Source organism: Theobroma cacao, chromosome 5 (genome assembly GCF_000208745.1).
Source record: "Theobroma cacao cultivar B97-61/B2 chromosome 5, Criollo_cocoa_genome_V2, whole genome shotgun sequence".
Lineage (NCBI taxonomy): Eukaryota > Viridiplantae > Streptophyta > Magnoliopsida > Malvales > Malvaceae > Theobroma > Theobroma cacao.
The window spans coordinates 27,659,282-27,731,370 of NC_030854.1; the positions used below are offsets into that span (position 1 = coordinate 27,659,282).

At 33.5% G+C, this 72,089-nt stretch overlaps 4 protein-coding genes across 7 annotated transcripts; 3 read left to right on the forward strand and 1 right to left on the reverse strand.

Annotated features, from left to right (window-relative positions):
* On the forward strand, positions 6,525–13,667 carry LOC18599016 (1-acyl-sn-glycerol-3-phosphate acyltransferase 2). Its single transcript, XM_018122060.1, has 11 exons — positions 6,525–6,922; positions 7,500–7,622; positions 8,994–9,033; positions 9,159–9,232; positions 9,407–9,466; positions 10,941–11,018; positions 11,194–11,352; positions 11,842–11,967; positions 12,557–12,649; positions 12,872–12,958; positions 13,084–13,667. The coding sequence occupies exons 1-11, from the start codon at positions 6,842–6,844 to the stop codon at positions 13,324–13,326; spliced, it is 1,164 nt and encodes a 387-aa protein (XP_017977549.1). The 5' UTR covers positions 6,525–6,841; the 3' UTR covers positions 13,327–13,667.
* LOC108661988 lies at positions 20,737–22,565 on the forward strand. The gene is made up of 5 exons (XM_018120985.1): positions 20,737–20,955; positions 21,076–21,396; positions 21,541–21,687; positions 21,778–22,160; positions 22,247–22,565. Exons 1-5 carry the CDS (start codon positions 20,737–20,739, stop codon positions 22,563–22,565), a joined length of 1,389 nt encoding a protein of 462 aa, XP_017976474.1.
* LOC18599019 (DNA-directed RNA polymerase I subunit 1) lies at positions 44,507–65,240 on the forward strand. Of its 2 annotated transcripts, none has more exons than XM_018121650.1 (21): positions 44,507–44,676; positions 44,834–45,003; positions 45,342–45,501; positions 45,580–45,879; positions 47,245–47,517; positions 47,619–47,789; positions 48,793–48,958; positions 50,261–50,448; positions 51,725–51,988; positions 53,036–53,124; positions 53,352–53,499; positions 53,611–53,829; positions 54,073–54,432; positions 54,527–54,671; positions 55,206–55,414; positions 56,530–56,732; positions 57,805–58,003; positions 58,089–58,348; positions 59,602–59,742; positions 62,950–63,754; positions 64,398–65,240. In XM_018121650.1, the coding sequence occupies exons 1-21, from the start codon at positions 44,659–44,661 to the stop codon at positions 64,986–64,988; spliced, it is 5,079 nt and encodes a 1,692-aa protein (XP_017977139.1). In that variant the 5' UTR covers positions 44,507–44,658; the 3' UTR covers positions 64,989–65,240. The 2 variants fall into 2 exon arrangements, with proteins under 2 accessions (XP_017977139.1, XP_007028854.2); XM_007028792.2 differs by having other exon boundaries at positions 55,215–55,414.
* On the reverse strand, positions 65,645–70,106 carry LOC18599020 (protein LST8 homolog). Of its 3 annotated transcripts, none has more exons than XM_007028799.2 (11): positions 69,982–70,106; positions 69,762–69,881; positions 69,077–69,178; positions 68,831–68,943; positions 68,650–68,719; positions 68,034–68,111; positions 67,254–67,370; positions 67,070–67,164; positions 66,871–66,950; positions 66,697–66,756; positions 65,645–65,911 (listed from the first exon to the last, which is right to left on the reverse strand). In XM_007028799.2, the coding sequence occupies exons 2-11, from the start codon at positions 69,867–69,869 to the stop codon at positions 65,784–65,786; spliced, it is 951 nt and encodes a 316-aa protein (XP_007028861.2). In that variant the 5' UTR covers positions 69,870–69,881; positions 69,982–70,106; the 3' UTR covers positions 65,645–65,783. The 3 variants fall into 3 exon arrangements, with proteins under 3 accessions (XP_007028861.2, XP_007028857.1, XP_007028858.2); XM_007028795.2 differs by having other exon boundaries at positions 69,762–69,878; positions 69,982–70,105; XM_007028796.2 differs by having other exon boundaries at positions 69,762–69,878; positions 69,970–70,105.

A 72,089-nucleotide genomic window follows, 5' to 3' on the forward strand; every position in this document is an offset into this window, starting at 1 on the left:
ATTTATTTGTTTTTATGTGCAGAAAACTAATTTTTTGTATGTTTCAAAAATATACATATATATATATATATTGTTTTACATTAAAATAGATTATTTTAATTAATATTTTTAGTTTATTTTGTTATTCAAAAAAAAAAGAAAAGAAAAAAGAGAGAGAAATGGAAAAACTGGTACGAAAGCCTTGAGAGGTCTCGAAGGATATTCGGGGGAAGAATGTCTGTCGAGGCTTCGCGGCGGTTGTCACGGGCTCGATGGGAGTTCCGGGTCGTGACAAGTTCACTCTGTGCTCACCACATATTTAAAGTGTAGACATATGGCATTTTTATTATACATTAAAGTATAATGGTGCCAATATGTGAATTTGAAATCTTAATATATAACATTTCAACAGCTAGAGATCGCATTTTTGGAACTATAGCTTATGGATTTGGCCTCCGTGTAGAAAATATAAGAAAAGCTAGTTATGAACAAGTTGATAGAACTTTTGTAACGTTGACACCAAATAACAAGCACTTAGCAGAAGGCATTGTTTGGAAGATAGGGAAAAGACCTATGCTACAATCATGTGTAAGTGTTGGAAATTTTGAGAGTTTGCCAAAGGAATTGATACCCCACGGAAGAATTTTGTAGATTTGAACAAGCGGGTGTACTTACATGATGGTGTAGGACATTATTAATTTAAGTATTTAATTGTTCATTGTTGCACTAGTTGACAAAATAATTATAAATTATAAAAAGGTTAACATTTTAAACTTAAAAATTAAATAAAATTTTAATTAAATTTTTTTTACTAATTACTCAAATAAGTCCCTGAACTATACCGAGAAGGTCAATTTAGTCCTTATCCTTTTATTACGTTCAAATAAGCCCCTGAACTCTTATTTTGGATCAAATAAACCCTTCTCCCTAATCGTTGACTAACTTCCATTAGTCAACGATACAGTCAGCAATTTTTTATACCATATCGTTTGCCACGTGGCATGTTGATGTGTTATCTTGATGACGTCAATGTCATGTGTTGATGTGTCATCTTGATGACGTCAATGTCACATGGTAGATAATGTGGCATTAAAAAATTATTGACTAAGAATTGGACTTTTTCCTTTTAACCCATCCAAATGTCCAAAATTTATTGATTAAGGATTTAAAAAAAAAACTTAATTACTTCAAACTGATTATCATTGTTTCTTAACTAATTACCATCTTTTTAATTGAAACCATCCTTCCTAACAAGAAAAATTAATCCAAATTTACCAATTCGATTGAAGCCATTGTTGCTCTACTAAAAGTTAGCGTAGAGAAATCCGAGTATACCCATAAACGATTTTGACAAAAGGATGTTTACAAGAGTTGGGAGGCATAAGTTTTACACCTAAGATGGATAATCATAATTAGTATTTTCTTTGCTTCTCATATCTTACAAATTTTTTATTGCCCCATTCTTTCTCTACAAAAATTTCCATTTTCTTGCCATCACCCAATAATCACTTTCAAAAATCCCAAATGCAACAACTTTAATTTAGCTATCCTCTTCTCAAAATCGTTTATGGGTATTTTTAGATATTTTTACATCAACTTTCAATAGAGTAACCATGGCTTCAATTGGAAAAGTTGGATTAGGTTTTTTTTGTTGTTAGGAATGATAACTTCAATTAAGAAAATGATAATCAATTAAGAAACAATGGTAATCAGTTTGAAACAATTAGATTTTTTTTTGTTTCAAATTCTTAACCAATAATGTTGAGACATTTGGATGGGTTAAAATGAAAAAACCCAATTCTTAGTTAACAATTTTTTTATGCCACATCGACTATAATGTGGAATTGATGTCATCAAGATGACACATCAATATGCCACGTGGCATCAAAAATTGCTGACTGTAATGTTGACTAACAGAAGTTAGTCAATGATTAGGGAGAGGGCCTTATTTGATCCAAAATAAGAGTTCGAAAGCTTATTTAAACACAATAAAAAGATAGGAGCTAAATTGACTTTCTTGGTATAGTTTGAGAACTTATTTACATATTTAGCCTAAAATTTTTATATTTCAATATTTTTAAAATAAAGAATAAAATAAATAGTAAAATTAATATTTTAATTATAAATCATTAATATTGTAAATGTAATATAAACTATTAATATTTTGTAAATTAAAATAAATAATCATATTAACATTTAAATAATAATTTATTAATATTTTTAACAAATTATTAAAAAAATAAATAACTTAATTTAAAAATTAACTATTATAATTAATGGTATTTTTGTCATTTATTACTCATTCCTTAATTATTTCTAAAACTATTCATACCATCCCAATAATAGAATAATTCATAATAACAATTCTCGTTATATTCCATTTTATGAACCAAACTACATAATAGTTATTCATCTCTGATTCTATTCATTCTGCAAATCAAACACACCTTAAGAGAAAAGTATTAGTAAAGTAAAAAAAATTCTTATTCAAGTGTGTATTTACAAACAAAATGAGAGATCTATTTATAGGCTAATAATTTCTTAAATCCTAACCTTAATTTAATTTGATCTATATCTAAATTTATATATACATAATCAAATCTAAATGTTCAAATCAAATTATATTTCTTATGTCTAGCTTGTTGCGCTGTTTGACTTAATTTGAACTTATTAGATTCACATATATATTCATAACAATTTTAAAAATCTTTTAAAATTTTAATTTGTTGGTTTAATTTTTATGTTCAAATTTTCAAAACAACGACCGGTAGATATAAAATCAAACTAAGTATTAATATGTATTTTGAAATCAAAATAGAGTTGTCTATAGATTAAGTTTGAATCGGTTGAGACAGACATACATTTCAAAAGTCAAGCCTTATTTTCGTATTAATATTTTAAAATCAAAATTAAACACATATAATGTAAAAAGGAATCAATGAATGCAGGCCGTTGGGGTGGTTGAAATTAAAGAACCGAAAGCCGATTGCATTCTCCCATTCAAGCCTTCAACCTGCATTAGGCAAAGATCCTCACCAACCAAAACAAAGAAACACAATCAAGCAACAAGAAGAAAAGATATCTAACAATCTGGTTGAATGCCTATCTAACACATCTAACGTCGTGAATCGTGCTGGTGCAAGGCATCTCCGCATCATTATTTTACATTTACTTTGCCCGTTAAAAGAAACGTACTTCCGTACTAATATAACATAGTCAAAATATCCCGTAGGTCTTTACATTATAGATTTTGTGTCAATTTAGTTTATTTATCTCAAAATTTATTAATTTAATTTCATAAAATCGAGTCTTTTTGTCTAATTTCGTTCAAATTGATTATGAGTGGTGCTGACATGTCAAACCAAATTTTTTTTAAGAAACAAATTTTTTTGAATTTTTTTAACCAAAAAAATATTTTATGTCAAGTCAATCTCTTTATACCATGTCATAACGACAAAATTAAAAAAAATTATAAAATACAAAAATTAAATTGAACAAAATTCTAAGATACATGGACTAAATTGGGTACTTTTACTAATTTTTGTTTAGTATTACATTTATATCAAAAATATACTTTTACACATTAGAGGTTTATTTTAGTAATTAAAAATCATTAACTTTCTATTTGTACAAAAAATTTACGAACTAATTACACTACTTAATTACAAAAAAAAATCAAATTTAGTTACAAAAGAAATTCATTTATAGGAGGAGCCAATGGTTCACCTCTATATCTGCATACAAAAATGTTAAACCATAATTTTCAAGTATATATGCGTAAGCAAAACATATGCATACCCCAAAATTTAGACTCCATTCAATTTGTCCATATAATTTTAAAATAAGCGCATGATTTGCTCATATACATATGCCTAAGTAATAGGACTACAAGTAACACATGTAAATTCTTATTGAAACATATTTTTTTGGACTGCATTCTATAAGTTAACTCTCTTATCCTATAAACTTGCCCTTCATTTACTCTTCAAGCACAAAATGGGACAGTAACTTTTTGAAATACCAATTTTTTTTTTTTGCCTTAATGTTTGATAATACAAGTGTGAAGTCCAAGAGGAAAATGACATCCTAAAATAATTTTGGGATTTAGGCAGGGCCAGATCATAGTAAGCTAAGTCGTCAATTCTAATTAAATGCCACCAAATTCTTCAAATCCTACACGCTAGTGTGTTCCATTTCTTGTCCTAGACCTAACTTGTAGACCACTATCGTCATGTCGAGATTGTCTATTTGGGTTGAAGAAACTTGTTAGACGGATTAGGCATGACGAGGTTGGCCACTTTTTCAAGTTTAATCGTTGTACTCAATTAATCTTTTTTTTAACTAATTAATCGTGGCACACAAACGGCAATAATACCATTTAAGAAAATTTTGATAAGCTTATATAAATCTATTTAAGTCTTTAAAGATTGTGTGATAGTTTTCTTTTGTGTTAATCCTCCATTTCGTACTAATTAACTTTAAAGTCATGGATTTTCTGAAATTTATTTTTACAAAAGTATTATCAAATTTTGAAAAATTTATTTATTTCAAGCAAGCTTGAAGACTATATTTTACCTTATAAAACTCGATGATTTTACTTTTTTTTTACATTTATTTATGTTTAAATTTCTTTTTAAATAGTTAATTGTAATTTAGTGCATCATAATAATTATTATCAATGAAAGGGGTCTAAAAACTTTTAGATTTTAGGTTAAACTCTCACTATGTATAATTTTCTGATTAGTTTTATGCATTTATGTTGATGTGACACAAATGCTGTCATCACCCTTACATTTTATTTGTACGTAAGTGGTACCAAAATTTCCAAAAAACATAAATGTAAAGGATGTCGTCCATGTGGCAATTACATGGCATTTTGATTTGAAGTCATTCAATTGAACGTGGGTTACTTTAAAAGAAGAAAAAATAGGTTAAATTTTTGAAAAGTAAGTAGAAATATAATTTCCGTGTCATAACAAATATATTCACTTATTTTTTAAGTTATTACATAGGATTTTATCTTACAAGTTAAATTGAATCTTTTAATTCAATCTACAAAATCGATGTTAAAATTAATGAGATAAAAGAGAATTATTTTTCATGAAATAATCTGAATTTAATGGACTTTTTTGTATTTTACAAAAGAAAAAAAATTCTAACTTCACATTTGTGCAGTGTTAATATTAAAAAAAAAATTGATAATAAAACAAAATGACGATAGCAATAATCTTTTTCAATAACATCAAAAATAAAAGTATATACAATAAAAATGATAGTAAAGAGATTGTTAAAAGACTTTTACAAAAATATAAATTAAGTGTGTGTATATGAAAGATGAGTAGGTTACTTGTAATTACCTTAATTAATAACATTGTACATAGGCAATGTGAGATTGGAGTCCTACAAAAGATCAAGGAGGTTATTCTCAAAATATAATTTGGAGTTTGAAGTAATTTATTTATTATTTTGTTTTATTTTTGTTTGATTTATTGAATAAAATATAAAAATAAAATAATTATTATGTAGAATAAAATAAGAGATGAAAAGAAGAAATTACAAGTAATTGAAAAGAATAAATATTTGAGATCTAGAGTAAAATCCAAAAAATGCTCAAAATATTTTAAAATGATGCTTGGGTATTTTTTATTTTAAAATGATATTTTTGATCTACTGTTAATACGTTAGTCAACAGTTAAAAAAAATTAAACCTAATATTACATAAATATTTTAAGACATAAATAACTTTTATATTATTTTTTAATTTAAGTCTATTTTCTTTTGAAAAAAATCTGCTCATCAGTCCCTTAAAAACCTTAATCAGAAAAAAAAAAACTAAAACATTTTTATTTGAAGGTTTGAAAATTTGAAGTCGTATCTTCCTTAAAACCATAAACTTCTTTTTTAAGGTAAAATCTATTATTACCAAACTCTTTATTTTTCTAACAGTTTAAGAATTTTTTTTATTAAAAAGAATATATTAAAAGGTAAATTTTTTATTCAAATATGGATATTTCAAATTTAACAGTATTAAGTCAAGAGATTAATTTTTTACTTGTAATTACTAATTTAATCGAAATAATTATACTCAAAATTTGTTGTTTGAAACTAGGATTTAAGGTGACATAAAAAGATTTTGACTTGATTACTATATATAAAAGATTTTAAGTTTATTTTTTTATCAAATATTAAATTTTATTAAGTATCAAAGTGAAATAAATTATCGGATTTACAAATCTCATTCTAAAATTTTATAAAAATTCAAAATTTTTTCTTCTTTATCAAATATTATATTTTATTAATATCAAAATAGATTTTATTAAGTTTTGTAGCAATTTTTTTAAAGAAGGCATTTATATTTAAAATTATTTATGTAATATTGATTATAATTTTTTTTAACTATCGATCAACAGCGTTAAAAATGAAGAGATATAAACATCATTTTAAAACAAAAAAGTCGAAAGTCTCTTTTCTTTGTGAAGTGTTTTGAAGGCCTTTTGAATTTTACCCTCTAGATAAACGAGAAATGTGAAAAAGGTTATTACAGGCCGTCTGCCCAACCTTCTTATTCATTTTTTTTTTTTGGTTATTTCTTGGAACGGGGAAAACTGCTTTTAAAGCTTCGTCCATCTTCGTCGTTTTTTCATTGTCATTTTCTATTCTTCCATCTCTTCACACACTTTCACAGTAATACTATTAGTACAATTTTTTTTCCTTTATAAAAAAATATAACAAACAATTTTCTTCGAATCAATTCTCATAATTCAAAATAAAGAAAAAGAAATATTTACTATATATATCTAAAATCTCACTACGAACCTACGCTGTTCTGCGAATCTCGAGCGCTTCACTAGTGGTGGTGTGCATGGCGATTGCAGCGGCAGCTGTCATCGTTCCTTTGGGCCTTCTCTTCTTCATCTCCGGCCTCGTTGTTAATCTCATTCAGGTTCCTTTCTTCGGTTTTTTGGGCTTTTGGTAGATTTGGTTTTGTTTTAACTTCTTAAGGGATTTGCTTCATCTTTTGCTTTGATTCAGTTAAGTGGGTTTTTTTTTTCTTGGTTAATTTTTGCTTTTGTTTTTTTTTCCTTTCCCTTCAAATTTGTTGTGGTTGCATTTAAAAAAATGCTGGTAAATGGATTTCTCTTTTATTTATATTTTTCGAGCTGAGATTATTAATGAATAATGAGTTTGCATGTACATCTGGCTTTTGAATCTACTTTAATTCTCAGCAAATAAAATTTGGGAAAAAGAAATTTAACTTGGGATCTTTGGTTTAAGCTTGATACAACCTTCTGCTTTTGTTGCAATGTTTGCTTAAATTTTTTCGCGAAAACGTTTTAATACTAAAAATAGGATTTAAGAGTCCATTTTGTTGCCTTTGGTCTTGTAGCAATCAAAATTGACCGTGTTAGTGTTAGACGAGTTGATTCAGTTTGATTAATTGGCTAATGTGTAAATCTTATTTCTTAGATTTCTTCGTCAATGACCATTTCTCATGTTATCCAATGTAATGCTTTTTTCAGGCACTTTGCTTTGTTCTCATTCGGCCACTGTCCAAGAACACCTATAGAAAGATCAATAGGGTTGTGGCAGAGTTGTTGTGGCTGGAACTCATATGGCTTGTTGATTGGTGGGCGGGAGTTAAGGTGTGAGCTCCTTCATTTCGTTTTTTAAAATCATATGTTTTGTATCACCAATTTATTGCTTTTTTGGGGCATTTTTGAAGATAATTTATTCTAATGCTGAAACCCTTTATAGGAAGGCAGTTTATGATGATCAAATGCCTAAGACCTTGTCACTTTGTGCTGGTCTTAACTGTTGTGGTTTAAGTTTGTTTTACAGAGTTGTTGAAGAAGGTATAAATTTAGCTCAAAGTAGAAATATTATGCTATACTGCTGAGAAGAATCATTGAGGTTCCTTGCATGAATGAGTTGGTAACTGCAAATGCCAAAAGTTTGTCCTTGTAATAGTCATTAGTTCTTGGATAAACTATTAACTTATCTTCCTGGGTGAAAAGAAATGTGATGAGATGACTTGGAAGACGGAGATTTTGAATTTCAAGTACTAATTGGAGGATAACTAGAAGTCACTTTTGCACAAGTTTTAACTATGCATCTAATGAGTGTGAGCCAAATTCATTTCTGCATATAGCAAGTTCATGTGCCATTTTGAATAGTTTCTTTTTTATCCTATCATGACATGTATATGTTTTTGGATTAGCTGGTTTTGTTTGTTTTGACTTGTAGTGTTTGCGAATGTCTTTAGTGATTAAGCAATAAGTGTTGTGGCATTCATTGGTTTTTGTTATCTATGTTTATCTTCGTTGTTTTCTGTTGCCATTCTCAAGAAGATTCAACATAAAGATCATCTTAAATTAATTTACAATTCGATGGCCACATAGGCTGTAAATTGGGGGCTTAAAGAAGTTAACACTAAGCAGCAAATGTTAATGCAAGTTCATTACCAACTAGACTTGTAAAAAGTAAGTCTCAGAAATAATCTTTACTACGCTGAGCACTAAGATATAGAATCCACTCGAAAATTTCCGCTGCTGGCTATGGGATTCTAAATATGGCTGTATTTTTTTCATTGAATATGAAAGGAAATTTTGGTATCTCAACTTATGGGATGTTTCTTAGACAAAGGTATTAGAAAGTGAGATTGTTGTGCAGTGTCAAAATTTACATGCCTCCAGTGACTGGCTAATTCCATTTGCTGGTAGGCTTTAGTTAAATCAAAGCTTTTTGCCCAACTAGCATTTTGGTGTCCATAGGCTTAAAGATTGGGGCATTGTCAATTCATCTAGAATTATGCAAATATGAGTTGAACTGTTGTTGGGAAGTTTCTACTTTCTCTAAATGCTGATAGATGTTCCTTGAAATTGATTGAGGTGGTAATTATTAGCTGTTAGTGAGCCAACTTTTATTAATGTAGAAAATAATTGGTACCATGAATGTCATACCTTAAGTAGTCTCCTAAAAATTATCTTTTGATCTTTGAGGCATTTTATGTGCAGATTAAAGTGTTCATGGATCCTGAAAGCTTCAATTTAATGGGTAATGTTAATTTTTACTAAGAAACTTAGTTCTCAGTCTTTGTGTTACATGGACAATGGGTAATTCTTCTATCCTAAAATTTTTTAAATGGTTTATTTATCATATGATATTGTGAAAATTTTCAGGTAAAGAACATGCCCTTGTTGTGGCCAATCACAGGAGTGATATTGATTGGTTAGTTGGATGGCTTTTGGCTCAGGTCTGTAATTGATATATTCCAACTCAGAAATTTTTTACATACTGCGTAGCTGAAATGTGCATTCAAAAAAAATATTTGGTGCTGCTTGGAAATTTGCTATTTGGCATTCTAACTTCATTTTTTTTTCTCTCTCTTAAAATGTGGCTAAGATACAATTGAATTTCCTTTTGGCAGCGTTCAGGATGTCTTGGCAGTGCATTAGCTGTAATGAAGAAATCCTCAAAATTCCTTCCGGTATATGTTGTTGTTATATGTTTGAAGTTTCAACTTTCTATCGTGAGATTGTCTTCATTACCAGTTATTTTTGAGTGCATTTGGATGAGAGATTTTATAGAGCAATTTCATTTGTAGAGAGAATTTTCAAAGTTCTATAATCAAATTATCTTGTTTGGCAAAATAAAATATGGAATTGTCAAGATTCTTAGAATTTGGGTGAGGGATTTTGGAGGGCCCAAATTCTCATTTCAAAGAGGTAATATTTGTGAAATCCTTGTTTTTTTTTTTGTGAATGGCAAAATCCTTGGTTTTTTAACAAGACATCAACATTTATTATGTTTTTCTCTCTTTATGCAGCTTTCATTTTTTTCAACTATAACTACAAAAACTCATTTTTTTAAAATATATTTCTTGACTTTTTCATATTATTAATAATATCTACATATTTTTTTAAATATAATGACACACATATTGCATATTTTTCTCCATTTTTTAAAATTTTCTGGGCCCAAGAATATTATTCTTTTATAATTTTTTTTATCCCATCAAATTGAAATACTAAAAATTTCATTCTAAAAATTACATATCCAAACAATGCAATTATAATTGGTATTATTTTGAATTGATGTATTTTAAAGTTCTTTTTATCTTGAAAGTCTCGAAAGTTTCAAAAATTTTCATCCAAAAGTAGTCTTAGTTTCAGCTGATATTTATATTGTCCTAATTTTGAATGGTAATAGCTCACGTATGTAAATGTGTGAGATGTGATTAGCTTAGTAGGTAATTAATGAGGTAAGTTAATGAGCAGGAAGTGAACATAAATGCTATTTCTTATTTTTGAAAAGAAAATTTAACATGACTAGTGAGACACTCTGGTCAAAATTTCTCATTTTTATATTATGTTACATTAGCTTCTGCTTCTAAATCTGAAGTAGGATTTTTCACTTGAAAATCTTGTATTCTCAGTCAGGAGTTTAAAGTTTGGCTTGTGAATCTACGAAGTGAGTGTGTTAAAAGGATGGAGAGATGATCCTGATTTTTGTTAATGAATGGTCATGTTTATTTATGTAGTTAGTCTGGGTGATGGAGAAGCAGGTCTCTTGTTGAAGTATTAGTTTATTCTTTTTTCTTTTGCTTTCTTTTGTTTTCTTTTCTGACTTCTATTGTTCGATTGGCTCAATTTCTGATTACTAACACTTGGATCCTACTTTCTTCTGCCTGAATTAGAATATTATGAAACAATACCATTATGTTCCGGGTACAGTTAATTTGTATTTTGTAGTGACAATTAGTGTCAGTCTTTCTCATGATGGGTAATTCAGAGAAGCGAGTGAAGTCTAGTTTTTTGCCTGACTGATCATTTGGATTGTCTCATTATGTTTTGTTTTTACTGCATACTGGACATTTTTTTTTATTTTGTTTTTTAAAGAAGCAAACAGGGTTTTACTTTCGCATACTTATGAAGAATAAAATTGGTGTCTGATATGTGCAGGTTATAGGTTGGTCAATGTGGTTTTCTGAGTATCTGTTTTTAGAACGAAGCTGGGCCAAAGATGAAAACACGTTAAAGGTAAAAGCTTGCCTCAATTTGTTAGATGCTAGCATATCAAGAAATATTATGCTCTCTGTATTTTATACACATTACATGACCATAAATATTGCCATATTTACTTGTGTGCTCATGCATGCTTGTTCTAAACAACCCTTATTGATCTTGTTCAAATCTTGTGTAACTATATTTGCAGGCAGGTCTTCAACGTTTAAAGGACTTCCCACGGCCATTTTGGTTGGCTTTTTTTGTAGAAGGGACTCGCTTCACACAAGCAAAGTTTCTAGCAGCTCAAGAATATGCAGCCTCACAAGGATTGCCCATACCTAGAAATGTTTTAATTCCTCGTACAAAGGTCAAATTCTTGCCGCTCCCCTTTTCTTGAATTCCTTCTCACCTTTTATCAATGTCTTTTTTCTTTAAATGGATATCTACGTAACTGAAGGAGCAATAACTGAATTTAGATTTTGTTACTCAAGTTGTTAGCATTCTTTCAATCTAAGAGTTATAATATTTCAACTTTACCTTAAAGGATTTTGTTTAATTCTAGGTAGATTTTGTTGCAACCTCCTGCAAAAACCCACTTTCCTGCTAATGCAACTTTCTGCTTTGGCAAAGTCATTTAATGCTTAGCCAACCTTGTCCATGACACATCTGTGATCCCTTATATTTGTAAAAACGATAGTTGAGATTTAATCATGTTGGATGTAGTTTTACTTTTCTTTTTTGTAATACTGTAATTTTTTATTTTGTTCATGGCAACTCATCTTCTAGGCCTTGCTAGTTTTAATTCAAATATGAAAAAATTATGCCTGAAGTATCAACATCATTTTTGTTGCTTCAGGGTTTTGTTTCAGCTGTAAGTCATATGCGTTCATTTGTACCAGCCATTTATGATATGACAGTGGCTATTCCAAAAAGCTCGCCTTCACCTACAATGCTTAGACTTTTCAAGGGGCAACCTTCTGTGGTAAGTTTGATTGTGAGCTAACTGTGTAAAGCAAGTTATAACTATATATATTTGGATGTTAACATTGGTTTTGTTTTCTTTAATGTTGATATGTCCTTGGAGAATTTGCTGCATGTCTCCTTAAGGATTTCACTTCTAAATTCTCGTTATCATGAAATTTCAGTTTAAGGCATAACACGCTTCAAAGATCTCCAATGACAACAGGAAGTGAAGGGAGTGCTTCTTAACTTGTTCACATTTTTTGTCTGATCTTTTAGAATCCCTGGAGTGAAAGCAACTAGTGTAGGTCATGGGCATCTCAGGAAGCAGTTAGCTACTTGTGGTTACTACATGGCAACTAGGAATTGGTTCAGTTGCTATGTTAAAGTGTAGACGCAACTAAGTGAGAATATAGTCCTAGGTTCATGCTGGAAACATATCTGCCTTTCCCTCTTCCTTTCCTGTGGTTGAAACATATATGTTATTTTGAAGATGTGATGAATAAACCTAAAAGTGTCATTGATCTTAAATATCTTAGTTGATAGTTGAATGACTCACAGTTCTATTGGGTTCATTCAATTGACGAAGGTATGTTGTTACTCACTTGCAGGTGCATGTGCACATCAAGCGGTGTCTCATGAAGGAACTGCCTGAAACAGATGAGGCTGTTGCACAATGGTGTAAAGATATGTTTGTAGAGAAGGTGAGCATTATTCATCTAGTGTTGTAGCAGGGTGCTTATATGGGGTCTTGCATGAATTCTGAAATAATATTTGCTTGAAAATGAAAAGAAAGATTAGTGCGACCTTGACAAAGTTGTCAATTGTTGTGTTTTAATGTTTAATGATGTTTATTGTTGTGCTTGCAGTAGTTCATGTATTAATTTCCTACTTATTTTTTTCTTTCTGTTTGATTTGTCATATAGGACAAGTTGCTGGACAAACATATAGCTGAGGACACTTTCAGTGACCAACCAATGCAGGATCTTGGTCGGCCGATTAAGTCTCTTTTGGTGAGATTCTTTCTTCAAATTAACCATTCTTTGTTTTGATTTACTTCAGTTGGTGTGTTATTGTCTTGTTTTTTGGTGTTGGAAGAGTTGCTTCTGGAACTAATACATTTAACAATATTCTTCAGGTTGTTGCCTCTTGGGCTTGTCTTATGGCTTATGGGGCTCTCAAATTCCTACAATGTTCTTCACTTTTGTCCTCATGGAAGGGCATTGCATTCTTCTTAGTTGGCTTGGCCATTGTTACCATCCTCATGCACATCTTGATTCTCTTCTCTCAGTCAGAGCGTTCAACTCCTGCCAAGGTTGCACCAGGGAAACCCAAGAATGACGGGGAGACTTCAGAGGCAAGACGGGACAAACAGCAGTAGATCAGAGCTTCCTTCCAAGATATCCATATGAAACGAAGCCCGTCTGCAGTCATATTTTCATAAACCTACAGTATGTGTAGTATCTGTATCACTTTCATTTTAGACTTGTTTGAAGCATGTCTTTGATTATCAGATGATAGGTTTGTATGCATTATCAATTCTTTGTTTTCTGGTAAACTAGGGTAATTTTTGTATAGACGGTTAAAAATGGCTGTGGTTACATTAGGCTAGCCCTAGTGTTTCATTACGATAGCTCTTTGGCGGATATAGGAGTTTTTGGGTTGTTGAATCTTAAAATTATATAATTCACTTGCCTTCATAGTTTTCATTTTCTTCACCAAGCTTTCTCTACTTTTTTATTTTCTCAAGCATGGAACATATTTCATTTTAATCTTAACACATCTTTTCGCTATTATAAAAAAAATAAAAATAAAAATGCTTAGTTGAAGTATCTCTAATACTTAGTTGTATAATGAGTTAGGATTCTTAAAATCTTGAAGTTAGGATTCTTCAAGTCTGGAAGTTGATGTATAAGAACAAAAGTAAAATGTGATTTTGGACAAATATAAAATAAAAATAAACTTCATATTAATTTTTTTAAAAAAATTTAAGAAATTTGTATTTTCTCAATTTAGTTATGAAAAATTCTTACTTAAACATTTAAAATGTTAATCTAACGTAATAACAATTTTTTTTTTCAATTTTAAAGTAAGTACATATATGAGAATTAGGATAAATCTACTTATATTTAAAATTAGCTTGTTTTAAAGTGTCATGAGTCATAACTTTTAAGTATAACCTTGTGCGATCTTGAACTTTAAATATAGAATTTAAGTAAGTTTATAAATTAATCACAAGCTCATGTTCTCAACTCAAAAGAAATGCTTGATAGGTGATGAAAGATTATGTTTATATATTTAAAATCTACTTGATCTCTTACTAATGTGAGATATGTGGCATTTTATTCTATTGAATTGTATAACATCCTCATTGCACTGACTCTTTAACTATAGAGGAGAGAGACTCCTACACTAGTCTAGGTTATCTTGACCCTTATATCTCTCATGAAGACTCATATCAATAAAGATCCGGGTCGGTTTTAATACCAAATGTCACGAGTCAGAATTTAAAACTCTTACACTAGTTTAGTTTAGGTTTACCTTCCTTAACCCTTGTATCTCTCAAAATAAAATTTAAGTAAATTTATAAATCACGAGCTCACGTTTAACTTAAAAAACATGTTTAATAGGTGGTGGAAGCCCATATTTATATATCGAAAACCATCCTATCGTGAGACCCATGATATTAATATCAAACAAATGTAAAAAAATAACCAAATCAATATTAAGTTTATTTAAACTAATTTAAAAACAATTATCTCCTCAAACTACTTAGTAAATCTTTTTACATAAAACATTTAACATATTAATGTTAAAAAAATAACATTAGTTTAATTTTAATGTAAATGTATGAGAATAATAATAAAAATTCTTATAGTTTAAATTAGTCTTTCCAAAATCTAGAAATAAATGTATAAGATTAATCGTAAAAGGCCATATTAGACGTATTATAATAAAAAAAATAAAATCAATATTAAATTTGTTCAATAGAATTTTGAAGAATTTTGTATCTTCCCAATCTCAAACTACCTAAGAATTATTAAATAAAATATTTTAAATATTAATGTTACACAAATAATATTTTATTAATTTTAATATAAATGTAAGAGAATAAGGATAAAAATACTAATAGTTGAAATTAATCTTTTAAAAATCTTGACGAAAATTTATAAAAATATAAGTTAAAATTCATATCACACAAACTACAAAAATCAATATTTAGTTATTTAAATAAATATAATTTAAACTAATTTCTATCCTCTCAAATTCTTAAATCTGCTATAGTCTTCATAAAAAAAAATTAAAAATGTTAATGTTAATATAACATTTTTTATAAAATTTTGATGCAAATATATGAGAATAAAAATTAAAATTATAAAGTAGAAATAAGCATTGTTAAAATAAAAAACATCAATGTATATGAATAAAGGTAAGAATTCACATTGGCCTGCTAAAATTAAAAAAAATTATTTTTTTGTATTTTAAAATAAAATTAATTTAAATAAGTTTTCTTAAAATCTTGATATACATGTATAAAAATAATATAAAAAAAATCTTTATTTGTCTAAATATAACATTTATGTATGAATAACAATCTTAATTAAAATTTTGTACTTTTTGAAAAAAATGAGAAAAAAAAGCATAGAGTATTTTTGCAGGTAGGCATGGAGGAGGTGGAACTGTTGCAAGATTCAGTTGGCATGGGTTTCAGGGCACAAGGTTATGGAGGTTTTGTGAATTGCTTCGTTCCATATGGTCATTGTTTACAGTTTTTGTGGAAAACATAGTGGTAGGTACTTCTTGGGCGAATATCAAAGAGGTTTTGATCTGTTTGGAATTGTTGTGGATGTTTTTATTCCTTGTAGATCTCAGAAAGATGAATATAATTTTGCTTTTGTGAGATATAGGCACGAAAGGGAGATGCTTTTGGCTGTTGAAACAGGGAATGGGATGATGTTCTCTAGTTGGAGATTGAGAGCAAACAGGGCTGATACAGATGAGAGAAATGTTCCAGGTAATGGCCGAAGTAGTGCTATGAATCTTGTAGGCAACCTAGATCGTTCTTTTAAGAACGTGGTGGTGGGTGATACTGTGATAAAAGATGAACCTTGGTCATTGAAAAGACATATGCTAGCTACGAAAAACGTACATGAAGTGGAGGATAGGGTTGAGAAAAAATTAATGCAGAATAATAATGATAAGGAGGGGGTGGTGAAGCTGAATCCTAATGCAAAAAACGAATGTGAAGTGGGGGATTGGGTTGAGAAAAAAAATTAATGAAGAACAATAAAGATAAGGGGGGACGGTGAAGGTGTATCCTACGGCAAAGAACGGCATCAGCATGTATATTCCTAAAAATAATTGGGAATGGTTGCAAAGGAGTGTTATTGGTTTTATCCGGGAAAGGGACGATCTGAGTAGTATTGAAAGTGGTATGGCAGAGACTGGGTTTGAGGTACGGGTGCGGCCTGGTGGGAGTTTACAGGTCCTTGTTACTTTCTAAATTCTGACTTAATGGAGACTGTCGTATTTGACTATATGGATTTTATGAGAAAGTGGTTCTCGAATTTGTTACCTTACGATGCAATGAAGAGAAAGGAGACTGTGTTCTGGGTGAGAATTAAGGATGTTCCAATTCATATTTAGCATCCAAGTTTCTTCATTGCTCTTGGATGTTCTTGGGGGAGTTTTATTAAAATGGATCCGCATACCATAGCTATGGAGAAGCTTGATTTACAGTTCATGGGATGCAAAATATTCTCGAATTCACAGAGATTAAGGTTAGGGAAGAGATCTTTGTGATTCGTGCGGTGGTCACAGAGATGGTGGTGGCCGGACGGAATAAATATCCTCAATTTCTAGTGAAGTTGGCATGTACTGAGTTTCCTGAAAATAAGTGTTTGGACGAGAGTGGAAAGGTTGAAATAACGAATGGGGTGGCTGTTTCAAAGGTTTTGAATTTGAATAAAGAAAAGTGTCAAGCGGTTGAAACTCATTCAAATTTAAAACCAAGGAAGGTTGAGTTGGATTTTGCCACTGTGTTAGTAAAGGATACTTTTCAATGGTTGGTAGATAATTTAAGTAGAAAAATATGAAAAAATTGTGAAAAATGAATTTCGTAATAAGGTGACTTCAAAAAGGACCGTCTCTATAATTTTAACTGTTTTTAGTCAATTTTTGACAATACTTGACAAGAATACCCTTTAATCCAATTAATCCAAATGAAGGCGCGTCTCACTTTCTTTGTTTCTGCTCTCCTGCCATTCAGCTTAAAATTTCAAAATTAAATCTCGATTCAGATTTAGTTATCCCTCCGTCCAGCTCTCCAACGCCACGAGGTCTAAATCGGCAGCCAACTTTCTCATGATCCCAAAGTGCAGAGATGACATCAAGGTATTTGTTATGGGTTCTTGCGTTTATTTAGGGTTATTCATAGAACGAAAAAGTTGATGGGTAAATTATATGAGTTTGGAAACTTAAATTTGGCTAGGGGTAGCAAAATCAATCAGTTTATAGACGATGCGTGAATATTTCTTAGGCATTGAGTCACTGGATATTAGGGTGTGTGACTGGATATTAGGAATCGTTACCTGTTTATTTGGCATTAAGTGCTTGAATATTTGTTGAGCATTGCGTGAGTTCTTTATAGGCATTATATGACTGAATATATGTTGAGCGTTGCGTGACAATTAATACGTGACTAAATATTACCTGACTGAATATTTGTTGAGCATTGCCTGAGTTCTTTATAAGCATTACGTGACTGAATATTTGTTAGCATTGCGTGACAGGCGTTACGTGACTTAATATTACGTGACTGAATATTTATTAAGCATTGCGTGACCTATTTGTAGGCATTACGTGACTTTATCTACCTAATGCTGAAGGTGATTATCTACTGATTATTTTCAATAGCCTAATAAGTTCTAATGTAATTCTTGAAGTTTATATATAATTTCATACTTGTATAGTAACAATAGTATTAGATTTTGGTTGATCTGCCATGATGCCTAAATTAAAAAAAAAAAGAAGAAAAGAAAAGAGGTAACATTAAAATCCTTGTTGATTAATGAAAAAAAGAGAAAACATTTAAGCTGCTTTTTATTAAGAATTTCTTGAAAAATGATGTTTGGCCTGACTTTTGCTTTTAAGAGGTGGATAAGACGAAAGGGCAGGTCGAACAGGTACTTGATAACCAATTCAGCCCCCCTTCATTGCACTGATATGGCTGTAGAAAATGAAGAGTCAGCTTTCATGCTTATAAATAAAGGGAATCAGTAACCATTTGAATCAAATTCAATTATCTTAATCAATCTCAGATAATTGAAAAATGACGTCAAGAGATCCAAGAGTCGAGAAGGAGAAAGAGACAGCCTCCGAAGAGAAGGAAGTGCCTTTGAGTGTGAGGGACCAGTTGCACATATTCTTGAGTGTGAGGGACCAGTTGCACATATTCCAGCAGGAGATGCAAGTCCTCATCGACAACCTAATGCAAAGGACTTTTGACCTGGAGGCTGCCATCTTGAGCAACGAAAAGATTCTGGCCAAGATAAAGTTTAAAGTAAATGAACTTATGAAGAAATGAACTACGGTTCATTTTTTTTGTATCATCTCCTTGTATTTTCAAAGGGGTATTTTTAATAAAATTTGAATAAAATTTATACAATTTTTATTTTCATTGAGCACATATTTCGTTGAGTTATTTTGTTCGTTTAAGTTATATTATGTTGTATAACTTTGTGAGTGGATGTTAGGCATTGGGTGACCCATTATTAGGTATTGAGAGAGTGGGTTATACACGATGCGTGAATTGTGCAATGCATATCTTCTGTTGAGACATTGCATGAGTGGTTTGTATGTATATGGAATAGAATACCTATGGTGACGTGTTGTTATGTATTACGTGACCTTGGGCCAGCACGTGACTATTTAAGTTGGCATAACGTGAGTGGATATTAGGCATCGATTGACTTATTATTAGGTATTACGAGCGAGATTGGTGGTGCGTGACTTATGCAATTCACCTCTTGTTTAGAGGCTTATTATTCATTGGGTGACTTATTCTTAGGTGTTGCGAGCCTGACGGTGCGTGACTGACTTGTACAATTCATGTGTTACTTTAAGGCTTTTGTTCAATAGTTTTTTAGGCAGTGCATGACTGGTTTTTATATATTGCGTTACCTGTTGTAGCGAGAGTGGTGGCGCGTGACTTGTGCAATTCATGTGTTGTTCTGAGGCTTTTGTTCAGTAGTTTTTTAGGCTTGCGTTACTGGTTTTTATATATTGCGTTACCTATTGTAGCGTGAGTGGTGACGCGTGACTTGTGCAATTCATGTGTTATTTAGAGGGTTTTGTTCAGTGTTTTTTAGGGTTACGTGATCGATTTTTATATATTGCGTTACCTGTTGTTATGTATTGCGAGAGTGGTTGCACGTGACTTATGCAATTCATGTGTTGTTTAGAGGCTTTTGTTCAGTAGTTTTTTAGGATTGCGTTTACTAGTTTTTATGTATTACGTGACCTATTGTTATATATTGCGAGAGCGGTGGCACGTGAGTTGTGCAATTCGCCTCTTGTTTAGGGGCGTTTGTTCACTAGTTATTAGGCATTGCATTAATGTGTATTAGACTTTGCGACACTTAATTTTTGTTAAATTTTTGTAGCCGGCCAAATGTGACTTAGGCATTGCATAAGTGGTTTCTATGCATTGAGGGACTATTTTTGATAAATTGACTGATCGTGACACTTATTTTCTGTTAAATTTTAGCAGCCTGCCAAATATGAAGCTTATGATTACATACGGTGGTCATTGGGTCGATGACACTTACAAGGTTGGTGAGACACAAGTGAGGGCTGTTGGGAGTGATTTGTCATTTTCGGGACTAGTGAAGCTAGTTGAAGAGGTTGTTGGGGTCAACTCACATAATAATGAAATCAAGCTACATGCATCGTTCAGCCATGCTATAGGGGTTTCGCGCGCAGTTATCAAGGATGATGAAGATGTAGCGAGTATTCTGCGAGATGATAGGGTAGTTGTTGTGTTTGTGACAATTAAGGCAGGAAATGCAAAGAATATTCCACATGAGCACGATATCCAATATAGTAATCAACAAGAACAAAATGTTAATTATTCTGACATACCAGACCATGCATTTTCTAACAAACAACCATGGCAATCACGTTTGATGTATCCTCATGAGTTTCAGCAGCCCGACGCACGCATGAGGTGTCTGCAAATGATGTCTACACAATTTCGATCGGAATGTGCATCGAACGAAATACTCGATACTTTGCAACAAACACAACTATCGCTCGAAAATGCATTGGGTCCATTGTCATTAGCAAACGACACTATGATGGTTGTGAGTGATGATGATGCATTTGATCAGATTGAAAATGATGTTGAAGAGGCGACACGGTGGATAGAAACCATGAGTTACATTATAACTGTGAAGATGATTACGTTGGCGGACATGAAGACTGTTCAGAAGACGACAAGGTTGAGCAGACCGACATTTCTTATTGCAATCATGCAGATGGCGGTAGAGGTCATACCACAACTGTTGTGTTAGAAGAGGTTGAGTTGGACGACCATTGCATAACCGTTGAATTAGAAGATGTTGAGGGTGCGGACCCTATTTACGAGAATGCCATCACACTTGAGAACGACATTCGTTTGCCTAATGACAGTGATTAAGAAAGGGTCAATACAGGGGTATCTCGTCAATGGATTATTCTTGGGCTAGATATGATATCCTTTCAAATAGTTGGGAGTGAGGAATCCAGATCAATGGACGACCGCTTATATCTCGAAAAAGTGTTTCTATTGAAGGCTGAATTGAAACGAGCTTTGAGCATGTTGGCACTAAAAGAGCATTTTGAGTTTAGAGTTAAAAAGTCATGTCATGCTCGTTTTGAGGTTGGTTGTAAGGATAAGGCATGCAAGTTTGCTTTGCGTGCAACGAAGTTGCCTAAGGGAGAATATTGGCATTTTCGGACGTTGCATAAGGTATACACGTGTACTGTCGATGGTTTGTAATGTGGGTACCGAACTACGAGCGCGAGGGTAATTGGTGAGCTTATATCCAACAGGGTGTAAGGAAATTGTGTAACCCCATTGAGACCAAAGAAAATAATGGAAGAGATGAATCGTAAGTGGGGATTGCGATGCCTATATGGTAAGGCCTGGCAAGCGAAGGAGTACGTAGAGAGTTTTGTGTTCGATCCGCCGGAAGAGTCATTCCAACTCCTCCTCTCATATTTCCATATGTTGGAACGTGAAAATCTTGGTACTGTGACGTGTGTCACTATTGATAGGGAACAACAATTCAAATATTGTTTCTGGGCGTTCGGGTCATGTATTCGGGGGTTCAGTGCTATAATGCGGCCTGTAGTTGCTATTGATGCCACACATCTGAAAGGCAGATTCAAGGGTATTCTGTTTGTGGCGGTATGTAAAGATACAAATGAGCAGATATATGCACTTGCATTTGGCATTGGCCACGTCGAAGACGAAGAGTCTTGGTCGTGGTTTCTTAACTAATTGTGTCGTGCGATTGGTTGTCCTGAAAATGCAATGTTCTTTTTTGATCAGCATCTTGGCATTAAGAATGTAGTTGAGAAAGTGTACAAAGACACTCATCACGGTCTATGCAATTACCATTTAGGGAAAAACGTTAAAAACAGGTTCAAGCACGAAGATGTTGCAGTGATTTTCACCATGGCCGCCAACTACTATAGGGTCACTGATTTTGACAGACATATGAATCAGCTGAAATAGCTCTGCAAACCTGCTTATGATAGCCTCATGAGATTAGGCCCTGAGAGATAGGCACGTGCACAGTCATCAGTAAGGCGATGCAAGCTAATGACATCCAAGACTGTGGAGTGTGTTAACTCCTGCTTGAGGCATGCAAGAAAAATGCCAATAACAATCTTGATCGAGTGCATTAGAGGCATGTTTCAACGTTGGTTCCATGATCAGCACAATGAGGCATTGAATTTGACCACGCCCCTCAACCCTTGGGCTACCGATTTGTTGAACAGACGGTTCAATGAAGCATGTCACTTTTTCGTACAAGCAATCGATTGGGTGAAGTTTCAAGTTATAGGCGAGAGTAAGGACAGAGTTGTGAACCTCTCCACCAAGGAGTGTTCGTGCGGTGAGTTCCAGTTCGATCTACTCCCCTGCACTCATGCCATGGCGACAATAAGGTATGAACAATCATGTTTTGTTATATTGTGCATGATGAATTGAATTTTTACATTGTTCGTCATCTGTGATTTCATTGCCTTGGTAGTAAATGCAAATGTGCAGCAATTGAATTTTGCTCAGACTACTACAAGACTCCGTTTTGGGCGGAAGGATATGCAGTTCCCATTCGCCTAGTTGGGCATCCCAGTGAGTGGGACATCCCCGATGACGTTCAACAAAATGTCGTTTTGCCACTAAGTTGGCTAAGTCAAGCGGGAAGACCTAGGAGGAAAAGGATTCCATCAGTTGGGGAAGGCAGCGGACGACGTAGATGTTCACAATGCAAGAACTATGGTCATAATAGACAAAATTACCGGACTCCGTTTGCATCTCTACCGACAAACTGGGAAACATCATCTGCTTAGTCGACGGCTCAACGACGTCGACCCAAGGCATGTGCAATTTGCAGACAACCAGGGCACAGAAGAAATTGTTGTCCAATGCGGACTACAAACTCTGATAACGTTATCGGTGTCGTACCTGAAGACAGTGGCCCTCCAAACGTCAGTTGTTAGGAATTGTTTTGAAGTTGCCATTGATATTTGCATTGAATAATACTATTTCAACTTGAGTTTAACAGAGTTTGAATAAAAAGTAAGATACACAAAATGTCCATATGGAAAAGAAAGACCTTATGCTAGTTATGGAGATTTGAAAAAGTGTACCAAAGCATGAGAATTGAAGTTACTTTGAGAAAGTTATGGATGTTTCAAGGGATGGCTTCCATGCAATATAGAAAATGTTTATTGAGGAAGAAGAAGAAGCTGGTGGAAGTGAGGAGAAAGTGCTGGAAAAAATTATATATTTTTTCTATAGTTGACTACAATTCCCATTATTTACGAAAATGCCATTGCATAGTTGGATCATCAAATTCCAATTACAGTACTTAGCCCATTTGTTGGATCATCAAATTCATTGTACTCCTTAATAATTTGTATTTCATTGTAAACCATTGAATAAAGCACAAAATTTTCATTTAATAATATTTACGTGATTGATTAGGCATCTTGCTTCATATTTTTGTCCAGAAAATGATGTATAATAATACTAATAGTTGTTCTTGAGATGATACAACTTCCATCTACAAGTATTTCTCCAAGTAGTCCATGCATTTGATGTCTCAATGCATTGGATCGTATCTACATTTTCCATCGTTTATGATTCCACATACTCTTCGTCCATTTCATCCTCAAGTGGATCATGTGTCATTTCTCTCCTAATGTGATTGCATTTTTAATAGATTCTTATACTCAAGCCAGTTATGTTTAAGAAATTTTAGTTTACCTTAAACCATTTCCATCTGAAGTCAACTGAATTCTCGGGTACAGGCTCTAGCTTCTTTAGAAGTATTGATTGCAATCTTACATTGTAGTGGTTTGTTACAAAACAAACACTGCAATATAATTTAATTGGACACATTGTAAGGAATGTGACTTTTCATCCCTTATACCAAACACACCCTTAATGTCGACCGTTGTAATCAAAAAACATAAAGGGCATAAGATAGCTTCTAACCATTTCTTTCATATTTCAGTCTTCCCAATATCTATCAATAGCCGCCGTTTCATCTTCCAACTATTCCAAACTTAGTTTAAGGGTGAAGGGAAGTTGAACCGTTAAAGCTGAACCGTCCTGAACTGTCTTAAGCAATGGCCTTATCTTCGAGCAGACCCAATGTCCATGACAATGGTGACCAAAGTATGGGTGATGATGAATACTCTACCCTACGATCAAAGAAGAAATGGAAACTAGATCTTCAACTGCCTGCCGTATCAATTGGTTTTTCAATTCAACCAGGTAATGATCTGTGCTCTCTCTTACGGTTTAGGGACATATCACATGGTGGTAGGTATTGGATAATAGAGAATGCCGTAATATCGTGTGGGAAAGTGGTAGATTGGGAAAGCTTATAGGAAAACATAAACCTTGAGGGTGACATATCTTCATTTTTCGACATAGGTAAACTTAAGTGTCTAAGTACCTTTCCATTTTTTGATTTTAGCTCGACACTTGTTAGGAAATTTTACTCCAGCATTCGCCGGAGTGAAAATGAATTTGAAAATCCTATAGATTTTGACTCTAACATTTTGAACGTGTTTTTGGGAGGTATAGAGTTTATAATGACTTGCTTTGATATTGGGAAGCTCTTGAAAACGGAGTATAGACACAAACAATATAGACCTCTACCATCATATGACCTGTCCCGCATGTGAGCCCAAGTGACATGCAAAAGAGAACCATGCACCAGAGAGTCATGTTTTGCTTGTCATTTGAATTCTGCACAAGATAGGTTGGTACATAATTTTCTGACGTCCATATTACAAGGAAGGAGCAGTCGTTTAAGACATGTTAGCACTGAGGATCTGTGGATGATGGAAATAATTAGAAGCGAGTTTGGCGTAAATATTGCAGAATATATGATCACGAGAATGAGAGAAGTTGCCATGCGATAAGAGACAACCCTTCTATACGGGAACATCATATCGGCTCTAGTTAAAAAGAAAGGGATATGGAGCAATAGGTATCTAGCTGATTGGACCAGTCGCAGGCCTCGTAATCTCTCATTCCGATGGCTCATGAAAAGAGGATATGACTTGAGTCTTGATGAGCCATCGAACTCTGTCGAAGGCAGCCCAGTTCATCTTGCCCATGATACTCCATCCAGACAACCGTCTAGAGTTCCTGTTTCCAATGATGTGATGTATAATATGCTTTTGAGGATTGATAAGAAACTCAATAATCAAACTGTTACAATGCAAACATTGGAATTGAAGATACAGAATGTTGAGAATCTTCTAATGCAAAGAATAGATACAGCTGTTCGGGCAGCAAAAGGGCGACAGAATTAACTGTCCTCAAATGAGTTTCTCTGACATTAACCGTAGAGAAAAATGAAGTCAGTTGTCATATTCTAGGGCTGAGTCAACCATTCCAGATGAACATTTATATTTGAGAGTTATGGGTTAACTAGATTATGGATACTGTAGTTTGTATTTCATAATTCACTTGTGGTTTGTTTTCTTTAGCTCGATATTTTGTTATGATGGTGCTTAGGGTTGAGTTATGGTTTGATACCGTCCATGGTAATTAGCTTACCCTTATTCGAAGAACATGACACAGAATAGGTGAGTCACGCGATGCAAGATCATCTAGTCACATGATCCCATATCATCTAGTCACGAGATTCAATAAGAATTCGTAACGCCACTCCATACATACTACTCACACGATTCCAAGTGGATTAGTGACGCGATTCCATATTAACAACTGACGTGATTCAAAACTTAGTACTCGCGTGACTCCATGACAAATACTCCCGCAAATCAATTTCATCTCGTGACGTGATTCCATCCACACCATTCACGCAATTCAATAGCAACTACTTACAACCCTATGTCACGCAATGCAATTCAACATGCCATATAGGCTATAAAGTAAAAAGCAAAGATGGGTTAGCATATGTAAACGAATGATGTTTGGCCTGGCTTTTGCTTTTAAGAGATAGATAAGATGAAAGGGCAGGCCGAACAGGTACTTAATAACCAATTTAGCCCCCATTCATTGCACTCATATGGGTGTAGAAAACAAAGAGTCAACATTCATGCCTATAAATAAAAGGAACCATTAACCATTTGAATCAAATTCAATTATCTTAATCAATCTCAAATAAATGAAAAATGACGTCCAGAGATCCAAGAGTCGAAAAGGGAAAAGAGGCAGCCTCCGAAAAGGCAACCTCCGAAGGGGAAGAGGTGCCTTTGAGTTTGAGGGACTAGTTGCACATATTCCAGCAGAAAAGCAAATCTAAAACACAAGATGTCTCTCTAAAAGTGGATGGAATTTGTATGAAAGAGTAAATTGAACTGTCTGGTTGAGGAATGAAAAGTAAGATACACAAGATGTCCATATGGAAGAGAAAACCTCCAAGTCCAATGGTGGGGCCATTGGAACTAGTTAGGGAATAATGGAGGTCCAAAACAACTAAAGATAGGACTTGAAGGTTTTCTCTTCCATATGGACATCTTGTGTATATTACTTTTCATTCCCCAACTAGACAGTTCAGTTTGCTCTTTCATACAAGTTCCATCCACTTTCAGAGCAGCTATCGATATATTGATAAGCTATCGATACTCGGGCAAGTCCAGAACAACTGAACATTTATTGAAACAGAAGGATGGGAGCAGAAGCTACTAGAAGTGAGGAGAAAGTGCTAAAAAAAATTAGATATTTATCCTATAGTTGACTACAGTTCCCCTTATGTAACAAAATGCCAATTGGATCATAAAATTCAAGTTAGAGTACTTAGCCAATTTGTTGGATCATCAAATTTATTGTACTCCTTCATAATTTGTTTTTCTTTGTAAACCATTAAATAAAGCATAAAATATTTAATAATATTTGCGTGATTGATTTCGGCATCCTGCTTCATATTTTTGCCCAAAAAATGATGTATAATAATACTAATAGTTGTTCTTAATGTCGACCTTTGTAATAAAAAAACAACAAGGGCATAAGATAGCTTCCAACCGTTTCTTTCATATTGCAGTCTTCCCGTTGAGTTATGGTTTGATATTGTCAATGATAATTGGCTTACCCTTATTCGAAGAACATGACACAAAATAGGTGAGTCACGTGATGCAATAGCATCTAGTCATGCTATCCCATATCATCTACTCACGTGATCTAATATGAATTCATTACGTCACTCCATATATATTACTCATGCAAATCGATATCAACTAGTAAGCAATTCCATAATAGCAGTCATTCGACTCAATTTTTCTACTCACGCGATTTTAGAATAAATACTCACGCCATTCCATAATAACTACTAACGCCACACCACTCCACATATATTACTCACGCAAGTCAATATAAACTAGTGCTGCGATTCTACAAAATAGTCATGTCACGCACTTCCATATTAACTAGTAATAACACTCCATATTTACTACTAACGGGAGTAAATATCAAATACTCACGCGATTCTAAATCTTAACAGTTCACGCGATCCATATTTACTCCTCGCACGATTCCAAGTGGATTAGTGACACGATTCCATAGTAACAACTGACGTGATTCAAAATTTTAGTATTCACGTGCCTCCATAACAAATTCTCCCGTGAATCAATATCAACTGGTGACACGATTCCATCCACACCATTCATGCCATTCAATAGCAACTGCTTACAACCCTATGTCACACAATGCAATTCAACATGTCATATAGGCTATAAAGTAAAGAAGCAAAGGAGGGTTGGCATATGCAAACGAATGAACGTTGTTATGTAAATTGTGTAAAATAGTAACAGACTTTGTGATATGAATAAGAAAAAAACAATGTTGTTCTTATTAGACTCGTATGCGTATCACATGAATGAATACAAAAAATAATATGTAAATGATACAACAAAGAATAATATGGAGATGATACAAAATAATGTTAGTGTTAATTACAGAATGAAAAAGAATAAACAAATTCAAAAATTTAACAACTTGAGCTATTGACAAAAATCTTAAAGGCAAACTTTGTTCGAATGCCCTCTATGGCGCTTGCCTTCAGCGTCTGATCCTCAAAGCTGATCAACCACTGCAACGAGGCTATAACCCAATCCCTGCAACTCTGAGAATCTTGCTGTATCGGGGTCTTCTCATTTAGCATATATTTCATCCGCATCAAACCTCACTTTTGACGGTGCGAGCTGACAAAGTACCCCGCCCGGTAGCATATAATGGGAAACAATGATGTTAGTGGACTCATCTGCTTATCACGCAAGCCAAAATTCAGTGCTTCTTGTCTACCGTACGATAAGTCCACTAACATCATAGTCCATTTCAGCAAGTTAACGTGCACTACCACTCAGTGGCCATTGAAAAAGCACGGTACAAGAATTACGTCAACCTCATGCCATGGTAAACCCCACAGAGGTTTCCCACCCCTTGTATACTCAAGCAGATCATCTGGCATAACCGCCTCACTCGACTTGAATGTCTTATCAGTGGGGAAAGGCTACATTTTTTTACGCAAATGGAGCAAAATAAGCTGTCAATTATGTTATGCACAATAGTTAGATGCAATTAAGTAACCCTAAACGCTATACATTTGAATAATTACAACTCAATAAAATATAATATACTTACATAGAATGTGGTGTCCACGATCAATATTCTCTACTTGTAGTGTTGTGGATGGTGCTCGCGTGCCCTCTTACACAACACTCTGATGCATGCATCAATCTGTTGGGTGTCCATCAACTCTGTCGGCATCTCCAATTGTTAAAAAAATTCAGGGCCCTCCTACCTTTCGATGCCCAAAATGTTAACCCTGCAAATTTAAAATAGAGTTATATTAAATTTATAGTATTGCGGATTGTTTAATAAATATTCTAGAACCATTAACCCTAATATGGTTTACTATTTTCATTTTACCTGGCTTGGTCGTTTTTCAAGAAGGACTCATATCTGTCCTTCAAATCGTCCTTCGCTTTGTGCTGGACTAATAGCGGGTTAACGTATGGGCTTCGAAGGCATTTGCTGGCCAAGATCACACGTGCATCTTCGAGCTCAGGTCGAGATGGACGCTTAGCAAAAGGTCTGATCTCACCATACGAGGGGGCCTCTACTGGAGTTGGGATATGAGCAGGATGCGCAGAAGTTGTAGTTTCGCTACTCGCAGGATGAGGTACCTCTTCGACCTCAAACGGAGGAGGTGGAGCCTCGAGAGAAGGTGTGGGCTGAGAATGCTGGGCTACCTTTACCGAATATGGGATAGGCGCAGGATGATGTTCAATCGCGTTACCGGGAGGTGAGCTTCGACCCTAAACGATCAACAAAATCAAACACATTAGAACAGTGTATACATCGTACATGTTATAACTCACGCGATGAATAACGTAAAACCTCATACCTCAAAACGGTCGATCAGTCGACCAACAATTCGATCCTCTAGCCCTTGCAGTGAGTGCTGGATATGCTCATGCAGTGACTGTGTCTGCATCTGCATCACCCACTGAATCTCCAACTGCATTGATTGCATTTGCATTTGCATCGCCTGCTAGATCTTCAACTGCATTGACTGTTAGATCTCCAACTGCATTGACTGCATTTGCATATTCGTTTGCAATGACTGGAGGTCTTTTTTCCACTATGTTCGCATCTTTTGCAGCTCTTGCTTAATGCTCGTACTCATTTGCGGATGCAGCGCCTAGTTGTGTGACTCAGCATGGGGGGCAGCACCTGAAGTAGGAGGAGGGGCAGCAGCAGAAGTAGGAGAAAGAGTAACAGGAGAAGCACCATGAAAAGCTACAAAAGGAGAATGAGGTGCCTCAACAACACCAAAATCGAAATGAACCTCCTCGTTCGAGGTGCGTCTCCACTTAACGGCTCTTCGTATTGGACTTTTCCCTTTACGATCCGTTATTTTCCTCCTTTACTGGGGATCGAATTCTGGGCGACCCTCCAACTTCCATAATGGAATGTATTGCTGTCCCTTGGAGATATTGACCTTAATGTCCACCCAGTATGCGGTCAACATCTCTTCTGTCGTTGGCTTTAACGTCTTCACTGCCTATAACTGCACCAAAACATACATTGCCATTAGGTATAACCCTCACTACCCTATGACAATAAAAATAAAATTTAATTAGGCCCCAAAAAAATATGGTTTCTTTACTCACCTTGCTCTCTCTCTCTAAACTTGCAATATTGGCGTGGAACCTTGTAGGCCTCTCATCACAATGCCATTTAAGCATTCTTGGCCAAACCTGTCTGGATTGTCGCTGCCTTCCGAACAAGCTTCTGATTACAGGTATTGCTTTCAACGCCCAAAACTGTACATCAATTGTGTGAAATTTTTAGTCACCTCATAAATTCTTATGCGAAAACAATAATGATAATGATAAACATTAGGCTATGGCAGACTACCTGAAAAGCCCATATGAATCCGTATAGGTGGTAGCGCTTCTTATCTGCTTCACATGCAGCAAGAGGTTCGAAACCCCTCAGCAAGTAATCCACGGTCAGACTCTAAACGTATGTGCCCCATGGGAATGCATTCCACTCGTCGATGTTTTCGACCAGCGACAACAACCATGGAACAACAGATCGTATGTAGTCTTGACCGAATAAAATGTTGGTTGTGATCAAGACGAGGGCCATCTTGCTCGCGTCTCCCTTTTGCTGAAATTGCCCTCCCTTGAACATGTCTAAAACTTGTTGGATCTTCACCTCCTTCCCAAGTCCCCAATATCTTAAGTGAATTCCTCCAAGGAGGGCCTCATAGGGATTGACAATAAAGGTAGGTAGGGGACCAAACTTCAGTATTGTCACCAGACAAAACTCTTTCTTTGAAAAGTGGGCCTTTGTTTTCCCTATTGCGAACCATAACTCTGCCTCCGTGGAGTCAGGTTCGTTGATTTTGCGCAGCATTAGATTGTGCACGAGACTGATGCAGAATAAACTCTTGTCTGCTTTGACATCCATCATGTGCTCGAAGCATGTTCTCTTAAATCTTTCCAGCCCGTTCACTTGACACATCATCTCATGTATCACGTGCAGATGCGACCACTTACAGTGGATGTTAATGCCCACATTGAACCCCCATCGATGCCTCGGCACACAAAGTAAGGACTCCACGTTTTCCTGCTTTGTTCTTGTGCTGGCCATCTGCAACATAAAACAGATAACATTCCCGTTTTAGTCATGTCAATACCATCATTGTAGATTAACAAAAAAACTAGAGAAATTTCTAAGAAATAGCCTTCCTCATAAGCTCACTCAAAAAATAACCCTAACAATATTTTTAACTGTTTTTAGACATCCCTGAAACAGAATAATTAATCCAAGTGTAAAGCATGGATTATTAAGTAAATCAACATATATACGTTAAAGCATTACAGTTGACCCAAAATAATACAAAATGAACCCATGCAGATAAATTTCATGCAGTTATGACACTCGTGCAATTTCTTACAACAATAGTCACGCAATGCTTAATCAATTAGTCATGTAATTACTAACATTAAATCACACAATGATTTATAAACAAGTCACGCAATTCTAAGAACAACTAATCGAATCACACGCACACACTAACTGATGCCATGCCTAAACAATATTCACGCAATAACATAGAAATCAGTCACGCAATGACCTATCAATCAGTCACGCTAAGTTAAACCTTTTTTCAATCGCGCAACCCCAACGTCACCCCATGCCAAAATCCATTCACGCAAAAGGTGCCAACCACCAAAGCACGCCCTCACTCACGCAATATCTAAACCATCAACCGAGTTCCTAACACATACATATCAACTAGTCACGCATGGCCGGTCACCTTTCCACCCCAACAACACCAACAATACCACCTTTATGTTTATATTCAAAAATTTTAAATAACAAAAATATCAATATGAACGTGTAATATGTATAGGTTTATGCTCAAAAACCTTAACCCTAAACATGAACAATAACCATTTTGTCAAAAACCTCCACATGGTTCAAAATAAAATAAAAAAATTCATAAAAAATTATTATAACTTTCTCAGCGTAATGTCAACTTCCTCACACTACTCAATATGTGAACTACCTTTGTGCGAATAATAACCACTCCAAAAGGCTCCTACCACTGCCAAAATGCTCGAAAGTTGAACTGTCGAGGAATGCTTTTGCAGACTTGCTTCTGAGCATATGTACGGTCTCTTGATGAAAACCGAAGAGTTGTGGTCCACATAAAGGACATACATGACCCATTAATAGGTTTCGGGTTGAGGCACGGAGCCTAGCAAATGGGTCGATTTCATTAAAGATAATTTTGTCTATTTTTTTCTCTTGGCTAAAAACAGTTAAAATTATAAAGAGGATCATTCTAAAAAACGCCTTATGCTTGAGGCCCATTTATGAAAAACACTCAAAAAATATTGAATCTTTATCTCCAACATCACGTGAACGGTTGATTAATTATGTGGTTAAAGTTGATTCAAACAATAATCTTTCCTTGGATGAGGGAATTAAAATATGTCCTAAAGTAAATGATGAAAAGGATGATTTTAATAATATTGATGGTTGCCATATCAATTAAGTGGAGAATTTTAAAATGGATCGTAGTTTAAGTTGTTCGTATTTAGCAATTGATGGTCTAAATGGGGAAGATAGCCCAAAATTAAACATGGCTGAGGATTATTCAAATTGTATAATTTCTGGTGACAATGAGCCTTTCATGATAAGTTCATTAGCTATTGATTTCAAGACTTGCTCATTGCAAGTTGATCTAATGCTAAGTTTGGGTACAAACAGGATACAACTGTGTGATATTGTTCTTAGGACATCAGAAATTTTGGAGGATGAAAATAATTGGTGGGGTGCCGCAACTAGCGAGTGTGTTATAAAAAAAGGTAAAGGCAGACCATGTGACAAGAAGAAATAGAAAGGTTAGACAAAATCTTATGTGGGAGGTATGGTCTTACGTAGTTGAAGTCATTTGGAGGATGTCATTGTGGCAAATAATAGGGAAAAGGATAATGCTAGTCGCGAAGCTGAAGTTGCTTAGGATGTTTCCAAAAAAGTGGGGATGAATTTTAAAAATTCTAAGGAGGAAGTGTTGGAGTAAAATCTTAGTGGATTGATGTGATTGTGTAAAGTATGGATTTTAAAAAAAATTATAAAGGAAGCAAGCAATCCAATTACACAAGTGAAAACACACATCATTCTTATTGTAAGTAATATAATCATGCCCTGAAAAAAATAAGAATCTATTAAGTAAGAAAAAATATATTTTATTTTGAGATTCTTATTTTTGGATACCACCACACCAATGAATAATTTATCGACCAAACAAGTTTACCACTTATTTTTCAAGATTGCTTTCAACTTGAACCTTGAATGAACAAGGTGTGGAACGCTAGACTACAAGATGGCAATCGATTTTGTTTCTTTTTTCTTCTTAAAAATTAATAGCTATTTTTTTTTCAAAAAATTTAGCCAAGAATGGGAAAGAGGAAGAAAGAAACGACAAAGTTTGGAAGAAGAGGAGGAGAGAAGCGGCAGCTGAAACTTTTTCAATATGTTTCTTTTCTTTCAATTTCTTCTCTTTTTATTAAAACTCTTGCCTCAAAGGTTTAATTAAAATCAAACACCTTTGAATCGATATTGACCATCCATTTAGAGTTATGGAAGTATTAAACATGCTCCATAATTATCAAAACTAAAATTAAAGAATAAATAATTTAATTCTTTAATTATCATTTAAAGTTCTTGATAAAATAAAACTCCTTATTGAATAATAACTCTTATTTTATTATTATCCATTTTTATTTAAAAAGAATTAATACTAAATAAAAGAATGATAGTCAAACATTAAGTCTCAATTTATTAACATAGATGTCTAGATTCATTTTGCAAGAATCCTCCTAACATTATCTTAATTTAAGACAACTCTTGTCTTTAATTAAGACAAAAATATTTTATCTTGTCTAAATTGAGACAAATATATTTTCTTGTCTAGATTAAAACAAAAAATATTTTTCTTCTCTTAAATTAAGACAAACATATTTTCTTGTCTAAATTAAGACCAAACATGTTTTCTTGTCTAAATTAAGACAAATATGTTAAAGCTGTCATTTTTGTACATAATTTAATTAATCAAATTAAAACATGCATTCCAACTTAAATAAGTTGAATTATACGAAGCTAAGCAGGGAATCTATTTGGATATAGATATTCCAAGCTCTAATAAACTTAGAATTATTCTTAATTTTATTAAGAGCTTGTTTGACCTAACTTTTTTTTTAACTTAAAAGTTATTATAAAGCTCTTATGAAAAATAATAGCTTTTAAAATTAAGCTTAAGTTATTTGGTAAACTGTTTAATAAAGTAAATTATATAAGCTATAACTTTTGTTAAAATTACTATAAAAAGTATTCATGCTATCTTTAACACCTAACAAACTATAACAGAATGCTTCAAGTTTATATATGATTTCAGATGTTAAAATCTAATAAATCAATAAAGAAATGGAACAACTCTCAAACTTATATAGTAGCAATAATATTATATTTTTGTTGATCTAGTAAACAATCAGAATATGATGCTTAAATTCATAAAAAAAAAAAAGAGAAAGAAGAGGAAATGGTGTATTTGACATTAAAATTTTTTTTGGTGAAAATGAAAGAAAACTTTTAAATAGTATTTGAATGTATTTTTGAATTTCAGATTTTATTTTCTTTTAATCTTTCTAAGAACAAAAAAATTCTAAATTTTGCTATTATGTTGCTGGGTCTTCTGTTTTTTTTTCTAGTAGTTTTTGTAAAGAAAGGCAGAGGAGAGGAAGATCACGATTTGCGTTGGAGAATGGTGATTTGCAGAGGGAAGGAGAAGAAAGGAAGATTGATTGAGAGCTAGGTATTTCATAAAAAATTGATGCGTTTTAAAAGAAGAAAAGAGAAAGCTCTTCCTTAGAGCTTTTCTTATAAGCTCTTTTTTTTAAAATTTTATTCTTTAAACAAAGCTGCTTTTTCCTAAAGAGCTTTCTCAAAAATAATGTTTTGCTTGACTTTTACTTTTATGAGGTAGATAAGTTAAAAAAAAGTCAAGCTAAACAGGCACTAAAAATAATTTAAGCATATTAACCATAAAATCACTCCATTTTAGATTCATGGTTGCACTCTTGGATTAATTATAATTATAAGAAAGAATTCAATACTTGATATTAATTATTCGTTGTCCAATTGCAAACTTTATATTGTAAACCCTCATAACCATCTAATGACAAAAGGTGAGATTATTATTTACTTTTTATGTCAATTTTGTCTTTTAGTCTCAAATTTCTTCCAATTAGTGATTTAATACTCTAGATCTAATCTGTTGAGTATCTAGATATGATGAATAGCTAATTCATCAATCCGCTAGGCCTAAATTAATCACTAATCTTCCTAAAATCACTAGAAGTGATGTTAATGCTATGAACTCTATTATTTGGATATATGTTCCTAGATGTTCGTCTTGGTTATAATCCCAAAATACATAGTCTAGATCAATGCTTTATGATGATCATGTTCATGGTAAATCAAATATTATAAGGAGATTAAGCACAAGTCTACTATCCATCAGGATTTCTATTCTACTATAAACAAATGCATAAGTGTAAGATCAAGATTTAAGTAACAGTTAAATTTAAATTTGATTTTCACATGATTCTAGTTCATGTTATAGTGTCATTATTTGAGTTAATCATTTCGATGATTTGAGACTCATTATTCCCTTGAAGTGAATCACATTCATTTACTTAAAACAAACTCTTGGTCTTATTATGTTAGTTAAAATCCTACTACGCAAGTATACATATCAAATAGATAGTATATAAACAAGCAGAGTATCGATCCCACAGGGAATTGATCTAAAATTTTACTAAGTACTAAAATTAAAACAAATTAATTTTATCCAAACACTCAAAATTAATTGATTAACTAAAACTAATTAACAAAAATTTAAACCAACAAGAAAAAATCAAAATAATAATAACTTAAGAAAGTATCAAATCAAACAATCCTAGGATTATAATATCCCTCACACTTCATCTAAATCTTACCTATCTTCCTTAACTGATTTCAATGAGTTAAACTGCTAACTTAGAGTCCTAAATTATATATAAGGGTCTCTCAACTCATCTTATAAAAATATTTATTTTAACCAAAATACTATATCCCTATGTGAATTGAAATTAAAATAAATTCATTAAATTCAAGCTCTAATCTGGCTACATATGGCCTATAGGTATATCCCTATTCTATATGCAAATCAATTAATATGATCATATGCTATCCCAATTTTAATCTACACTAAACTCCCTTTCCCAAGTTTGTTTAGATTCCTAAATCAATTTAATTGATGGCCAAACAATTAAAAGTATTAAGAACAAATTAGAATAAACAATTCAATTCTCATTGAAGATAAGTAAGAAGAGATTAAAAATCTAGATTACATGTGAGTTCAATTACAATCCTAGAAAAAGAAATTTAGCTACTCATAATTGCAAAGACAATAACATTGTATAAAATTCAACCATTGAAAGTAACAAGAAAAATAAAAGCCAAGGAAGAAAATAAAACAATATTTGCCGCCTTGATCTCCAAGTTTCAGCCTTAACTCCTAGCTTATTGAATCTCTCAAAAGTTGTCTCCCCTAATGTTCTTCAAACTATCCTATTTATACTAATAACTTAACCTATACTTCCTTAAGTTGAACTAGGGTTTAATTGGGCTTAAAAGTGTAATGAGAGGCCCAAAAATCAACTGTTAGTCGTTACAAATTTTCATTCCCGATACAGTACATCTAGCCATTTTTTGACATGATTTTCTCTATCTTCAAAGCAGAATTAGGTAAAGTGATCTCATGAAAGTTGTAGCTCTATCTCCTAGCTTTCCAATGGTCTAAGAATCGCATCATTTGGAGTTTTGTAGCATGAGTTATGGCCAAAACACTGAAGTATATGCAAGCAAACTTTGGGTCTTTCAACACCTTACTTTTCAAAATTAAGTCCAACTCTTTTAGTTCCTATGAAAAATATAAAAACTAATAAAGAATAACCAAATTAAAAAGCATAACATAAAATTAAAATACATCACTAAAATTATAAACTAATTATAAAAATAATTAGAAATAAATAAATTATAATTGAAAATTGAGGATTTAGCTAATATTTAATAACAAAATTGGACTAAAATAATTCTATAAAATAGAATTATCATATTATCAAAATGAACTTTCATTACAAATTCAATGAAATTAAGCATGAGAATATTCTTACTTTCCAAGGCGCCATATTCTCAAAATTCCTAACAGGAAGTGGTGCTTGCTAATGCTAAATTAGAGAATGAGCATATGAGGAATAAGTGTTAATTGTATTTGTGGGTCGGTGGGGTGGTGTTTTATTTTTTAATGAATTTGTCAACTTGAAATGTTAGAGAGTTGTGTAGGCGGAAAAGAAGAGCGATCAGAAAATTAATTTAACAAGTTAAGCCATATGTGGTGTTTATTCCAAAAACAAAGTTAAAAAGATATTTGAAGAACTTGTTTGAGTCAATTTGGAGTAGTGATCAAGTTACCAGTTTATTTATGGAATCGGATGATAAGTTAGGTGGGTTAATTTTGATGTGGCATGAGGATTATTTTAGTGTGGAGGATCATTTATGTCATAAGAACTATATATTGGCAATGGACAAGGTACAAGGTTTCTCTCTCTTGTGTGGATTTTTTAACATATATACTTTTTTTCATAAGGTAGGGAAGATACTTTTTTGGGATGAATTATTGCAGATAATGGGTAGGTATGATATTTGGTGGTGCATGGGTGGGGATTTTAATTACGTTTGTGGTGATGATGAGAGAATAGGTAGGATTGATGCAGCTCGTTTTACTATTGATTTTATTGACTTCATACATAATGCGAGATTGGTGGACTTACCTATGTCCAAAGATAGATTTACTTGGAGTAGTGGAAGAGAAGAGGCTACTTTCTGTAAACTTGATAAGTTCTTGATTGATACTGATTAGATGGCAAGGTATAATGATATGTTATAGTAGTGTCTTCCTAATTCTCTCTTAGATCACAACTTGGTTTTGTTAAGAGGTAAGAGTCTTAACTGGGACCCAAAACCTTTCCAAATTTTTAACTTCTAGCTTGAAAATAATTCTTTTAAGGAATTAATTAAGAATAATTAAGAGAGTGCAAATGCAAGGGATCCTAGATAACAAGCATTATGGAAAGGTCTAAAAAATCTAAAATCATTGATTTCTGAGTGGAATAAGAGGCAGTATGGTGATATTTCACAAAAGATTGAAAATTTAGAAGTTGAGATACAAGAATTAGAAATGCAATGGCAGCAAGATGGGGTGGAAAGTGGGGTAAAGGAGGATGTTATGAGAAAGCGCATAGAGTTATGGTTGTTATACAGAGATGAGGAATGTAAGTGGAAGCAATTATCTTGGGCTAAATGGGTTGTGGAGGGTGATAAAAATACTAAATATTTTCATGCTATGGTGTCTGTAAGGAAGAGATCTAACAGTGTGAAGAATATAATGGTGAATAATGAGACAGTTAATTATCCAAGACAAATAAGAAATGAGATCATAAAACATTTTGGAAAGTTGTATGCAACTAGGTGTGTTATTAGGTTGTCTAATTGGAATTGTGGCGTGAATGAGTTATTTGGGCAATCTAGGGATGAGTTGGAAAAACCTTTCACTGATAAGGAGGTATGGGGATTTATTCAGGATTGTGATAAAAATAGGGCTCTAGGTCCCGATGGATTTAACTTCAATTTTCTAAAAGATTAATGGGTAGTAATTAAAAATGAGGTAATGCACTTTGTTTCATCTTTTTATAATTCTGGAAGACCTAGACACGGAGTCAATGAAAGCTTTATCACAATGCTCCCTAAGAAGAAAAATCCACAAATGACAAGTGAATATAGACCCAATAGTCTTATGGGTAGTGTCTACAAAATTGTTTCCAAGCTATTAGCAAATCGATTGAGAAATGTTATTGGGGAAGTTGTTAGTGAGTCTTAATTTGCTTTTATAGCTAGAAGACAACTCTGGACTTAGCTTTAATAGCTAATGAAGTGGTTGATATGTTGTCCAAAAGTAAGGAAGGGGGGCTATTTTTGAAGGTTGATTTTGAGAAAGCTTATGATAATGTTAACTAGAAATTCTTGGAGTTTTCTATGAGGAAGATGGGGTTTGGTGTTAAATGGATTAAATGGGTGATGAAATGTGTCTTTATTGCATATATTTCTGTTCTTGTTAATGGGTTTTCAACAAAGCCAATAAAATTACAGAAAGGGTTAAGGCAAGGCTACCCTTTGTCACCATTTTTGTTTAATATTGTGGTTAAAATATTTAGTAATATGTTGTATTGGGCTAAGAGAAAAAATAATTATAGTGGGATTTTAGTTAGTGGTGGAGGGCCCTCTTTAACCCATCTCCAATTTGCAAATGACACTCTTTTGTTTTTCTCAATCAAAGCTGGAAGATCTTTTAGATTTAAAAAGAATTCTATGTTGTTTTCAATTGGTGTTTGGTTTAAAGATTAACTTCCAAAAGAGTAGTTTGTTTTCGATTGGGATTGATAAAGAAATTATGGCGAATTGGGCATCTGTTATTCACTGCAAATGTGAGATGTTACCTTTAATTTAACTAGGGCCGCCGTTAAATGGTAATCAACCTTCAATTGAACTTTAGCGATCTTTAATTGATTGGTTGAAAACTAAACGAGGAGGGTGGAAATTGAAATTGCTTTCTAGAGGTGGTAAAGTTACTCTCTTGAAAGTAGTGATTAATAGTATGTTGATCTTTTTAATGTCCTTATTCCAAATTCTAGTTAAAGTTAAAATGGAGTTAGATTCGATCCCAAAAAGGTTTTTATGGGAGTTTTCTAATGGTAGTAGAGGTGTGCATTAGGTTTCTTAGGAAAATATTTGTTAGAAGAAAGATGATAGGGGGTTGGGTATTGTGAATCTTAAGGTTAAGAATAAAAGGCTATTAGCGAAGTGGATCTAGAGGTATGACAATGAACATGATAGTCTTTGGAGACAAGTGATAGCAGCGAAGAATGACAATGAACCAAGTGCCTGATTACCTAATATTGTTGTTAATTGTAAATGTTCTAATACTGGGAAAAATATTTTATCTCCTCTATTGCCTTTTGACAAATTTTTCTTGTAGGTTACTTCTAATTTTGGCATTGTTTTAGGGGATGGTAGTTTGGTTTGATTTTGGCAAGATATGTGGCTTGAGGATTTGGTTTTAAGAAGGGAATTCCCTTGATTATTTGCATTAGTTATTAATAAATATGGCAGTCTTTGTGAATACGACATATGGACTGTTCAAGGTTGGCAATGGAAGATCGAGTTGAGAAGACAACTATTTTGGTGGGAATTTGCTCAATGGACCAAACTATGAAGTTATCTTCGAGAATTTACTCTTGGAAAAAGTTATAAGGATGGTTTGGTTTGGAAACCATCTTTAAGTGGTAAGTATTCATCAAAATCTTTCTACAACATTACTCATAGCCAACAATTTGAGGACAGAGTTTTATGGAAGAAAATTTAGGTGGGTTTGTTTCGTACAGAGTGGAAATTTCATGTGGCAATTGATGTGGGAGTGTGTTGCAGTGAAATATAAATTATTTCGAAGGAAGATGCTAGATGTTAGTCAAGCAAATTATGTGATTTACAATCAACAAGTTGAAACAGTTCATTATCTCTTTTTTTTCTTGTGAGGAGGTATGGAAAGTTTGGGGGATGTGGTGTTTGGTGTGGAATATCAATTGGGTGATTCATGAAAATCCAAGAGTCTACTTCCTTGTTTGGAACTCTTTATGGAATTGTGGTGATAAGTCTAGGGTATGGACCCTTACGATTTATGTTATTGTATGGTCCATATGGCTTTTTTGTAATGAAATTTTATTTAACAATAAGAAGTGGGATGTGGTACAATTATATGATCTTATTAAATTACGAATAACCTTATGGAGTAAAGCAAAGTGACCGAGAATCACAAAGACAATAACGAAGATTTTTAGATGCCTTTTTTCTGTTTCATTGCCATGGTATGGAAGTATCTCCAAGCAAGTAGTGAATTGGCAGTATCCACAAGCTGATTGGGTCAAATGCAATGTTGATGGGGCGGCACAAGTGAATTCGAGGCTAGTTGGTATAAGAGGAGTTATGAGAGATAGCTCAAGTAATATTCTTTTGAAATTCTTGAAATGCATAAGACATGAAGATTTGAATTTAGTTGAAATTCTTGCAATAAAAGAAGCTTTTCAATTGTTTGTTGGCTTAATGAATCTACATTTATAGAATTTTTGGGTAGAAAGTGACTCTCTTAACGTTGTAAGTTAAGTCAATAATCTAAAGGATGCTCCATGGAGGTTCAGATAGGTTTTATTGCAAGTTGAGAATCTTCATAATGAAATTCACTATTGGAAGGTGACACATATAGAGAGGAAAAAGGATAGTATTATAGATGGGTTAGCTAAAGAAAGAGTCTTGACAAACGTTGATTTAATCCAATTGTTGGAGTAATTGGAAATTATTGTCGGAGATTGAATGAATAATAGGAAGGCTAAAAGTAATTATAGTGAAAATTAGTAATTGAAAAATCTTGACGTAAAGTAATAAGAATTAATGTAAAAATTTATAAAGGTGGAACAAGGATTGTCAAAATATTGACATAAATGTGTGAGATTTAACATAACAAGTCAATCAAGTCAATAAACATAATTTTTGGAGAAATTAAACATTTAAATTTTTATTCTCGAGTTTAAAGTATGAAACAGTTTATACATTTTAATCTATAAATGAATAATAGTAAGGATAGGAATAATTATAGCAAAAATTAGAAGTTGAAAGACCTTAATGAAAAATAGTAAGAATTAACGTAAAAAATTATAAAGGTGGAATAAGTATTGTCAAAATATTGACATAAATGTGTGAGATTTAACATAACAAGTCAATTATGTCAAATAAACATAATTTTTAGATAAATTAAACATTTAAATTTTTATTCTCGAGTTTAAAGTATTTTATATTTTACAAATTTTAATCTATAAATGAATAATAGTAAGGATAAAAATAATTATAATGAAAATTAATAGCTCAAAAATGTTGACGTAAAGTTGTAAGAATTAATGTAAAAAATTATAAAATGTAGAATAAGGATTGTCAAAATATTGATTTAAATATGTGAGATTTAACGTAATAAGTCAATTATGATAAATAAATTTAATTTTTAGGAAAATAAAATATTTAAATTTTTATTCTCTAATTTAAAGTATTTTACGGTTTACAAATTTCAATATATGAATGAATAATAATAAAGATAAAAATAATTATAGTGAAAATTAGTAGTTAAAAACCATTAATGTAAAGCAATAAGAATTAATGTAAAAAATTATAAAGGTGGTACAAGGCTTGTTAAAATATTGACGTAAATATGTGAGATTGAATATAATAAGTCATTTATGTCAAATAAACATAATTTTAGAGAAAATTAAACATTTAAATTTTATTTTCGAGTTTAAAGTATGTAACAACTTACAAATTTTAATCTATAAATAAATAACAGTAAAAATAAAAATAACTATAGTGAAAATTATTAGTTGAAAAATGTTGATATAAAGTAGTAAGAATTAACATAAAAAATTATAAAAGTTGAATAAGCAGTGTAAAAATTTTGACGTAAATGTGTGAGATATAACATAACAAGTCAATTATGTCAAACAAACATAATTTTTGGGGAAATTAAAAATTTAAACTTGTATTCTTGAGTTTAATGTATTTTACGGCTGAATAATTTTGATATATGAATGAATAATAATATAGATAAAAATAATTATAGTGAAAATTAGTAGTTGAAAAATGCAGACATAAAACAGTAAGAATTAACATAAAAAATTATAAATGTGGAACAAATATTGTTAAAATGTTGACGTAAATGTGTAAGATTTTATGTAACAGTCAATTAAGTCAAATAAATATAATTTTTGAAAAATTAAACATTTAAATTTTTATTCTTGAGTTTAAAGTATTTAACGGTTTACAAATTTTAATATATGAATAAATAATAATAAGGATAAAAATAATTATAGTGAAAATAAATAGTTAAAAAACCTTAATGTAAAATTGTAAGAATTAACGTAAAAAATTATAACGATGGAACTAATAATGTCAAAATATTGATATAAATGTGTGAGATTTAACGTAATAAGTCGATTAAGTCAAAATAAATAAAATTTTTTGTAAAAATTAAAATTTTTAAAATTTTATTATTAAGCTAAAAGTATTTAGCGGTTTATAAATTTTAATTTATAAATAAATAAAAAAATGATAAAAATAATTGTAGTTAAAATCATTATTTATTAAACTAAATTTTTATTATAATATTTATTTAAAAATTTCTCAATGGTTAATAGTTTTTTTACTTGAGAATGTCAAAATATTAATATAAATGTGTGAAATTTAATATAACAAGTTAATTAAGGTAAAATAAATTTAATTTTAGTGAAATTTAAACATTTAAATTTTATTATCGAGCTAAAAGTATTTATTGGTTTATAAATTTTACTTTTGAAATGAATAATAATAAAAATAAATATTGTTGTTAAAATAATTATTAATTAAACTAAATTTTTATAATAATATTTATTTAAATATTTTTTAATGGTTTACATTTTTTATTCAAGAATATAAATGTAAATGATTAATTTTCATAAAAATTTTGTTATTGTATTTGATAGTTTTTTCCCTGTAATTAACATTTTTTTGTTAGGTCTTTTTTTTAATTTTATTTATTTTGAATTATTTAAGTTATTTTCTTAATTTGTTTGATAGGTAAACAGGTTGCAATTTTTTTTATTGATCAATGACTGAAAATAAACCCTTTAAATCTAATGAATCTTAGTCGTGGCTTTACATTAAGGTTAATCTTACTGTAAAATTTGCCAGTTGATGCCATCCTTGAAAGGGTCATTTAATTCTGAAAATTAAGTTGCTCATGTCTGGATAATGTCTAATATGGTCATGCTACTGCCATTATGTGGTCTGAACTTGGACATGTTTCTCCGGTTTCGACACGGCTTCTTTCCCGGCGGATATTCTACATTTGAATAGCTTTGTCTTGAATAGGTATGATGTGCCTAAGGTTTGGGTGAGGTTATTGGGCTTTTTATTTGGATCCGAACATCCACACATCCGGTGTTTTTATTCTTAGGGGTTATTTTGATTTTTTTTTATTTTTTATTGTATTTTGTCTTAATAAGTCGGAAGAATTATCTTTGACATCATGCAATAAAATTACGTAATTTAAAAAAAAGTTTAATTTAAAATTTTAATACATAACATTTAATTTCATATAACATTAATGTTAATGTAACGAGCTTAACATTATCTTTAAATGTTAATATAATACATAGCATTAACATCATTTGATCTTATTAAAGTAATTAAATATAATTTTTAATATTAAAAAAATAATTTTACATTTTAACGTAAAGAGTGAGATTAAAATAAAAAATGACATAATATTTAAAATAAAATGAGTGAGATAATATATTACACATACTATTTAACAGATTTTTTGTTATTTTTTTTAATTTTAGTATAAAATTGGTCTTACAAGAAGATAACGGGGGTTGAAAGCCAACCCATAGCTGGGCCTAAAGCCAACCCACACAAAAGTAAGTTTACTTGTACTTATTTTCTCCAGATGGCAAAAGTATATATAATAAATAAAAGTGATTCAAAAAGAGGAAGGGCAAAAGCCAGCGCTTAAACCCCCTTAAAACCCCTACTCTCAACTATCCCTACCGCCGACAACTGTCAATTCTCCCTCGCCGCCGGTCGCTTTATCAGCTTTCACCTCCCTCACCGTTTCCTTTTATTTAACCGCCAACCACCGCCATGGCCCAAATCACGGAGGTCTCTTTGTCTCCCTCAACTGATTTTTTTTTCTTCAGAATTTTGCTAATGAATAAAATTTCCTCAACTATTTTTTATTAAGTATTATTTTTGAAACTAAAAATTCGAAGGTTTTTGAAGTCGGAGTTTTTCTTTTGTCTTTCTTAAATATTTGTAGGGGGCGACGGATTCAGTGGAGGCGGTGAGATTCAATTTCATGACAACCGAAGAGGTTCGTAAACACAGCTTTTTGAAAGTTACCAACGCCAATTTGCTTGACCTCATGGACCGCCCTATGCCTGGTGGATTATACGACGCCGTTTTAGGGCCTCTTGAGGATCGAACTCCGTATGTTCTCTTCTTTTTCCTCTCAATATTTGAACAACTTTTCCTTCCGCTAAATTTTTTTGCCTCATAAAAAGTTGCTATAAAGTGAAATAAAATGATAGCTAGCAAAATCTTAATTGATTAAAAATGTAAAATAGATGAATAAAATTTTAAAACCAATTTATGCTATATAAATGTAAAATTATGCATTTTTTCTCTAACGATATTATTTTCGTTTGTACATATGCTGCTGTTTTGCTTCCACAAGCAAAAGCAAGTGGAAAAGCCACAGCCAAATGCTACTAGAATAAATGTATTTTTTTTGTATATAGTTACATTATTTTGACCTTTAATTGCAGTTGTAAAAGCTGTGGCCTCTTGAAATTACATTGCCCGGGTCATTGTGGTCACATTGACTTAGTGTCTCCGATTTATAATCCCTTGCTGTTCAATTTTCTTCATACCCTTCTTCAGAGGATCTGTTTCTTTTGTTATCATTTTAGGGCAGAAAAGACTGAGGTAAACAATTTTGATTTTTTTATGTTGAAATTTTTTTACCTTCTCTAATGTATTTTTTTGGGTTTAAATTAAATTAAGGTTGAGAGATGTGTTTCGCAATTGAAACTCATTGGAAACGGTGATATTGTTGGTGCCAAAAGGTTAGATTCAGACTCCGCAGATGCATCATCATATTCAGATTATAATGAAGGGAGTCAAGAATCAGGTTCAATAGTACACAATTCTGAGGCTGTAAAACCGAAGGAATGGACTTCTCTTCAGCTTATGGAAGCAATGTCAGTTTTAAATAACTTTCTAAAACTGAAATACAACAAGTGTAAGAACTGCGATGCAAAAAATCCTAATATCACCAAACCTGTTTTCGGTTGGTTACACATGGTATATCTCCTCTTTCCCATCTTTTCATTTTTTTTTCTCTTGAAATTTCATTTTTATGCTGTTTTTACTTTGTGATTTGCTTAATAGTTATTTTTGCTAGCCTTTCTCCACTGTGCCATAGGTGGCTATAATTTTCGATTCTGAACACTTTATTTGAAAATGACCTATTGGAAGAAGGATAACACTTGGGGAAGTGGTGGGGGGTTATATTTGCTAACTTTTGTTCCTTGTGCCAGAGGTGCCTATGATTTTAGATTCTAAAGACTTTATTTGAAATGACCTATGGGAGATAATACTTGGGGAAGTGGTGGAGGGTAAGAACTAGTCTTTCAACAGAGTCTATTTCATGATGATTTCTGTACAGTTTTAAAGTGATACCTTAGACATGAGAGAAATTTATTGCATTAGGCAATCAATAATCAGAAAAAGACAAGGGTTCATTAAGTTGTTCAAATGTTTTCCATTTTTCATTGGCATTTTATGTTATAAATGATCAACGAATTTAAGAACTAAACCTGGGAACCCTTGTTTTCCAGTTTTCCAAATTTAGTTATTTTTCCTTATCTATTTATTGTGTTTACAGTGTAAATGGAAATGGACTGGATTTTCTAGGAGTAAATGGTTCCTAAACTTTTGAACCATGCTATGAAACCAGGTGACATTTATGCTGTCAGTAGTACTCTTCTGAAGTGAGTCTGTGGATATCATGTTTTACTTGTTTCAAAGCCAATATAATTTGAAGTAAACATTCTACAATATTGGCAAACTGGCTGGGTTGACCTTATGGTTTTTGAGATTTCTCTCTGTCAATTTCATTGTGAGATGACCTTCACCAATTTTTAGTCCGGGACTATTAATTATAGGTACTTGAAGGTTCTATATGATGGGTTTTATGATGATAAAATTAAAGCTTGTAGTGTCTAGCCATTTTAGTTTGTGTAAGAGTGTGCTTTTTGTAGGATATTTTATCAGTTGCTGACCAGTTCATTGTTGAAGAATTCCTTGCCTTTAACTTGTGGAAGCACTAGCAGATTGCTTGTGTTGTCAGTTGCATAGCTTGCCATAAGGATATATAACAGCAACAATAACAAACTAAGTTTTTTCGTACTGTGGGGATCGTACAACAAGGATATATGTGGTTGTCCTTGATTTGCTCAATAATTAGAGTCTCATGGCTATAGATATTCCACCCGCTTTGAAATTTTCAAATGAATATCTTGTCCATTTGGATGAATGTGCATAGTGATTTAGTTGTTGTTGCCTATGATTTTTTGTGATTGAATTAGTTGTCATAATCTACTTTTCCAACTTGGAAACTTGAGCTTTAATGGTTTAATACTTACATGTCTTGGTTGCTAACTGCAGAATGGCATGTTGGGTGCTCAAATGAGGGAAAATGTTATCAGAGGGTGCAAAATGGTAGACACATTTTCTGATGACGCAGGATCTGGCTTAGAAGATGCTGATGATGTGTCTAGCTCTGGAAATGGTGTTGATATAGCTGAAATGGATACTTCTGAAATTGGCTTCACAGGATCTGAAGGTAATGGTGCAAAAGCCCGTAAAAAGAAGGCGCAAGTCCCTCTTGAGTTCATGAAGCAGAAAAATTTGTTTTCAGGACCTTTGTTGCCATCAGAGGTATGACTGTTAGTCATGCCAACATTTCTAGTATTAGCTTCATGACTGCCCTTGTTAACTGTCTTTTGAATATTTACTTTAGAATTCTTATTTTGCCACAGGTTAAGAAAATTACAAAACTTCTGTGGGAAAATGAGGTTGAACTTTGCTCAATTATCAGTGATATCCAGCAGCAAGGATTTGGAAAGAAAGTGGGTTACTCTATGTTCTTTTTAGAGACCATTCTTGTTCCTCCTATTAAGTTCCGTGCTCCAACCAAGGGAGGTGATTCTGTAAGTACAAAAGTTTGATAGTATTTCCTTATTTCCAAGAGGGAGAAAAGGAAGGGGGGAGGGGGGAGGGTGGTTGTGATAAGCTTGATCAGCTCATTTACTCCCTATTATATGTTGAGAGTATTAATGATGGGTGGTTTCATTTGTTATAAATGCTACTAGTGCATATAGAAGAACAAAGAATGAAGAATCAGGATGGCTTGTTGGACATACATATGTTGGGAGATGGGTAGCAATTTATTTTTTGATGGAATATGGTCTGACGAGGAGTCTTTTATGCTTAACATATTATCCATGATGTAGATAAGAATCCAAGTCGTATGAAGTATATGAATTAGTTTGGGGATGATTATGCACTTGACCAACTATGACATGGCTTTTAGATTTTCTCTGTTACCATTATTGTGTTGCATTTTTCTTTCTTTTCAATTTAAGCTTTTAAACGTGTCTGTATACTTATTGAAACCTGGTGATATGTTGACCTATATGATTTGATTTTTGATAACAACTTAAGTAGTTAATTTCCTGGGCCCATATTTGGGCTTGCTAGTTTATTCCTTTGAGCATGAGATGGGAATGCATATGCTGTTTTTCTATTAAATGATATCTTGATTGAGGGCGCCTTTTAAGTAATGCAGGTGAACTTTTTTTTTCCCCATAATGCTATATCACATGCTTTAGGTGAAAAATATTGAAAATGTAGCCATGTCTATCTGTGCTTTATTTAAGTGGATTTTTTTATTTTATGTGTGCTTTACATTAGGGTTTTGAGACACTCTCATAAAGTTTGAAGTGTTTCGAGAGACTTGTATGAAAGGCCTTTTGGCTTGTTGAAATTTTGAGAATTGAATGTTGATGTTGAGAATCAATTTCAGAATTTAGAATTGCCCCTAGCTTCTTTTAATTTTCTGTTTCTTTGTTGTTGGTGCTGCAGCATACTAACTAGGCATTTTCTTTCACGAATGGATCTCTGCTAACTCATTTTCATTTTTTTTTCTTGTAGGTGATGGAGCATCCTCAAACTGTTTTGCTAAGTAAGGTGTTGCAGGCCAATATATCGCTAGGAAATGCTTATACAAACAATTTGCAGAGTTCAAAGGCTGTAGTTAGACTGTGGATGGATCTCCAGCAATCTGTAAATTTGTTGTTTGATAGCAAAACTGCAATGAGTAAGTACATTGTGTTGGTGAGAATCAATGTAAACTGCTTGCTCTTTGGCCTTGTTATTATTTTAGCGTATTAGACATAGTGTAGGTTGGTGAGAGATTGCTTTAGAGCTAAAAGTTTCCCTGCAGTGGCATAATAACATGTATATTTAGCATGTTATGTTAGATAGCACTTGCTAATTTGTATTTTGCACTAGATGAGCTAGAAAGAACATGGCATGCTTGTTTTTCTAATGCTTGCAATTTAATTCTTCTTATTCTTGACTTGTACTACAAAGCTTGCTTCTTGGACAATTTTGGTGTCATATCATTTGCATGTTTGAGTGTACTAATTTTAGTTGCTAATGGATGATAGTATGTGATTTGAGTGTGCTTGAATGAGTTTCTTTGAAATTAACATTCAATATTCTTCAGATTGGTTTGTTTATGAAAAATAATAAGGGAGAATTATCTTTGTTTAAATGTCTTTTTTTCTCTGATTCATGCTAAATGTGGTTGCATGAATGGTTGACTTTCTATTAGAGGGAATTACTGTTATGAAATTCCTAGAGTAACATTACATAGTTTTTGTCTGAAATGTATTATCAAAATAGTTTTGAATTAAGAGGGAAGCTTTTAATGAGTTAACACTTTCAAATTTGGAAAAATTAGGTCATTCAGTATCTTGCAATATTTGGGACTAATATTTGAAATAAAAAACAGAACTAATGATATGTATATCTTTATACCAGATATATTATCTAGTTTAAAAATTCCAGTGAAGTTTAAGGGGAAATTTTACGAAATGACAGCAGAACAGCAATGTTTTAGGGGACAGAATGTTGGACAACTAGGTATCAACATACAAAGGGGGTTATGGTGCAGATGGGAATGCTACAATGGATTTGTGGGCATTAAAGAGAAGATATGATTATGTATGAATGCAAAAGAAAAATGATGGGGGTGATATCCCCTGAGGACAAAAAATGAGGAAGTGTTAAGGTTGTTTGGGTATATAAACAGGAGACTTACAATGCCCGCACTGTATGCTGCAATAGAAGAGAGAGGAGAATGCACTCTCTTTTTGTCTTTCTTACTCTGTCCTTCATGTATGCATATTTGTGGGTGAGGTTGGAGGGGAAGAGTGGCATTCTGGCTGCATCTCAATTGGGCATGTGATGTTAAAATACATGGCTTGCATGTGTGGCTCTTTGCTTCAAACGAATTATAACGTTGTTGGATTGAGATCTTACAAATATAATTATGATGTTGTTGAATTAAGCATTTGATGTGCCAGTTAAGTGGACTGTCTACTCTTTATGGTAGGTCAAGGGAGAGATGTGAGCTCAGGAATATGTCAATTGCTGGAAAAGAAGGAAGGCATGTTTCGCCAGAAAATGATGGGGAAAAGGGTTAATTTTGCATGCCGATCTGTTATATCTCCGGATCCTTATTTAGCTGTTAATGAGATTGGGATTCCACCTTATTTTGCATTAAGGTTAACCTATCCTGAGGTAAGCAGTCAATAATCATGTTTTTTGTACCTATAAAGCATCTTATCTTTTTACTTCATCTTGTTGATTAATGTATTTTTAGGTAGTTATTTGAACATCTTTATGATCTAGCATTTCTTTAAAAATTATTGCATTGGAGTTCAACGAGTGCATTGTAGATTGTTACATTCTCTTCTTTATATTTTATTTTGCTTGGTCTTGACTCCTGAGATTGACTTGCAATTTGAGAAGATTGTTGCTTGCCTTCGAATGATTTCTTTTTGGTCTCTTAGTTATGGAGTCAATCATAAAGATGAGTGCTTCATGTTGGTTTTACTTGTGACCATTTGATTGAATAATGATATAAAAGCGGTTAGAGAAACTACAAATCTTGGTTGCCTCCATTAATGTGCAGCTAGCAGTTGTGAAAGGATTATTTGGCAGTAGATCTGTGAGGCCATAACAATGTGGTGTATGGTTTAAGGCTTAAGTAGGACAAGACACCAAGTTGATGGGTCTGTATTACAGTTTCAGAGGAAACATTCATAATTTGCTAACTATTCATATGCTTGTAAGTATAACTATGCATATGTAGACATACATAGATTTTTGGATCTAGAATAGGGTTGACGCTAGTTAATGGTCTATTGACGTATGGAAGTTGTTGTAAACAGAAAAAAAAAATACTTACTTCTAAACAGCATAAGACTTGTTACACGGTGCAGATAACCAGTCAAACCCCATTTGTTGATGCAAAGTTAATAGACAAGAAGTCTGTTTTTCCCCCCTAGACTTGTATACATCGTCACATGATCAATAACTATCATTATATGAAACATATAGCTTGATGAAAATATTGCCTTTTGTTCTTTTTTTTTTCTTGGGACACATATAAGGAAGTCTTGGCGGTGGGGGTGGGGGGGTGGGGAGGGAATTCCAACCTTAGACCTCAATCTTATTCAAGGTTAAAGCGATTTTAAGTTTTAAAAATAAAACAGATTTGTAACCTTTGTCACCATTTAAGATACAGTTCAATAAAGCTTAGAATTTTGGTTTCCAAAAAAAAAAAATGCTTAGAATTTTTTATTACTAGCCAAGTTACCAAATTAAATTTGTAAGTTACTATTTGAGAATATGTAAAATTATTTTGATAATGCTGCTTAGTTCCAAATATATATGAATTTTCTGTACAAATTTCCTGTTTCTTAACGAAGTAAATCCTCTTAGCTGTGCTCGAAAACCATTGACTTCTGATTTTTTCTTTATGTTTTTTGTTTCAATGTTGATCTTGTTGCAGAGAGTGACTCCTTGGAATGTTGTAAAGCTGAGGGAAGCTATTATAAATGGCTCTGAATTTCATCCGGGGGCTACGCACTATGTTGATAAGTTATCCACTAAAAGGCTGCCACCAAGCCAAAAAGCACGTATTTCCATATCAAGAAAATTACCTTCGTCAAGAGGTGCTATTGCCCAACCTGGAAAGAATTTGGACTATGAATTTGAAGGAAAAATTGTTCTCCGGCACTTACAAGATGGGGATGTTGTGTTGGTCAACCGACAGGTAATTACACCTTATCAATTACTTGTAGTGCTTATCCATGCAAGTCATCAGCTGTCTTAGAAAATAAAAATGTGCTTGATGAGGTGAAAAGTGCAGGAAAGTCTATGCATAATAGTAGGGATTATGTTTAAGTTATTTTTATTGATCTCTAAATACATGAGAAGAAATTGAACGGAAAGAAAATAGTAATTCCCATTTATAAATAATGACTATCACCTTTTGGGTGAAAAGTTATGGTGTGTAACAGACTCAAATGCAGCTTGATCCTGTTTTCCTACCGATGAATTGGCTCTGTTGCTGTCCAATCCACTCATGAAGTTTGCATCCATCTTTTACTCTCTAAACACTTTCCTTTTACCTTTTTCGTTTTTATTATCTTGTTCTTAGGGTACATGTGGCTAAAGGATAAGAGGAAACTTCTGGAAACAGCTCTCTAGATATTAGCTTTTAAAATTTTTTATTTTGATTGGAAGGTTCTTAGTCCTATTCCTCATTATTTCTTGTTGGAGCAGTAATCCTTGACAAACTTGTTTGTGGTTACTATCTATATCTTCAAATTGACTGGCAGTGTATGAATGTGCTAATGAGTAGGTAATCTTTTTTTCCATTTTCTTTTCCTTTTAGCTTTTGCCTTCTGCATCTAGCCATGGCAAACACTGTTTGTTGGGATGGTGGTGCTATTGTTTGATGGTGTCATGCTCTGTAAAGAAATGAATTAAGACCTTATGTGGTTTAGTAGGTAATGCAAATTTTGTTGAGCCAGTGAATTATGGTATTTAGTCATTTGATAGCATGAGCTGTATACCATCTTGTTAAACATGTTGTTTATCTCTTTTGAGGCTTTATGTCCTAGTGCAACTTGTTCATGGAATTATGAAAAAGATTGTCAGTGTGTGCTAAAAAGGGAAAGTATTTGCACATTTATTGAATCAAAGCTTGCACTTCTCTTTGAGGTTTTTCATGTGGTGTGAATCACATTTCTAATTAAATATATCATTTGTTTCATTGATGTTTCCTGAGTTTGATTCAATACTATTTGTCTGGCAGCCTACACTTCACAAGCCAAGTATAATGGCGCATGTAGTTCGTGTGTTGAAGGGGGAGAAGACAATTCGTATGCACTATGCAAATTGCAGGTTGATATTAAATGGATTTTGAATAATGCATGCATGCTTAAGTAAGACGTATAATAGATAAGAGCACACACATGCACTACTGTACATACATGTTAGGTATGTTGATACTGCACCCACCTATACATGACATGCATGCATACAGTTAATTATTAATGGTTTGTTTCTGAGACGTGGAATCAAACCTAATAACCACTGTCATTTCTGATATCTGTTGGTTCTGATTTCAGTACGTACAATGCTGATTTCGATGGTGATGAAATAAATGTACATTTCCCACAAGATGAAATTTCTCGTGCTGAAGCATACAACATTGTTAATGCAAATAATCAATATGTCAGGCCTTCGAATGGTGAACCAATCAGAGCCTTAATTCAGGTTTTGAATGCAATACTGTCATTTTTTGTGATGATGAATTCTCTTCTATGTCCTCTTCTGAATATAATTGGGTACAATATTAGTAATATTCTATTTTATCTTAAATTTCAGGATCATATTGTAAGTGCTGTACTTCTCACAAAGAGGGATACTTTCTTAAGTCGTGATGAGTTTAATCAGCTATTGTATAGCTCAGGTGTTTCCAGTTTAGCCCAAAATTCTTTCTCTGGTAAACCTGGCCAGAAAGTTTTCGTATCAACTTCTGAAGAAGGGATGCTGCCCATTATACCTGCAATATTGAAACCAAAACCCCTTTGGACAGGGAAGCAGGTTAGTAATTGATAGTCTGCGAAGTTTGTTGTGTATTATACACTCATGTTTTTTTTTTTTTTTTTGTGTATGGTACAATTCTAAGTGTGCCTAAGTTTGCAGAGGTTTTTATATCTGAACTTTGCTCCAGAAGCAAGGTTTCGATAAGTTGGTGAATATGAATTGGGACAGAGTCAATCAATTATCTTTGGTATCAGCTAACTGTTTTTTTTTTTTTTTTTGCTTCTCCTTCCATGTTTCTAGGTCATCAGTTCTGTGCTAAGTCATATTACAAGGGGTCGCCCACCATTTACGGTGGGAAAAACTGCGAAAATCCCACGTGATTTTTTTAGAAACAGACGAAATAAAAATAAACAAAGTTCAAGAGAAGAAAATCAACCAAAGAATGATGGCCAAAAAGCCAAGGTTGCTGAAAAAAACTCAAAGAAAGAACCGGATGAAGAGAAGATATTGATATACAGAAATGACTTGGTGCGTGGTGTGATTGATAAGGCTCAGTTTGCTGACTATGGTCTAGTTCATACAGTTCAGGAGCTCTATGGCTCAAACACTGCAGGCATTTTGCTTTCGGTGTTTAGTCGTCTCTTTACAGTTTTCTTGCAGGTCAGCTTACTTTAATTGCTACAATTCAATTCATAATGTGGAGCATGCTGAATTGGATTTTCAAAACTTGCTTCATATATCATTCATGATGCAGATGCATGGCTTCACATGTGGAGTAGATGACCTTTTGATAATGGAAGATAAAGACATTGAAAGGAAGAAGCAACTTGAAGATTGTGAAAAGAAAGTCACAGAAGCACATTATGAGCTTTTTGGAGTCAAGGTGAATAGTGAAACAGGTATGTTGAATTTTTGAGTGCTTCTTAGAATTATGCTGTTTCTATGGTAAGTTAATGTCTAGTTTATGCCAGTATATATATACATACAATATACATATATATATACACACACATACGTATACATACATACATACATACATACATGCATACATACATATATATAATATAATATTCATCTATGAGGTAATCGACACAGAATTTTAGGTTTGTGTGCGATATTGACATTGGGTCTGTTCCAGGTAGTCTATGTCTTCTTTTGTTGGTTTAAGTGTTTTATTCAGTTGATATAGCATATTGGTGCTGCCTGTATATTAATAAATTATTGAAAAACAATGTGGCTTGACTTACATAGGTTTTTTTTTTTTTAAATAGAAGGCTTATGAAGGAGTTATTCTGCTACCAATACTACTAAGTTTTCCTGAATTTGTGAATTGTTATACATTTCCCATGGTAAATTTTTGTGATTTAGTGAAAAGAACATTCTTACTAGTAATTATATGCATAACACAAATGCAAAGTCTTGATCTGTTTCAGCTCCAACAGAATTGCAATTGGAAATTGAGAGAACTATACGCAGAGATGGAGAGACTGCACTGACAGCCTTGGATAGAAAGATGATAAGCGTGCTTAATGAGAACTCAAGCAAAGGCGTTCTTACTGAGCTGTTGTCTGAGGGTTTAGTAAAATCTATGGGTGAGAACTGTATATCTCTTATGACTACATCAGGGGCTAAAGGTAGCAAGGTAATTTTTCTGCTTTTCATATTTTACTGATATTATTATGGTTATATATAAATATATATATATATATAGGTAGGGGGGGGGTGGGAGAGAGAGAGAGAAGTGGGGGGTGGGGTCCACTTATACTAGTGTACAATATAAGTTTTATACCCTTTTATATCAATTTATATGATTTATATTTGGATAATCCAAGCTTTGGATTTCATGCCTGATTCACGTAGATCCTGCATGCCAAATTTCAAGTTAATTGAGAATGTCTAACTAGTTGTATGATAAAAATAAATTTCAAGTTTAAAATATATATTGAAAGAACATTATTCTTGATTGATATGATAGGGATTTTAGATTGACTTGAATGACATGCATGACAGGTATGAGTGGGTTGTTAAATCCAACAGTTGATTTGTTGAAATATTAATAGTACATGAAGTTATAGAAGGGTGTCAACATTATGTAACTTGATCTCTCGTTATATATATATGTAGATATAGATACACACACACACACACACACACACACACATACATACATACATACTAGCTTCTCCCTAGGTATCGTTTACTGGTGTCTATTGCGAATAGGGGAATTTCTTTAAGTTAATACTCTTATGTTTGACTGTTCCTTTGAATCCTTTATGCGCTTTGGTTGTTTCAGAATGAGTGCCTGCATGCATGTTTGCATAAAGGTTTTTTTATTCATTATTTAAAACTTGTTAAGGTTTTATTACACATACATTTGCGAATATGCGAACATGCGAATGCCGCATTTGTATTTAGGACCTACGGACTGTTTCTACAGCCATAATAGAGAGAGGGAACGTGGGTAAATCATGTGTCTGTATTTTCATTGGGTTGATTGTTGCAAGTTTCAAAAAATACAGTTTCAAATTTCCTTCTTGAGTATCAATCAAAGAATGATCTCTTCTTGCATGGAACCTCTTCTTCCAGCTCTTCATCACAAGGGTAGAGTTGTAGATAGGCCCTTAGTGACTGGAAAGCCCTTAACAATTTAAAAACCTGTCTTATGACAAAGTTGTGTACTCATGCTATTGCCTCAATGGTTTCCATGAACAGCACAGATAGGTTGGTTCTAACTATTTGAATTATGCTTTCAAACAGGTTAACTTTCAGCAAATTTCATCTTTTCTGGGTCAACAAGAATTAGAAGGGAAACGAGTACCTCGAATGGTTTCTGGTAAAACATTACCTTGTTTCCATCCGTGGGATTGGGCAGCTAGAGCTGGTGGTTTCATCAGTGATCGATTTCTTAGTGGTCTTCGGCCGCAAGAATATTATTTCCACTGTATGGCTGGACGTGAAGGGTAAATCTTCAGCTTATCTTAGTTTCTTCTAATGGGAATGCTTTATCTTTCATTGAAGCCATATTTTCGAATTTAACCAATATTGCTAATTTGTGCTTGTTTGTATGGCTTTTTACATCATACTCATAGTAGGACCTCATTCTTGAGCTAGTGGACATGCATTATGCAGAATCTTCATAAGCTTCTATAGTTTGGAAGGAATAGAAGTGACCAGACACATTTCCTGATATTATTTGGTTTTATGTTGTTTTCTTCAAGCCCAGATTCTCCTATAGCCTCCCACATGACGGGTGTTCAATTTATGAGTCTGCGGTTTTACTATTATGTTGTGTTGGAGTTTATGAACAGCAATGATGGGCTCTAGATATGTTTGCTTGAAATGCTTTTGATCTTTAGGTGGCTAGGATGACTAACTGCTAGACAGAATTGGGCTTATGGAACATGTTTAATGGATATAGATATTGAAGAGAAGACATTTTCTGATTGATTGTATGGTCATGGTTGTGCAAAATTTTTGAAGTTGAAGCAGATGCTAGTGGAGAACTCATGATGCATTTATCCACGCTTTTTGATTTTTAAATTATTTCCTTAAATCTGAATGAATTTATTAGTCTAGGACATCTGGGATTTTATTCCCTGACATCTTAATTTTATGTTTTTCCGTTCTTTTATGGAAGTATCATAGGAGGAAAAATGTGGAATTATATATTAGAGGGATAGAGGTATAAATGGAAACAGTATTATTAAAGCCCCATCTGAGGTTTATGAGGAGCTTGACTGGTTGTGGAATTTGTTGATTTAATGTGTTTAATTAATGGACTAAAATGCAGTTTACTGGTCTTGTTTACAGTCCTATTCATGAACTTCGTTTTTACGGTATACTTTGTTAACATGTCAAAAGTGATGCTTCATTTGCTGAATTATGGCATCCTGACATGAACTTGTCATGATGGTTATAGCTTTATGGTAATAAAATTGTTTGCAACTTTCTGTTCTCCTTCCATGTATGATGTAGTTTCTCTTAGAGATTGTGTTGCTGTTCCTTGCTTAACTTTTATTTTCTCTTTTACAGTCTAGTAGATACAGCAGTCAAAACATCTCGCAGTGGATACCTGCAGAGATGCCTTATAAAGAATCTGGAGTGTTTGAAGATCAGTTATGATCATACTGTTCGTGATGCTGATGGCTCCATTGTTCAATTTATCTATGGTGAAGATGGTATTGATGTCCATCAGACCAGTTTTATTGCTAAATTTGAAGCACTGGCATTAGTGAGAACTTCTTCCTAATTTCTGAGTCTGAATCCTAATTAAAATTAGTTCCTTATTGTTTTTAACTCTGATTCTTTATTTTCAGAATCAAGATATGATGTCAGAAAAGCTTTGTTCTCAGCTTGGAGAGCCTGATGACTCTGACAAAATATTGCCTGATGGTCTTAGGAGCAAAGCTGAGCAGTTTATACGTGAGGAAATAAAGAAATACCAGCACCAGAAAATAAAGCCAAAAGACTTCTTAAATTTGTTGAAGCTTAAATTTCTTTCAAGTCTAGCCCAGCCTGGAGAACCGGTTGGGGTGCTTGCTGCTCAATCTGTGGGAGAACCTTCAACACAGATGACGTAAGATGCCTTTTTTTTTTCAGAAAAAAGTCAACTGCTCTAATTTGATATGATGTAGTATAAAAGACTTTTCATACTCGTTACATGCTTTAGGTATCAGTGAGTAACACTTTTTGAGTTTCTGAAAATCATTGTTGATTGATAAGATGGTATTGATATTCTAAAGTTTTCAACTGAGCTAAGGCATGTTTGTCATCATTGTCCTTATCATCATCACCTTCAACTTCTTCTATCGAATATCATCTGGAAAGAACATTTTGGAATCTTGAGTTTGTAATTTTGGAGTAATAAAAACTTTGTCATTCTCTTGCAATTAATCCTTGAAACAGTCTTTCATGCTATTTCTTGGTCTTCCTTAACTTCATTCGTACTAGAGTCTTTTGTTTAATAATATGATTTTTGTAGTGAGAATTCTCATATTGCATGGAAAGTTTAGGGTTAGCTTCTATTGAGCTTTCTCTCTCTCTTTGGGTTGGGGTGGCTGGGCATTCTTTGTCTCTAACCTTTTTAATAACATTTGACTTTGATCCTAATCCTTCAATTGCCTCATTTGTGTGCGCAAGCTCTTTACATCACTAGACTTTAATTCTTCCATTTCTTTTTGACATATGGATGCTTCTTTATTTTTAACAGAGTTCTTTAATGGAAGGATCATAGTTCCAACTGTTTTGTTTTGGGACTTAAAAGAATAATTGTGGCACACTTTTGTTTAAGAAAATTGTATGTGTCAAGCTGGACAGTGGAGGAATCTAGATGATAGTTTGCATTGTAGTGTTAGATCTTAAGCACTAGAGCTTAACCAGCATGCCTACTTATTTGTTGCAAGCAGTGGAGTTTCTCTTTGTTGATGTGTTATAAAATTCTTATCCTGGAAGGGTGCATCTGCAGAGGATTTAGTTTCCAACAGTTTTAAGTTAATCATTACTTGAGAAAAATTCTGGAAACAAATTTCTTTTACCAGTTTTCATTCTGGTCTGTACTCTTTTCAGTACTGCTTATAAAGATTCAGTGGTCTGGACTGATGAATCTCTTTAGTTTTAAACAGCAAGTTCTCTTGTTTACTTTTCAAGGTTCGGGAAATTACATTCTTCTGCCCATAGGACATATGTAATTGTCCATATCTTAACATGCTACTTTCTTCCTTGATGTAAGGATATATGCAAATGTTTTTCACACAATAAAGCAAGCATTATTTCTTTGATGGATTTGCCTTTATTTTCTTTGTCAATCTCATTTGAATATTCTATTTTCAGGCTGAATACTTTCCATCTAGCGGGGCGAGGTGAAATGAATGTTACACTTGGTATTCCACGTTTGCAAGAGATCTTAATGACTGCTTCAATTGATATCAGGACTCCAGTAATGACATGCCCCTTGCATAAGGGAAAAACGAAGTAAGTTGCTAGTCATTTCAGCCTCTCTAGATCAATATTTATAGATTGCTAGTCAATTGACTTGATCAATGTTTATAATGATTCCTGGACTATTTGTGTATTTACTAGTAGGATGCATAAGATCATTGGAATTAGGAATAAGACTCAACTTATATAAAACTAATGACCATGTGTAGGACCTAATAACTTAAGTAAATCCTAGATTAGACACAATGGACCATGACCAAGGCCAACCCCAATAAAACAAAAATTACCAAGAAACCCCTTGATGCAAAATTGTTAAATTCAACTATAAAGGTGTCTAAAGAAAAAAATTTGGGGGTAAAGTAAAAAATAAAAATAAGGGTATCTACCTTGCAATACTATCCCATAAGGCTTAAATAAATATTAAACAGAATTGACACATCCTATATGAGTATGTTGACTCACCTATTCATAATCCTACACTCCTCTTAGAGTGAATGCCAATCTTTAGATAGGATATTTTTGTTCTATCCTATTTATTGCCATGTGAACCAAACCATAGTTACTAAGAATGTGGTATATCTTGGGTTATGGGATGGGCTTGGGGAAAGTGGTATGCAGCTTCCATATTCTATAGTTCGATGGGTTTGTTTTTATTGGTTCATCATTTTGGGTCGTGATACACTCTAAAGTATTCTTAGGGTTGTTTTTACTTTTAAATGAATATATAGGTATTTGTTTTGTTAATTATACAAGTGTATTTTAGTATGAATATATAAGTTGATAGATATTTTTTAGTCAATAATTTTCATGATTGTAAGAATTGACAATGATTATTACTTTTAATGTGGTTTTTGTTTGTGTATGTAAATTTCATTTCGGGTTTAAATAGAGGAAATAAGAATAGTAAATTTTAATAATAGTTTTATTCCCTCTTTATTCTCCAAATAATGTGCCAGTCAATTAACTTAATTTACCTTTAAATAAAGGAAATTATGAAAATGAATACTGCACATAAATAGACCAATTATAGTTAATAAGCCTGAAAGGAAACCCAATTAACACGTAATATAGGTCAAAATTCTAAACATTCTAATTTTTAAAGTTAAAACGTGTTCTCTTCATGCCTACACATCCCACCCTTTTTGAGCTTTTTACCTGGCATCTACATTTGATTTTCCAAATTCTTTCATTCGCTTCTTTTATTATTTTTAAATTTTTTGACTGGTCATATATCTTCTGTTACATATCCCATTCTCTCTTCACTGCTTCTCCATTGTGCCTCTTTCTTTTATTACTCATTTCGAACTTCTTTTCTTTATATTTTACCCATCAATTTGGGTCCATGATTTTGGTGCTCTAGTTCACACGCCCAAACAGTCTGGGATGTAAAAGACCTGGAATCTCTGATGATGAATTGGACTGTGGATCCAGGGGGTTAGTAAATATATACTAAATACACTCTTAAATAAATTATCTACCAGCTACCTAGGGCACCTTCCCTTATATCAAAATGACTTCTTGGTTGGGCTTTGGCTTTCAATGAGGATGCAATTTGTCCAACAAGCTATGAAGTCCACATCTTGAAATGTCATGACACTTGTACTAGTTGCTTTAATTGTAACTTGGCTACCCCTTATTGTTTTTGGAACAAAATTTACTTGTTCTTTTGGAACTTCATTGCTGGTTGAGTTAGTAACAATTGAGTTAATTAAAGAGTGTTATTGTAGTTGTGAGTGGGAGAAATTTATATTTAGTAACATCAATTACCCTTTTTCTTATGAATTTGGAAGTTTTCATGGTAAGGTTATCTTTGCCATTGCATAGATTATATTCTTAAAAAGTTTTCAGATTCAAATTTTTCTCTAATCATATTGTTTTTGTACTTCAATAATATATATTAATTTGATGATAAGTTACATGCACTTGAGTCTGGGTGTCTGATATTGGTATGTGCCTAGATGTCCGATTCATCTTTTGCTCAAAGTTTTGGATTTGAGAGTCAGCTAAAAGGTAGGATAGGGAAACTGGATAATTCTTGTTTCAAATATATAGTAAAATACCTTACATAAATTCTTTTTTTTTCTTGTACAAAAAATAGACTTCTTTTAGAATATTTTCATCAATCAAATTGTTTTTAGTTATTATTAACTTTAAATAGTTTTGCTCAATTGAAAAGTATTTAAATTTTTTGTTTTAATAATCTCAAACCCATAAAATCAAGAACCAGACAAACATAAGACATTAACCTTCTGCTCTTGGGCTGGACTAAGACATTAACTTCTATTAAACCACTTGTTAGAGTGGATTATAATAAAAACCAAAGCTCAAATCAATGCCCTAATTTTTTTCTTCTTTTTAATCATCTGCATCAAAACCATGACATCTCGACTTCTTCTTTTGTCTGCCCAACCTTGGTAATGGACTCTTGAATTCCCTTTCACCTTCCTTTCCCTTTCTCTGTTCTTCTTTTGCCATAGCTTTCACAGCTAGCCAAAGGGTGAAGAGTGCATTTGCACTCTTAATGCTGTGTTGGACACATTTTGCACCTGTATTTGTGGTGTGTCATGTTGACACCTTATGTTGACCCCAAATGGCAAGCCTTGTGAACAATTTTTAAGGATGAGTTTCAATTGAAAACTAGTCATCATGTGTTCTTTGATAGAGTGATCAGATAGATTTCATCATTAAGTCCCCAGTAAAGTGACCTAGATCTAAGGCAAAGTTCCTTTAATTTATCAGTTAACGGGGGGGGGGGGGGGGAGGACATTACAATCTATTCTTAATGAGTAGAAAGAGGAGTCATAACTGAATATATGCTTACAATTTTTGCCATTTTTAAGTTAAAAAAGAAATATTAAGGGCAATTTCTCTGGACATCAGAAAGGTAACGATAATAATGAGGAATCCTTTCTCTCCAAATTGCTGCAATTGAAGCGTTTAAAAAATTAGGGGATTTGATGGCTTCTGAGAGATATGTGTATCCCTCCAAGTTTCTTCCCTTAATGAAAATGTTTTCCAAATGAGGGAGATGCTGCCTTTCTACCTCCTTTCCCTTTCCAAAACCAAAAATGACCTTATCTATTTAGTTATTATCTAATTAGTCTTTTTCCCCAAGTAATCTAGACTTCTGCACTGTCTGCAAAGTGGTGTAACTTTGGATATTTAGATAAATTTGATTCTTTAAATATTTGTTCAGTGTTTGTCTTTTCCTTTAATAGCTACTTTATTTTGCATGTGCAGGGAGGATGCCTTATGTCTTGCTAATAAGATGAAGAAAATCACAGTAGCTGACATATTAGAGAGTATGGAAGTATCTGTCGCCCCATTTGCTGTTGACAATGGTGATATTTGTAGTATCTACAAGCTTAAGATGATGCTTGGCAAACCTGACAAGTATTTTGAGAACAGTGATATAACTGTGAAAGACTGTGAGCACATCTTAAAGGTTGTGTTTTTGAGGGAGTTAGAGGATGCCATACAGAATCATCTGGTTTTGCTCTCCAAAATTAGTGGCATAAAAAAATTTATGCCGGATTCACAACGAAATGCTTCAAATGAGATGGATGAAGATGTTTCTGAAGGCAGATCACGTGAGACCAAGAATGATGATGATGATGATGATGATGATGCTGATGATGAGGAAAGAGCTGAGGATCTTGGTCTAGATGCACAAAAGCAAAAACAGCAAACTACAGATGAGATGGACTATGAAGATGATTCAGAAGTGGAGCAAAATGAAGGTGCATCTTTGGCGGCGTTGGAAAGTGAAATTGATATGTCTGAGGATGAGACTGGAACTATCCAAATTAATATGATTGGATCAGATAATGGCAAGGATGAGATATCTCAAAGTTCGCCAAACCTAGAGAACAGATCTAATCCTAAGTCAAGGGAGGAAAAGACTGGATCAGAACCCAAAAGGAAGAAGATGAAAGCAAAATTTGTTAGGAAGGAGTCTGATAGAGCAATATTTAATGCCATTAGAGGATTGTGTTTTGAGGTCCATTTTAAGTTGAAAAACGAACCTCACATTTTACTGGCTCAGGTACTTCCCCACCCATACACCTTCTCTTTTTCTTGGCATTCATCATAGCATTCCTTTTTTAGTCCATTGACGCCCCTTTTTTATGAAATAAATTGAAAATCGAACCAACAATAAGGAAGAACATTTTCTTGTTCTGTTGCAATATTCATTGAAGCTTTTGCTTTCCAGCCTTTACCTGTGGAACAGGGATGTGAAAGGTTGAAATATACTGCTATTCTGGTTAAATGTTCTCATTTCCTGCCTTTTATTCCTTTACAAATTTGCTTTTGGATGGATGACTTGAAAGATGAAGTGGTCAGCATCATAAATTTGGACTATTATGATTTCTTCAGAATACTGTCCATTTTTGGAAGTTGAATATTGATTTAATTGAAGGTTAGACTGCACATGTATAAGTGCCATATGACTCCAACCAGTCATTTCCATCAGCTACTTATCAATTCCTTTGAAACAAGCTTATTTATTGATCTAGAAAGTGGAAGATTTTTGTTTAATGTTTTAAATTAATTTGTTAGGCTACATTTGAATTTGAAGGAAAGTAGCTTCTAAAAGAACCAACGTGTCTTTCTTGCTTATGAGAATTTCAACTTTTAGTTAACTACTAATGCATACTTTTGGTCTCTTCTGGAATAATCGTCTGCAGATTGCTGAGAAGACTGCAAAGAAGGTTTACATCCAGAGCTTTGGAAAGATCGACCAATGTCGAGTGACTGACTGCAGTGAGAATCAAGTGTTTTACTATGGGGAAGATCCCAAAAAAAGGAAGAGTCCATCTGACAAGGAAAAAATACCAGCACTACACACAACTGGAGTGGATTTCGGTGCTTTTTGGAAGATGGAAGATCACATTGATGTTAGGTATTTATATTCCAATAGCATTCATGCAATGCTTAATACGTATGGTGTGGAAGCTGCAAGAGAAACCATCATTAGGGAGATCAGTCATGTTTTCACATCCTACGGGATTGCTGTCAATATCCGCCACCTTACACTTATTGCTGATTTTATGACCCATTCTGGAAGGTATCGACCAATGAGCCGACTGGGTGGTATAGCTGAGTCGATATCACCTTTCAGCAAAATGTCTTTTGAGACTGCCTCTAAATTCATTGTTGAAGCAGCAAAACATGGGCTGGTGGACAATTTGGAAACGCCATCATCTAGAATCTGCCTTGGATTGCCAGTGAAAATGGGGACTGGATCTTTTGATTTGATGCAGAAAGTAGAGATTTGATGTATATTAGACATTCACTATTTTTTTTGGAAGGCTTGTAGAGTGGAGTCCATCCATGGCTATGACAACAAAAAGACTTGTTGAAGCTAGTTTTTCCCCGCATGGAGTAAGGGGAAAAAATATTCAGGTAAGAATTGCGTTGGTTATTGTATTAGGCTTACAAAGTTTAAGGACTCGTCCTCACACAAGTCTGTAATGTGTAATATAATTTATAAACAATTCAATATCTAAAGGAAGGTTTTAAGGTTCTTATATTGTTTGTTTATTTAAAGTCCTTATGATTGGAAAATCTTGGATGTATATTAAAGTGCAGATTAATCATTGTTTAATTCATGAAGCTGCCTCATGCCACGCGTCCAAAGCATGCAATTTCAATGCACTACCCCTTGCATTTGCTCCACTTCAGCCTACTTTTTTCCAATTCTCCGGCATATCACAAGCGCCAAGGCCAGCTACATTATTGCATTTGTACCTCTAGGCAATACTAGCAAAATTAGAGCAACAAAAAGCCAAGTGAATTACCCATGCTGTATTAATCATATGTACACAGCTGCAGTTGGTTTATGCTGTATAATAATTGATTGCTAGACATTTTCGACTTAAAAATTTATTATTTTTTAGATTATTACTTCTATTTTTAAGGTAAAAGTCAGATATCGCAGCTACTCCAGAATGTTAGCTAGGACTGATGTGGGAAGAAACAATACAACATCAAACAGCTCGTTTTGTAACAACTCACAACTAAAATCACTGTACAACTTGTACAAAGGGATAAAATGGAATGTGAATCTAGCTTTAACATGGAGAAGGCTCAGCTCCATCATGTAGTGCACAACAAACAGTTGCTTTATGATGTCCTTGATACGTCTTAATCTCTTCACCACTTGACATGGACCAAAGCTTAGCTGTTGTATCAGAAGAAGCTGCATGCCAAATTTGCGAAAAATGGATCAAAATTGAACTTTAGGAAGGCTCCAAAATCATGCTACTCGACTAACCTGTTTTTTTTTTTTTTGAAAGGCACTTGACTAACTTAATAGAGTGTAACCTACCTACAAATCTATGAGTGATGAAACATTTTCTAGAAAAAAATACTTTGGTTGTTAGGATCATTTTCTTCATTTTCTTTAAATAGTATGGAACGTTTAAGCCATATAAAAAATCCATTCATAAGGGAAATAATTGAAAGGAAAAGAGACAATGAAAGGGATGAGAAAGAAAGAGGCAAATGAAAATTTAAATTTTTAGGGTGTGTAAGCCTATCAGATCAAGGTGCAGGCCACTGCAAAACAAGCATGTGCAAATACTAATAGACCCTAAAGAAAGTAGAAGAAGAAGAGAATCTTCACAAAATAAACCAGCAAGCATGTGCCAAGAGACAGATAAAATTCATTGTTATATGTAGTGCAAGATGCCTTCATGTTAGGGCCAGTAACATCAGATAGTCATACCAGAATCTAGTGATTCTGGCATGCTTTTTGAGGAACTACAGCCCGAGATGTGTGGATGACATAAAAGTAGTGACGGCACCCAAATAGTTAGGAAAACCGGTGTTAATTGACCAGTGCAGCACTTAGCAAAAAACCCATCACCTCAAAGCAGCTATGAAGAATGGAGTAAGGAGGCCAGTGTCCATGCTTTGGACATGCAATTTTAAAGCCAGCACTGATGTCCTAATAAGTAATGATTTGGACATGCAATTTTATACCTGTTATGAGATAGGCACCATCCACTGAGAAAACACAGTCCCATACCCAGCGCTGATGTCCTAATAAGTAATAACACAAAACAAACAAAAACCTTTCAAAATCAATTTAAAGTTTAGAATATATGTGTGGTCAGAATGATAGCATGGCTTAAAAGTTGAGACTTCAGTGGATACCTATTAAAGTTTTCTCCAATGTGAAGCCATCAACATTCCATATCTTGACAGTGTGGTCAGAAGATGCAGTGGCCAAATATCTGAGAGATATGTCAACGGTAACTACCCTAGCATCTTAGTGCAGACACAAATAATTGGTGCCTGTAAGAAGTCAAAAACGAAAAAAAAAAATAAAGGATTCAATCTTAAGCAGTAGAACCTGTGGGGTTCACAAAACTCAGGAGAAAGGAGACATTTGAGTATGTATCCATTATGTGCTTGTAGCTTGTGAAGTGGCTCAAAGTTGGTCATAGTCTGCAAGAAAAAATAATGCCTTATAAGGCAAAACAAGCTAAGTTGATAGATAATAGATACCACGACTAAATCAGAGATAAAATTGTAACCTGATTTCCTCTTAATAAGCGCCAAACATAGCATGTCCCGTGATTATTTGCAGCAACTACCAGGCTTCCATCCCACATGACTGTAAGAGACCTCACAGCTGTATCAACCTCAGGCACCTAGGTTTACAAAATTCATAATAATGACTACTTAATGTACACCATTCTGAGGTGCCTGACTGAGTCTATGCAGAAAAGGGGGGTGGGGAATGGGGGAGGACAGGGAAAGAAGCAGATGATGCAAATGGAATAGCCAGAGACCTAAACTTAGCATATATATTAGGCCTTTCTGGATAGACATAGGACCAGGATGCCTATTATAGCTTTTCCAGCTAGCTTGGGGTACAGTAAAACCATTTAAGTGTATGGACATGATATAAACAGCCCAAAAGTAATAAAAACAATTTCTGGCTAAATTTATTAACACTGCAGTCCGAAATTCAATCGATTATTTTTTTTTCATGCGATGACCAGAACAGTTATCCCTGAGTGTTTCCAAGCTCATCCACACAGCTTTAAAGCAGATATCTTTCAGAAACTTATAGATATATTTTAAAAATTTTTCATAATTTTTCCAATGAGAAAATAAAAAAAAATCCTATTATTTTATTAACAAAACACAAGTTTTAATATGGTATAGAACTAGCAATCTAGATGCCCACGAAAGCACAGAGTTCATGTTGATGCAAGAGATATCTCAAACATATGTTCTTAACTGAAAGCAGCAAATCCAAGATAAAGAAATAAAAAATTATAAGAAAGATATTAGAGAGAAAACAATACCAATTCACAGCTACAAGAGTTAGCTGTCAAATCCCATACACGAATGTTGCCATTTTGGTCACCAGATATCAACTCAGTCTACAAAAGCATGGATATGCAATCAAGAAAACATTTCTAACAATCAATGCTGTACAAGTGAGAGAAAATGAACAAGAGCATCAACAAGAACTACTGGGTAAATGTGCTTCAACAGGTAAATGCTGTTGAAGAATGTTAAAATGTTTGAAATCTGCTAACTGCAATCTCACATACTTGTCCAACAATTTATTCTTCTTTGATTAGAAACCACCAATAAGTTTGTTACTACAAACTGGATTTTCCAATTCCCATATAAGCATGAAGACTATGAGAAACAGGTAGGCTCGTTAATCATCACACAAGTACATAATGAATCCAGTAACGAACACAAACATGTTAACAAAGAAACAGTGGTAAACCCAAAGCTAAAAGGAGGAATTTACGACTAAGAAAAGCCAACATAATCCCTACTTATGAACATAATCTGCATCATACAGACATATATCTTCTTTCATAACTACAATTATGTGGAACATAATAGCATATTCAGCAAAGGATTCAAGCAACTAAACACTGCAAGATTTACATGATATATCACCTGATTTGGGTGTAAGACAACTGTATTTACAGCAGCACGACTTTCATATTCCCTTTGGCAACCTGGAGCTCTGCATTAGACTTAAAAATGAGAATAAGTCTATATAATATCCACAATAAAGAAAAAGCATCTCAAGTGAATATATAAAAGGTGTCTTGTCTTTAGGCACAATTAAACCTACCTCAAATCCCAAATTTTTACAGTGCCATCCTCAGAACCAGAATACATCCAGTTTCCATCACATTGAAATCCTACGGCCATAACATTATTTGTATGTGAATCATAGCTCATTACCTGTCATGTAATCATTATGTATAGAAGTATAATATGATGCCAAATCAAAAGTCAATGGCATGAAAAGAAGAAGAATAATTGTATGAAAAATAGATCACTATGAAAATGAAGCAAAAAGTAGAGGGAAACATACAGGTTGAGGGCTGTTGGAGTTAATATCGAACAAGCGAATGTGAGGATTACCAGCTGCAGCCAGGTAGCGCTTGTCTGGGGTTATCTCAAGCCGATTAACTTGCTGCAGGCATCACACAGCAAAATTAAATCCCACACGAAACATTTACAGCCAACAGAAAATTTTTCTGTTGAAAAAGCACGGTTAGGTCAATGAGAAAGCAAGGGAAACATCTAGATGTTCCACCTTAAAACACTTACACCTGCAGAAACACACAACTAAGCTAAGTTGGATCAAAAACTTCCTTTACTCATCTCTTTACCTGAAGCACTTTCTAAATATAATTTGAACATAGAAGAATGCAAATTCAGCATCTACCACACAACTAGCTAGAGTTGGCTACATGAATGTTCTTCCACCAAGTTTACCAGCCTAAGGTCATTCCAACGTGAAGATCATTAATTTTTTCTTGTGTGATCATCATATATCAATCATTTATTACAATGCCGGCGCCTCTTTTTATAGTTTTTGCTAATTAAGTTGGGGGACAGAGCTTTGAAATCAAGACCTCCGATTCACAACGCTTGTGCACACCCTTCAACAAATTAAATAATTCCTAAAAAAATAACATTTTACAATAAACAGGAACTGCAAGAATGAACGACAGATTTGAAAGAAAGAAGAAGAGAAAAAAGAGAGAACTGACCGAGTCAGGGTATTGAATAGTACGGTAACAGCGGCCGCTTTTCGCCTCCCAAAAGCGAATAGTGTGATCATAGCTAGCGGTTGCTAGGATTACCGACGGTTGTGTCATCTTAATCTCCTGCTAATCATCATTAATTAACAGTTAATCCTCAGGCTAATACAAATTTTGAACAACGAAGAAAAGAAACGGAGAGAAATGAGTAAATTACGAGCTTAATTACCGGCGGATCATGTGATAAAAGAGATTGTAATAAACATCGGGAAATGAGAATCGTTTAGGGTTTTTGAGGGAGAGAAATAGAGTGACAGAAAGAAGAAGCGCCGGCACCGTCCTGTTGTTTTTAGCTGGGCTGGTTAGGTCAGATGTTTTGACTTCTTTGTTCAGGTCCAACTCGGCCCAACAAAGCTCCTCTTTTCCTATTTTTTCACTTTTTTTTTTAATTACAAGACATCTAATTTAAAATTTATTAAAAAAATTAACAATAAATAAAGAAGTCTTTCTCGTACATAAATTTCACATCCATTAAGACAAAAGACAATTATCTTCCAACTTCAAAGCTTTTTCAGCAATTAAGGATGGTCAGTCCAACAATAACGCAATAGTTTCAATTAACATACAGAAAAAGATCACTTGACTACTTGCTAAAAAATTCCCTTGGTGATGTATTGAATGCCTACGCACTCAAGTAGAAATGACAATGACGTCCACCGGAGTTGACAAGATATTGAGAAATGAGCACAACTTCCCTCTTGGGATGTTGGGCTTCAAGCAAGCAACATGACGGCGACGTCTGTGCTGTGGTCTATATTTGTCACCATCACTCTTTTGGTCCATGGGAATTAATCCAAGGCATGGATGGTCAGGTTCCAGTTGGGGGTCGACAGCTGCTTGCTCTCCAAAAGCTACTAAAAAACTAACCCTCAAGCTCAGCATTGATGACAATTCAGCATGTCTAAGCTTCAAAAATTAAACGCGTTATTGGTTATTGCCTTATGTGGTTACTTGCAAGTCTAAATTTGATGATACCTCAACTTCGGTAGATTCTCAAATTGTAAGATGACAAATTATGAGATGTCCTTCATTCCACGAGCTTGGAAAAAGTATGCTATTCCCTTATTGGTTACTTACCAAGATATTATTTCCCTTAAGTGTTTGAAAATCCTTTTAACCACTAGCCATGGGTTGGCTGGTGGCTTAATATCAACTCGCCACTCCCACTGCATGGCAAATGCTACGTCTTGTACCTGTCACGAACAACATTAGACTTACCACAGCATGTGAGTAGGGAATCTTGCTCATTTCGAGGACCCATATGTTTGCTTAACTCCAATCCTTTACATGTAAGAGTTTCCACATGCTTGTTTTGCTTTGTATTGAACTTTCTTAAAATTTTCCCTAGATACTTTTCTTGATCCAAATATAGCAATTTTCTATTTTTGTCTCGTTTAATCTTAATACCAAGAACACGTAGGTGGCATTGCCTATGTCTTTCATTTCGGATCTAGATCCTAAGTACAACTTTGTTTCCTCTAGCATTTCCATGCTATTACTTGCTTACAATATGTCATCTACATATATAATGATAAAATTGTCAAATTACTATCTTGCTTGCATATATATACACAATGAACACCAAGACTCATCTCATACCCTAATTCCACTAGTGCTTCATGGAATTTGAGGTACCATTGTCTTGAAGATTGCTTGAACCCATATAGCAAACGTTTTAGTTTATACGCTTTGTGCTCACGTCTTTTAACTTTGAACCCTTCCGATTGCATCATGATTCATGAAGATGTCTTCTTGCAAAATTTTCCTTTTGGATAAGCCAAAAGTATTTCATTTAAGATGGGTTACTATCTGCGTAACCCTTCAAAGAAATCAAAGTGTACATGCCAACCTATAACCCTATACAGAACCTCCTAATCACGCTGTATCCTGCACTATTATCCTATATTCTTGCAATTCTCCACTTAGAAAAGCAGTTTTAATATCCAACTAATGCAATTCTAATTCCAATCTCGCTACTATAGCCATTATCATTTGAATTGCTGCAATTTCACAACTGGAGATTTAAGTATCCACAAAGTGATCTATTCCAAGTTGCCATGTGTATTTTTGGGTGACCTTATATTAGTCAAGTGTGCCATCCACTTCATACTTTTTCTTAAGCATCCATTTACACCTAATGGTTTCCTTTCTAGAGGTAGATTTACTAACTCCCAAACTTCATTATATTTTATGGAGGTTATATATTCTACCATGGCTTCTTGCCATTTTTCAGCATTGTGCTGACTTATTGCCTTTTTCACGCTTCTAGGATCTTCT

Excerpts from the sequence above, each read along its gene's own strand:
- LOC18599020 (XM_007028799.2), bottom strand. The coding sequence starts at position 69,869 with ATGACACAACCGTCGGTAATCCTAGCAACCGCTAGCTATGATCACACT. Across the intron at positions 68,944-69,076 it reads ACTCCAACAGCCCTCAACCT|GTAATGAGCTATGATTCACA; the intron begins GTATGTTTCCCT and ends ATTACATGACAG. Across the intron at positions 65,912-66,696 it reads TGGTGCCTATCTCATAACAG|CTTCTTCTGATACAACAGCT; the intron begins GTATAAAATTGC and ends TTTGGCATGCAG.
- LOC18599016 (XM_018122060.1), top strand. The coding sequence starts at position 6,842 with ATGGCGATTGCAGCGGCAGCTGTCATCGTTCCTTTGGGCCTTCTCTTC. Across the intron at positions 9,467-10,940 it reads AATCCTCAAAATTCCTTCCG|GTTATAGGTTGGTCAATGTG; the intron begins GTATATGTTGTT and ends TGATATGTGCAG. Across the intron at positions 12,959-13,083 it reads GGCCGATTAAGTCTCTTTTG|GTTGTTGCCTCTTGGGCTTG; the intron begins GTGAGATTCTTT and ends AATATTCTTCAG.
- LOC108661988 (XM_018120985.1), top strand. The coding sequence starts at position 20,737 with ATGGACGACCGCTTATATCTCGAAAAAGTGTTTCTATTGAAGGCTGAA. Across the intron at positions 20,956-21,075 it reads ATTTTCGGACGTTGCATAAG|AAAATAATGGAAGAGATGAA; the intron begins GTATACACGTGT and ends TTGAGACCAAAG. Across the intron at positions 22,161-22,246 it reads CATGCCATGGCGACAATAAG|TAAATGCAAATGTGCAGCAA; the intron begins GTATGAACAATC and ends TTGCCTTGGTAG.
- LOC18599019 (XM_018121650.1), top strand. Across the intron at positions 53,830-54,072 it reads CCCTTTGGACAGGGAAGCAG|GTCATCAGTTCTGTGCTAAG; the intron begins GTTAGTAATTGA and ends CCATGTTTCTAG. Across the intron at positions 54,433-54,526 it reads TCTTTACAGTTTTCTTGCAG|ATGCATGGCTTCACATGTGG; the intron begins GTCAGCTTACTT and ends TTCATGATGCAG.